The sequence below is a fragment of the Coenobita brevimanus genome, chromosome 86 (assembly GCF_032717465.1).
Source record: "Coenobita brevimanus isolate Jiangsu-jjx chromosome 86, ASM3271746v2, whole genome shotgun sequence".
Taxonomy (NCBI): domain Eukaryota; kingdom Metazoa; phylum Arthropoda; class Malacostraca; order Decapoda; family Coenobitidae; genus Coenobita; species Coenobita brevimanus.
This window is the reverse complement of record NC_137039.1, coordinates 10,790,086-10,862,174: the sequence shown is the minus strand read 5'-3', so window position 1 is coordinate 10,862,174 and position 72,089 is coordinate 10,790,086.

Below are 72,089 nucleotides of genomic sequence, written 5' to 3'. Positions count from 1 at the left end.
GCTGGGTGGTGTAGAGGGAGGTCTTTCACTGAAGGGGCCTCCGTTGGCGTGTTGGCCTTTGGGGCTGGGGCCGAACAGGTTGAGTAGGTGCGCTGCCTTGTGCATGCCCTTGGTGGAGGATGGTTAGCCGGCTTGTCTAGGGAAGTCTCGGGCAGGAGTCCTGGGGGCATCCCTCTGTGACTGGTGTCTGTGGTCTCACCTTCGTCAGGAGTCCAGCAGGGGCTGCCTGCAGTTTCTCCTTCTCCAGGAGTCCGACAGTGACTGGTGACGTAGGGGCACTGGTTGTAGTATCCCTGGACTCACTACTGGGCCACTCCAGACCTCTTCCAGCAGTGACTCCAATGAGGAGCCTGCTCTGCCCCCTGTGGTGCAGGGAGAATGAGAGGGGCATCCTGCTCAGCCTCTGGAGGAGTGAGGCAGCAAGGGTCGTGACCCTCTGTAAGTGCCAAAGGCTCAGCAGGTGAGGCCTGCACAGTGGGCGGGGCCTCCCTGGCCTGCACAGTGGGCGCTGCCGCGGTTCTGCTAGACCCTGAGACTGCAGGCGAGAGGAGCACGGTGGGCATCCTTTCCCCGGTGAGCATGGTGGGCATCGCCGCAGCCCTGCTCCAGGTGGGGGCTGCACAGTGGGTGTTCCCTCCCCGGCAGGCATGGTGGGTGCCGCCGTGGTTCTGCTAGACCCTGGAACTGCGGATGAGAGGAGAACGGTGGGCATCCTCTCCCCGGCAAGCACAGTGGATGTCACTGCAGTCCTGCTCCCGGTGGATGCTGCATTATAGTATGTCAGTCTTGTATTAGATCAGCGTTTCCTAACCTTTTCCGACCCCAGCACCCCCCTTGTAATAAGGTCTCAGTCCAGCACCCCTCTACATTTGGTTACTGGGACTGCAGTTGCTACACTATTGCAGGGTTAAAGTAAAGTAAAGTGAAGTGCTGCCTGACAGTTTATTTTATACTGTCTCAAAAAAAAAAAAAATCAAGGATGCCAATACTAAGCAAATCCAGTGAGAAAAAATATAATGCAGCATTTTCCAGCACCCCTTAAAATTGATTTCAGCACCCCCTGAGCGTGCTAGCACCCCAGGTTAAGAAACGCTGTATTAGATTATATAGTAGTCATAGCCGAGCTGTAAGTAGTAGTGAGTAGATATGTGAGGAGATAATCTCAGTTCACTTGTAGTCGATGACGGAAGAAGATAAAAAATAAGTCTGGGGTTTATTGTAGTTTTATTGTATTCAAAAGGAAAAGCTCAAGATTCTATACTTTGTCTCACAAAAGCATCTTGAGGTGGGAGCGGTTGTATGCCTGCTAATTTCCCTCCCAGCTTCTCTCGCTAGACCCCTCTTCTCACTCTCTCTGCTCCAGCCTCCTAATTCCTTCAGACTTCTCCTCCTCTTTCTTTCCGTATATAAGAACTTCCATTGTCAGGACTACATATTACATTTACAAATCATAATAGATAAATAGATAAATAGATAGATAGAAGCAGGGAGTCAGATGATGAGAGGTGTTGTGTCTGCGAGAATCGAGCAGTGCTAAACATGCTTACACACTCTGACGCGAGGAATGCTTGAGACAGCGTCTAGTGGCCATATACACACATACACACATGCTTACACACAGGCTGCGTGAACTTTCCATCCACGAGGAACACACGTGACACACCCCTGCTACACCAGAATTTAGGAAAGAGAGCTCAGACGGAGATTAGCCACAGTAGAGGCAACAGAAGAGTAGACAAATGTCATGTAGTGACAGGAGAGGTAAAGAATAGTATGGGACTATTTTTATTTGTCTTGGAAATATTAACAAGTCTCTCACACGGAACAAAGTATAAGTCCCGGGTAGCTACCTCCCTGTCTCGCTATTTCTCTCTCTCTCTCAAATTGCCAAGCCCTTCTCCCGTCACCTGTCTCCTCTGAGGCCTGTCTCCTCCTCTCTTGCCTCTACTGTGGCTAATCTCCGTCTGAGCTCTCTTTCCTAAATTCTGGTGTAGCAGGGGTGTGTCACGTGTGTTCCTCGTGGATGGAAAGTTCACGCAGCCTGTGTGTAAGCATGTGTGTATGTGTGTATATGGCCACTAGACGCTGTCTCAAGCATTCCTCGCATCAGAGTGTGTAAGCATGTTTAGCACTGCTCGATTCTCGCAGACACAACACCTCTCGTCATCTGACTCCCTGCTTCTATCTATCTATTTATCTATTTATCTATTATGATTTGTAAATGTAATATGTAGTCCTGACACCATCACGTGGGCTATACTACCGTCGAAAGTTCTAGAAGCCTGTGTGTGTTTGTGCATGTGTGTGTATGGTCATGAGGCGCTGTTTGTGGGCTATTGTGCTGTGTGAGACATTCCAGAGAGGTGTGAACGTCATTTCCTTTGGCCCCGAGGTTTGACATTGGTCTAACCTCTAGACAATATGTGTAAAGGATGTTGGTAGCTGTAATGCTAGGTGTTTTAGGGTCCGGCTTTCCGTCCCGTAAACGCCTAGTGTGTAGCGGGGCTCTCTTTCTAGATCGAAGCTTAGACAAATAGGAGAGAGGTAGGATACAAAAACTCATGGCAACAACCTTACACGTGTATTGCTAAGTCGGACAGGGGAACGAGAAGATGTCACTGATACAGATACACTGGACAATTACAACTCTTACATTTAGATATGGGTTATCAGTATCGTGCAGGATACTGCTTGGATCACAGTGAATAGCACTTGAGGCAGAGTATTATTAATTATACGAAGTCCAGGTTTTCTATATTTGTGGAGTTGCTAATATTGTTCCTTGCTGGTAAGTGTTTCTTTGGCACTGGGGTCTGGATATGGTCTTAGTATCAGGAGGTATTTTCTGGTGGTAGCGTATTCACTCTGATAGGCCCGACTCTCACTGGGTGGCCGTATTTGCAGTTACACTGTCACTGTTACTCACTCCACCACATTGGTATTATCACTGACTTCCATTAGCGGGTTAGTTCACTGTTCTGCCTCTGTGTTACTAGGTCACAGACATTGTACTATCACTGTCACTCCTTCTGGGTCCGGGTGTCATGGTGGTCAGGTACTGTACAAGGGCGGCGGAGGTGTCACAGCTCCGCTACTGACAGGGCTGGGTTCTGCCAAGGGCCTCTATATCCAGAGGCCACGGGATCACGTGCAGGGGCGTCCTCTCTCGTCCAGGGCTGTGGGTGGCAAAGGCCCCCGCGCTTTCGGGGCTGGGGGTGGGAGTACAGCCCTCTGGGCTGTGGACGAATAACTGCCTGAACCTTTTGTTCAGGCTCCTGATGGAGGACGGAGAACTCTGGCGTCAAGGTGTGGGGAGTTCCCATCCAGGAGTCCTGGGGGCGGTCTGAGGTTCCAGAGGGCTGCAGTCCCTGGTGCTTGGCAGCACCGACGGGAAGGGGCTGCAGCACCGGTCGGCGTTGGGGTCCGTCAGGTGGGCCTCCTCCAGAGCTGGTTGTAGGGGGCAGAGGCCGCGGGGGACCAAGGGGCTTCTCCAGTACTCCTCTAGGCCCGAGACTCCCTCTGGGTCGTGGATCGGGGAACAGGTGTCAGCTTCCGACGGAGGAGCAGCTACAGGCCGTCTCCTGATGTAGGGCCCGGCAACTGGCCGTGGCCTTCTACGGGCGCGGTTACCGGCCGTCGCCAAGGCCCGGCTACTGGCTGTGTCCTGGGGGAGGGAGCAGCTACCAGCAGACCCAAGGGCACCTTCAGAGTGGCTACAGGCCATCTCCTGACGAAGGTGGGAGTGGCTACAGTCCGTCTCCTGATTCCCCTCAGAGCGGCTACAGGCCATCTCCTTCGGGTGGGTTGAGCGGTACAGGCCGTCTCCTGACAAAGGCAAGAATGGCTACAGGCCATCTCCTGACGAAGGCGGGAGCGGCTACAGGCCGTCTCTTGATTCCCCTCAGAGCAGCTACAGGCCATCGCCTTCAGGAGAGTTGAACGACAACAGGCCGTCTCAAGAAGAGCACCTTTGGAGCGGCTACAGGCCATCTTGAGGAAGACACCTTCCGAGTGGCTACAGGCCATCTGACGAAGGCAGGAGCGGCTACAGGCCATCTCCTTATTTCCCTCAGAGTGGCTACAGGCCGTCTCCTTCAGGAAGGTTGAGCTACTACAGGCCATCTCGAGGAAGACACCTTCGGAGCAGCTACAGGCTGTCTCCTGAAGAAGGCAGGAGCGGCTACAGGCTGTCTCCTAATTTCCCTCAGAGCAGCTACAGGCCGTCTCCTTCAGGAGGGTTGAGCGGCTACAGGCCGTCTCCTTCAGGAGGGTTGAGCGGCTACAGGCCGTCTCCTGACGAAGGCGGGAGTTTTTTTTTATGCGAGGAAGAAAGAACCAAAGGCCATGAGCCCGCAGTAACAGTTCCTTCCAAGAGAAAAACAAAGTACAATGGAGAGCCAAATTCAAGATCCGATCATTTTGAGATACCTGGACACACTGCGTTTGAAAGACTGGAGATCATAGGCAGCAGGAATCACAGACAGAGGGAGACAGTTCCAGAGTTGACCTGGTGCATAAATGAAAGACTGGGAGTAACGGTTAACTCTTGCATTAGAGAGTTGGACAGAAAAGGGATGAGAGTTTGCTGTCAGACGGGTGCTACGCACCCGTCGTAGAGGTCGAGGAGTGCAAGCAGACAGTTCAGAGGAGCAGTGACCATTAACTCCTTAACCGCGGGGCGTCACTTTTGTGATGCTTGGGAGCAAGGGATCATACCGCGGGGCGTCGCTTTTGTGATTCTGTGTTATTTTGAATTCACCCGGGCTTCCAAGCGGGGGCTTGTATCATCTATCAGTACTGCCAATGTCCAACACTAGTCAGCACTCCTAATCTCATCTGTACTCCCATCCATTGTTGACAATTTAGCCATTTCTCCCCGTTCTTGACTCCCCTCCCTATCCCCCCCTCCATTACCCTATCCTCTCGCCTGCCCGGCCGTGCTACGCTAAGTAAATCTTCCCTGGAATTTTTCACTGATATCATCCATTGAAATAAGCCCTATGTCCTATTCTTATACCAAATAATATATACAAGAAAGAAATAAGGTAAGTGAGAGTGCCATACACCTGGAATTGGCTAATCATCACCTGACAACACCTCACGTGCACTCGTTCGCTAATTTTCGCTGTTTTTTTCCCCTTGAAATATGCCGTATAATCTATTTTTGTAATAAATATACATGTAAGGAGGGAAGGGAGAAGCCTAAGTGATATTTACATTCACCTGGAACTACCTAATTTATAATGTATTGTCTAGATTTCCTGCCAATCATATCAGTGCTAGACAAAGGTGTTTCAAGATATAACATTGGTAGCTCTGAATATATATCTCCTAAGTAGGCCTCTAATCTATTTTCGTAATAAATATACATGTAAGGAGGGAAGGGAGAAGCCTAAGTGATATTTACATTCACCTGGAATACCAAATTTATAATGTATTGTCTAGATTTCCTGCCAATCATATCAGTGCTAGACTTAGCTGTTTCAAGAACCAATATTGGTAACTCTGAATAACCCCTAAAGCAGACCTCCACGCTGGCCCTCCGTTATCAGTTTACTCTCATCTTCCGAAGCGAGAGTATGTATGTTTCTTCTTGCTGACTTCAAGGCCTTTTTTTCACCCCCATGCAAATGGCCCTGTGACCTTTACCCCCTACTAAACCTCGTGTGGAAAGAGGTAAAGGGCTGACAATTGATAAAAGAGTGACTACGATCTTTCTATTGAGTAAAACAGTGCAAGTGGAATTGTAAATAATGTGTAAATAATGTGTAAACAGCAAGTGAAAGTAATGAATGTAAATATACGTGAACAATGGAAAATAGTTTTATAAGTTATTTCAAGTGACAGTGCACAACACAGTGTAAATAAAATAGAAATGTAAATAACGTAAATAAAATAGAGAACGTAAATAGAAATGTAAATGAGTAGTATTATAAGAATACGAGTATATACCCTAGGAGTAATGAAAGTGAAAGTTTCACTCTAGCATGTCTGAATGCTATGAGTTATGAGAGTGAAGATGAAAGTGACATTCACTCTCAATGCCAGTATACAGGACGAGAAAGTGAATGCTACGTATTTTACTGAAAGAAATTGAATCCCTACAGTGACAATAAACTAATACTACTGAAGGAAACTTATGGATAAAGACTGTAGATATATATAAGTGTTATATAGTAATAGAAATATAAAGTGTGAGGGGTTTTATGAATAATAAATGACAGAGCAACAAAAGCGAACTAGTGCCAGTGCGACGATCAGACGCGCTCGTAATTTCCATTGCTTTCACAGTGTTTTTTTTTTTTTGAGTATGGATCCCAAACTACTTGAAAATTGTAGAATAGTGTTTATAGTGTTTGTACCTGGCTGTGGCAATCATATTACGGGTTGTCGGGAAGTGTAAAGTGGAGACTTCGTTACCCTACTTCAGAGGTCTCCACAAGTCCTACGGTAACCAACGAAAGCTCAACAATCATTCCAGGAGAAAGCTGAAGGTATGTGCCATAAGTATATGTAATTTTATTATTCTAGGACTAATAACTGATTTTTGGCAAATATTTTTTGAGAGTCTGTCGGAGCCCAAATAACCCCGCGGCACACGCAAGTCATTGGTAAACAAGCCCGCGGTGTAGGGGTTAAAGTAGCAATAGAAAAGAGATAAAGATGCAACAGTGCGGCGAAGAGACAGAGGTTGAAGGGAGTCAGTAAGAGGAGGAGAGTTAATGAGACGAAAAGCCTTTGACTCCACCCTATTGAGAAGAGCTGTATGTGGGGAGCCATCCCACACATGAGAGTTGTACTCCACACAGGGGCGGATAAAACCCCTGTATAGAGTCAACAATTGTGCAGGGGTAGAGAAAGAGCAGAGTCGGCTTAGCACACCCAATCTCTTGGAAGCAGATTTTACAAGAGATGTAATATGATCTTTCCAAGATAAGTCCCGAGTAAATGAAACGCCAAGCATGTTCAAGGATGATGCAGGATTAAGCTGAATATTATTAAACATTAGTGGGTATACCTGTGGAAGATTTTGTCGGGTTGATAGGTGTAAGAACTGAGTCTTAGATGCATTAAAAACAACCATATTATTTTTACCCCAGTCAGAGATACGAGCCAAGTCAGACATTAGGTGTGCCATAGCCTCATCCCTTGTTTGTTGAAGTAACTGTTGAGATGGGCGTTGCGGGAACCGAATGGACAGGTGAAGGGTGGAGTCATCAGCGTATGAGTGGATAAGGTTAGATGTACAGCTTAGAAGATCATTGATGAATAAAAGGAAGAGAGTTGGTGATAGGACAGAGCCCTGAGGAACACCACTGTTGATAGATCTAGGAGAAGAATGATGGCCGTCTACAACAGCGGCTATAGAACGACCAGACAGGAAGCTAGCGATGAAGGCACAGATAGAAGGATAGAAACTGTAAGAGGGCAGTTTGGAAATTAAAGATTTATGCCAGACTCGATCGAAAGCCTTTGAGATGTCAAGTGCAATGGCAAAGCTTTCGCCAAAGTCCCGAAAGGAGGATGACCAGGAGTCTGAAAGGTAGGTCAGAAGATCGCCAGTGGAGCGTCCCTGACGGAACCCGTACTGACGATCGGAAAGAAGGTTGTGATAGGAAAGATGCATTAAAATTTTTCTATTGAGAATTGACTCGAAAACTTGAAATACAGGACGTTAAAGCAATTGGACGATAGTTGGAGGGTTGGGAGTGGTCACCCTTCTTTGGGACTGGCTGAATGAGAGCAAACTTCCAGCAAGAAGGAAAGGTACAAGTTGGCAGACAAAGGCGAAAGAGTTTGCCTGGGCAGGGTGTAAGCACAGAAGCACAGTTCTTGAGAACAACAGGAGGGACTCCATCAGGCCCATATGCCTTGTTAGTACTGAGGCCAGCAGTGGCAGAAAATACATCAGCTGAAGAAATTTTAATGTCAGCCATGAGGAAGTCAGAGGGGGAAAGTGATGGAGGAACAGCACCGGAATCATCTAAGGTGGAATTCGAGGAGAAAGTCTGTGCGAAGAGATCTGCTTTATCAGTAGAAGAAATAGCTACAGAACCATCAGAGTAGAAAAGAGGAGGGAAGGATGATGAGGTAAAGTTGTTAGAAAGATTTTTGGCAAGGTGCCAGAAGGAGCGGGAAGAATTCGAGTTGGAGAGTTGAGAGCATTTAGTATGGATGAAATTATTTTTAGTAGAGCGAAGAACAGACTTAGCACGATTCCGGGCAGAAACGTTAAGATGATGTGATTCAGGGGTGGGTTGGCTCCAGTACCTTTTGTAGGCCTACTCCTTGTTGCGGACAGCATTAGAACAAGCGTGATTAAACTAAGGCTTTCTTGCGTTAGTCAAAGGATATGAGAAAGGAATGTATGCTTCCATGCCCGAGAGAATAACCTTCGTAATGCGCAAGGCACACTCAGATGGCTCACGGCCATGGAAGCAATAATCATTCCAGGGAAAATCAAAGAAGTACTGTCTGAGGGCCTCCCAGTCCGCGGCTCCAAAATGCCACAGACGACGTTTCCCTGGAGGGTCCACAGGCCGTACCGGAGTGATAGGACACGTTAAGGTAATAAGGTTGTAATCGGAGGAGCTCAACAGAAAGAAAAGATTAACAGAGTAAGCAGAAGGATTAGTTGTGAGGACGAGGTCAAGTATGTTGGAGCTCTCTCCAAGGTGGTCAGGGATACGGATAGGGTGCTGTACAAGCTGCTGTAGGTCATTAAGGATAGAAAAGATGTAGGCTTGTTCACCAGGTGGATCAGTGAAAGGAGAGGAGAGCCAAAGGTGGTGGTGAACATTGAAATCTCCTAGAATGGAGATTTCAGAGAAAGGAGAAATGGATAGAATGTGTTCCATCGTAGAAGTAAGATAGTCGAAGAATTTTTGATAGTCAGTAGAATTAGGGGATAAGTAAACAGCACAGATATATTTAGTCAGAGAATGACAGGAAAGCCGAAGCCAGAGTGTAGAGAATTCAGAAGAACTGAGTTCAGGAACACGAGAGCAAGATAAGTCGTTGCGTATGTATACACAACAGCCACCTTTGGCTTTGAAATGAGTATAGAGAAAGTAGGAGGATACAGAAAAGGGTTTGCTGTCAGTTGCCTCAGACAGCTGATTCTCCGTTAGAAAAAGAAGGTGAGGTTTAGAGGAGGAGAGGTGGTGTTCAACAGGGCGAAAGTTAGAGGAAAGGCCGTGAATGTTGCAGAAATGAAGAAGAAGAGAGTCAGACATTGGTTCCAGGCACCTCGAGTTGTCACCGGGAGAGGGGCGGATGGTGGAGGCATTTATGGTCCCCCCCCCCGGGGACTCCGAGGCTTGGTGATGAGACACCATAATTTTTGACTTTTGAAAAAGGAAGTGTAGTGTGTACTGTGCATGTAGTTTGGTGTAGATAGTTAGAGAAATTTGTACTGGAGAGCATGCTGGCCTACTCTCTGAGTACAGGCGTCTCTTGATTCCCCTCAGAGCGGCTACAGGCCGTCTCCTTCAGGAAGGTTGAGCAGCTACAGGCCGTCTCGAGAAAAACACCTTCAGAGCAGCTACAGGCCATCTCCTGACAAAGGTGGGAGTGGCTACAGGCCATCTCCTTAAAATGCTCAGAGCGGCTACAGGCCATCTCCTTATGGAGGGGTGAGTGGCTACAGGCTGTCTCAGGGGTGCTGGCAGGAGCTGAAGAAACAACTCCACCCTGAAGCTAGTTGGGGAAGGCTTGCCCGGATGGTAGTTTCGTATTCCTGCTATGGTGGCGGCGGGCGAGTTCCAGGTCATAGGGGCATGTGGCCTGGGTGGACTTATGCCGTTGTCGCTCCGAGCCCTGGCGCGCTGTCATTGCTCCTCTATGGGCTCCTTGTGGGGGTGTCTGGGCGCTTCTGGGGGCACTATACTGAATTTACCACTGTCTGCTGGGAAAAAGTCATGTCCCTGTGACTGGAGGTGTTAAACTTTGGTGTCGTAGGGTGGTATAGACTGGCTGTAGGTGTTGGAGGAGGGCGTGCCAGGCTGCGGTAGCGAAGTTTTCGTCTTGTTGCTCATCGCAGGTGAGGAAGAGGGTGGGTGAGGTGGTGGAGTAGCAGAGGAGGTGATGAGGTCCTCAGACTCGCTGGTTCCGTCCAAGGGACGGTGCCCATACAGCTCGTCGAATCTTCATGGTGCTGGTTGTTGTCCGTGGTGCGGGGATGTGTTGAATGCTGGAGATGGACAGTGAATGTGGGGTTTTATGCCGGGGTAATGCGGTGTAGTGTCTCTGGTGGGTGTAGGTGCCCGGGATTTGTGCTTGGTGTATCATGAGTGTGAGATGATTTAGGGCAGGGCTAGGGATGTGATTTTGCAGCAAGGTGGGTGGGGTGGGAGAGTGGGTGTATCATGCGGGTGGACAGGAGAGGCGCCTGGAGTGTGTGATGGTTGTTTTGAGGGTGGGTGTGCTTGGTGATGTGGGTGTGCAGGGTTGGCGAGGGTGTGAGGTGCGTGGGGCATAGAAGGGCAGCCGTGGGGTGGCAGGGGTGTGGGCGGCACGGCATGGGGAGCAGGGTGTGGGGTGTGTGGATGGTGGTGTCGTGGGGGCGTGGGCAGTGCAGGTGGAGGTGGGGGCGCATGCGGGCAGTGGGCTGGGAGTTGCGGGGGCGGTGGTAGGCAGTGGCTGGGGCTGGGATGTGGTGGGCACAGGGGGTGTGGGGGTGGGGGCAGGACACGCGATGCTGGGCGTGGGAGAGGGGGTGGTGGGTAGTGAGGAGGTGAAGGAGTGGTGGGGTGTTGGTGGTGTCGGTGGGTTGTCAGGTGAGGTGTGATGCAGCATGACGCAAGGTGCGGTGGAAGCGGGGGGGAGGGGAGGGAGAGAGAGAGGGAGAGGAGGAGATGTAGCAGTCGTAGGTGGTAGGGGGGTACGGCGCGGGGGTAGAGGATCAGATGGGGCGTGGGGCCGGGGCAGTGGGAGCAGGAGTGCGAAAGGGATGCACGTGCCAGTTTCGGAGGGTGTGGGGAATGCCGTGGGTTAGGGACGCGGATGATAGTGTGGGGTCCCATGAAACGCAGCGCGAGCTTGTGGGAGCTGGGCTATCATAACTGTGTCACCCAGCTTATAGGGGTTGGAGGCAGTGTTGGGGCTGAGGTCCAGGTTGTGTTAGAGGTGGGTCAGGCGGCATTTGAGGTGGTGTAATGGGTCTGTTGTGGGGGTGGAGGTGAGGGGTTGCAAATGCTGCCGAAGGGGCAGGAGGAGGGGTGTTTCCCTGAACACTCGTTCATATGGTGAAATTCCGTCCTCTCAGGGGCAGGAGTTGATGCCTCATTGCACGTTTTTACATGAGCGGGCCAGTCATCATTTTTGGTGGCTTCTTTTCAGGTGTGGAGCTGATTCATCAGTGTGCGATGGCTGCGCTCGCATACGGCATTTCTATGGGGCCAGTAAGGGGATGAGTGAGAGATGTTATAACCGAAGATATGGGCCAACTCCTCCCAGATCTTACTGGTGAATTCAGGTGTGTTATCTGAGTGGATCGCTTGCGGGATGCCAAAATAGGGGAACACGTGCCGAAGGAGGGCGTCGGCCACTGTGACAGTGTGGTGTTCCTTCGCTGGGCAGGCCACAACGAATTTGAAGTACGTGTCGATGAAAGTGATCACGTACCTATAGCCTGATTTTGGAGGTAAGGGTCCCACCACGTTGATCGCCAACAGCTGCCAAGGTTTGTGGACAATAATATGGCCTGACGGACCCACGGTACGGGTGATGTTCTTACTGAGGGAGCAGGCGCAGCAGGTTTAGCTAATTTCTTTGGCAAGGGCAGAAGGATTTGGCGCCCAGTAGGTGTCACAGAAGACCTGCAGTAGTTTTTTCATACCCAGGTGAATGCTGTTGTGGGTGTGCAGGTGTCGTAGGGCGTCGAGGGTGGTGTCAGGGGCTAGGAGGATATGGCCTGATGGGGTAAATAGGTGGTCGCCCTGGCGATACAGTTTCTTGAAAAGGTGTTGGGGGATCCAAGGGGGTCGCTCCTTGTGATGCCACTGCTGGAGGTCTGGCTCCGGCTGGGCGGCGTGGATGGGGAGCCGAGAGAGGGCGTCCGTGTTGGTATGGAGTTTGCCAGGGCGGTACGAGATTTCATAGTTGAATTCCTCCAGGGTTTCGCGCCATCGGATGAGCTGGGCATTGTGGGTGTTGGACTGCTGCAACCACTGGAGGGACTGGTGGTCAGTAATGATAGTGACTTGGGTCCTGGAGAGGTGTGCCCGGAAGTGCTCAAGTGCCCAGATGATGCCTAGGTACTCTCTCTTGGTGGCGGCATAATTCTTCTATGCCTGATTTAGGGTACAGCTGGTCCAGGTGACGAGGTGCTCGCGGCCCTCTTGGATTTGTGCTAGTACAGCACCGATGGCAATGAGGGTGACGTCTGTATAGAGCCGGAACGGGAGGGCATAGTTGGGAAAGGCCACGATGGGGGCAGAAACGAGCTCATCTTTAAGCTGTTGGAAGGCAGCTTGTCTCTCATCTGTCCAGAGGAACGGTTCCCCCTTACAGGTCAGGTCGTGGAGCGGTTTGGCAATGTGGGCAAACCCCTTCACAAAGTGGCAGTAGTAGGACGTCAAGCCAAGGAAGGCCTGGATCCCTTGAATGTCTTGTGGTGGGGTTATGTCTGTGATGGCACAGAGTTTGTCTGGGTCGGGAGTGTAGCCGTTATATGGAGTAGCAGTTGACTACATATTATGTGTTCTGCTGTTATAGTATAACTAGACCACCATGTTGGAGATCAACGACACTGTCTGTAGTACACGTCAGCTACTCGCCGTCACTGCCCGACACTTCCCACCAAAGGTCCTCTGCCACTAGAAGGTGAAGCTGGTCTGTTATATTAAATGGTACCGTAAGGTGACAGAAATGAGCAGATTAAATCTCTCTTTATTGGGTACAGAATAATATAACTGCGACCCGAGAGATATGTAAGAGCGATACCACCTCCCTCGATAACTATATAACGTCTTCTGACGCTATACGCTCACCGTGCCGACTAGGGCCCGGTGCTGAGGTCAGCTAAAAGTGAGGTGCCAAGCATTTACATATACTCTGGGCTTATGCAAAAAGTAGAGGTAAATGACAACTCTACTAGCACATTATACACCTCAATAAAATGGCATTAAGTACATTCACATATACCAACATAATAAATGGTTCCCCAGGACTTTACACTTATGCACTGTTCAGATATCTTTTCACTTCTCCTAACCTTCATTTTATAATTGAAACAGGGTGGCACTTATGGTCTGCCATCCACCTCCTTCTATACCACAGCTAACAGCGAAATGATATTTGGTTGTTCATCATTCACACTTCATTACACACTGTTAATTATGACCAAACAGCTTTAAAAATTATTATGTAAAATGTGTGATACTACAACTTCATATGGAAAAAGATGTTGACACCAGAACATCGCTCGGCCACACCACTGACGTCCTCGTCGACATTGTTATCCTAACTACCGTGTAGCCTAACCAGAGTGTAGGGTAGCTAACTATTCAGGAACATCCACTTGCAATCCGCGAATACGAACACGTGGTCTCAGTGGGTTCCTTAATTTGCGTCTTAAATAGTAGCCTAAACCACAAACACAGGACAAGACCACAATGAGTAGAAGACCAACGCCAGGACCAAAATAGGAAGGAGAAAGGTATGAAGGAAGATAAGACAGTACTTAAGGCTCTAAATCAGTCCTGTTCAGGTGGAAGAGGAAGGTAAGCTCCTTTGATACATGAGACAGCCTGTTCACATTCAAGGAAGTAACATTGAATGAAGGTACAAAGGGTCGTAACTGGGATGAAAAATTCACTGACAAAGCTAGATGATGCTTGCTAGGCAGAACTGCTATCTCTTTACTGTGTAACTCACAAAAATCAGGTGCAACATAATACCCCTTTACTGTAAGGAATTGATTCTGCGAGGCACAAGTCACAGTTACGTCCTCTGTCTCAGGAAAGTAAAAGTACTGTTTCGCATGAATATGAGCATGGAAAACTGACTTCAATTGAATGGGTTGGAAGGTGCAACGTTGCAGAGCAGAGGAAGTATTTGTGTCCAACAAGGCCCTCTTACACTCCTCTACCTTTAATGGTACGAAGACAAAATGGAAAGCAGGACATACATGGAGATCAAGAAATGAGGCCTTACACTTCTCAAATTCATCCACAGTCGTTTCTGCTACACATTTTCCTGTCATCCGAGACAACTAGCACCTCAGGATCCTCTTCAATAACAATAAGTGTATTATTAGCAGTAGCAAAAGAGAAGGAAATGAACCGCCATGCCTGGTACGTTACAGCATTCCTCATAGGTACCAATATCAGGATGCCTTCATCGGTCAACTGGGCCTCTAACAATGGGTAATAATATTCCAGTTGACTCAGATCAAAGAGTGGCATAAGTCCATGCTTCCACATAGCTATATCAAGTGCATTTGTTGGTATATTAGTAGCCAGCAATAAAGCATTAACCCTGTTCAAACTTGCATCGATTAAGCCGTCCACCATATTGGCTGCATGCTTCTCCAAAGTAGTGGTTGACTCGTCGAGAGCATGTAAGTACTCACGAATAACACCAAGTTAGCTAGGGTTGGTAGGTTAATATGGATGTTGTTCACAAGCTCTACTAGATGGTTGGTAGTCCTAATTATCTCGTTAGCTTTGTTAGTGAACTCATCTAATTGTTTATACACATGCATGATTAATCTATTATTGGCTTTAGCAGCCAGTGTCAAGTCATGCATCTGTCTACCCAATTGCACTACATCCTTATCTAATGCCGTGCCAAAGAGTTGTTGAGACAGGATTCCTAGAAAATCCACAAGTCCTCTCTTAGTACGTGCATGGACATGCTTGGAAAGATCAGAGTGTACGTTAGGTAAAGCAACATGGAAGTTAGTGAGCCTGTCGGTGAGCCTGTCTATATGCCTAGTCTGAAGCTCAACAATTCCATGCAAGGTTCGTTCCAAAGCTTCAGTGTCAGAGTTCGTCAATCGTGGGTTTCGATTAAACATCTTTCCCACTTCCAACAGTTGCTGTCTGAGATTCAACAAACCCTTGGAGACCTCCTTGACAATATCTGGCGTTTGGAGATAGCCTTCCATTGGACAGTAGACGCATACTGCATCTTCCATTACCACGACTTCTCCAAGTGGGCTCTTCAGTGCTCCTGGCATTAACGCAGTCGTGTCCGTGTCCGACGTCTTTCCATAGGTCCACCCCAAGCAACGCACGAGGAGTATGAGCCACAGCCACATTTTTTCTGCAAGAGAAGATGCTCCCTTCATCACTCTTGCTGTGGGATCGTAGCTTGCTGCGATACTCTTGGTTAGGGACAGGTACGGACGATGACATAGACTGCGACAAAGACAGAGGGGACAACACTTCAGACGCAGGGTTAGTTAGGCCTAGCTCTTGACTTACTAGTTTGATCCTATCAGCATGTACTACCTCCGGAGTTCCATTAGCTTCATCCTTTATTCTATAAGTATTTCCACGTACTCGTTCCACAACGGTATATGGTCCGCAGAACTTAGGTCTGAGCTTGGAAATTCTCTCAGGGTTGTGGATCATGACCTTCTGGCCTGCCTGTAACGTCTTTTCTTGACTACCTTTGTGTTGTTTCGCCATCATCTCCGCTCTGGAGGCTTTTAATCTTTTCCGTACTTCACTGTGTATACGTTGGAATTTCAACAACTGTACTTTTGCGTAGTCTTCTTCGTTGTATACTGGAGTAGGAGGTCCAGCCAACAAATCGTAGGGTAACACTTTCTCTTCTCCATAAAGGATATAATGAGGAGACTTCCTAGTTGATGAATTTTCTGAGGAGTTGATGGTCACCGCTACATGTGGTAACCAGTCTTCCCAGTTATCCTCTTGATTTGAGGTTATTACTGGTCTCAAGACTTCCAGTATCTTCCTGTTTGTTCTCTCCACCAGGCCATTGCTCTTAGGACTGTAAGGCGTTACAAAAACTTGCTTTACTCCATACATACGACAGAGTTCTTGTAACACCTGGTTACGAAATTCACTGCTATTATCGCTGAGCAATACCTTGGGTGTAGAGTATGGACAAATGACTGAAGTCACAAAAGCGTGCGCCACCTCCCCTGAAGTTTTTGTCTGTAAAGGTGCTAAAACAGTGAATCGTGAAAAATGGTCCACTGCCACCAATACATAACTTGAACCGTGACGACTTCTCGGCAACGCTAAAAGATCAATGGAGACTGTATCCCAGGGTTTTTCCGGTAGAGGATACTCTAAGATGGGAGTCGGAAGTCCCGTCGTTCCTTGTATTTTGGCGCATTTGACACATTGACTGACGTGGGCTTCTATGTCCTTCCTCATGGTCGGCCAATAGTATTTCTTTCTCGCCTCACGTATGCATCTATCGCGACCGGGATGACCCGCTTGAGGTACGTCATGAACTAACTGTAGCACGGCTTGCTGTAAGGTAGCAGGAACAACCAACTGATATGCAGTGTCCTTCCCTGGGGGTTGCTTATACAAAAGACTCTGTTGAAGTTGGAAGTGAGTCATCGGTACTGGGAGTTCAGGTAGACAAGTCTCGTCGCCAGACTCCAAGGCATAGATGACTTGAGACCACATCGCATCATTACGTTGTTCCGCTTTTACCGTATCTGAGGAATACTCAGCATGAGCAACATCCTCGGCTATGGTAGCAGCAATGTTTCTACTCAACGCGTTGGCTATGACATTTTGACGGCCTGGTAAATATCTGACCTCTGGATCAAACTCCATTACCTTGCCAAACCAACACGCAACCTTACCATGCAAGTTTTTTCCTTTAAACAAGTTGCGTATGGGTGCATGGTCAGTTAAAACAATTATCCGGTAGCCAAAGATAATATCCCGGAAATGTCCTAACGCCCACACGACTGCTAATGTCTCCAAATGTGTCATCAAAAAGTTCTTCTCTGGGGATCTTAGTGTCCTACTAGCATACGCTATGGTATGTGTCTTGCCTTGCTCATCCTTCTGCTGTAACACCGCTCCCAGACCCAGACCTGAGGTGTCCGTGCACAGATAGAAAGGTTGAGTATAATCAGGAAACGCTAATACGGGTGTTTCTGACTTGGCTTGTTTGAGCTCGTTGAAGCTTTTCTCTTCCGAGGGTCCCCATTTCCATGCAGCATCCTTCTTAAGTAGCGTCGTTAAAGGTGATGCTATGATGGCATACCTGTGGACAAAACTCCTATAAAAGCCAGTGAGACCTAGGAACGATCTTATCTGATCCTTGTTCTGTGGTGTAGGAAAATTTAACATTGGCCTTACCTTGTCCGGCACAGTCTTGATGCCACTACCATCAACTAGGTGTCCTAAAAATCAAATACTGGATTTCAGAAATTCACACTTTGACAGCTTAATTTTCAGACCTGCGGATCTCAAGGTTTCCATCACTCGTTTTAACTTGTTAAAATGACTGTTAACATTGTTACTCACGATGATTAGGTCATCTAGATACGCTAAGACGTCTTGCCCTAACATCTCGCCAAACAATTGGTTTATCATCCGCTGAAATGTTAAAGGAGCATTACTCAGTCCAAAAGGCATCCGGAGAAATTCAAAGTGCCCACGGTGAGAGCTAAAAGCAGTAATGGGACGCGACTCTTCGGTCAGCTCCACCTGCCAATACCCTGATGCTAGATCCAGACAAGTAAACACAGTATTTTCCTTACCTAATGATTGAAGTAAGTCTAGCAGATGCGGAATCGGGTAACGATCCGGTACTGTTACCTTGTTCACTTGCCGAAAATCCACAACAGGTCTCACACCACCGTCCTTCTTAGGCACTAGAAAGAGTGGTGCATTCCAAGGCGAGGAGGAAGGCTGGATAACTTCATCATGAAGCATCCTTTCAACTTCCTCATCCACTGCTTCCCTTTGGCTGTGCGGTAGACGGTATGCGGGCACATAAACTGGATTTGTACCAGGGCACAAACCAATATGATGCTTCACCCTATCCGTCCTACCCAGCGCTTCTCCTGGAAGTGCTACTACGTCGGAAAATTCTCTAAGGAGGGCTAGGAGTCGTGTTTTATGGTCTACATTATCCGTGACCTTCACATATTGCTCCAGCTGTTTTTCCTTAGTCAGACGTACGGGTTCCGACTGAGTCGTTGCTTGAGATGTAACTACAGGAGAGATCACCAGCACGTCGTCGACTTCCTTTATGGGGGCACCATAGCACATCAAGTCGCCTATATAACAACCATCTCTGAGTTTAACTGCGTCACCACTCATATTTGCGATGAAGAGGGGCGTCTTCTGGTCTTGGCCAACACTAGTCAGAGTCGATTCCAGCGACAATGCCTTATGTTTTACCGTCTCAGTTAAGCATGCTACATCAGTTCCCACCGACACGTCAGGTACTCGGACAGGAATTTTACAGACAGTTTGACTGGGTAAGTGGTGATTACCACTCACTATAGCCCTGACTTTCTTCCAGTACATACCCTCCGCTTCGTGTGCATCTGGGGACTCCCTTGACGCTTCACTTGTCGGGGTCACAACTGGTTGGACAGCTCCTGATTGGATGCCAGTTCCAGTTTGTGTCGCTGAGGGATTAAGGCCTACAAACTCTTTCTCATTAAAGGAAATGGAATGTCTTTGAGGGTGTATTACTATATCACACTCCTCCATGTTTCAAAGCCTAACAGCCCATCAGCTGGCAGAGGAAAATCCTCAACCACATAAAACGTAGCACGTAACACAGGAGATCGTTTATCTGCCCTCAATGTCAACGGCACCTGGCTTACAATCTTCATTCTACTCCCTGTCACACCTGTCAACATTACATCAGGTGCTGATAATGTCCAGTTTGTCAGAGGCATTTCACTTTTAAGTCTTTCCAGCGCTTTACTAGAAATAATGTTTGTACATGCCCCTGTATCTACGATCAGGGACACTTGACATTTCCCTATGATCCAAGGAATAGATAATAAGTCCATCTTAGTAATAGCTGCCACACACGCATCGGTGGATTGTACTATTTTAATTACTTTTGCGTGTGGCCCTGAGCTTCCCCCAAACTAGCTTGGTTCCCTAGTTTCTTCCTCTTTTCAATGACAAAGGGGCAGTAGTCCGTAGGATAAGGACACCGCCCATGGATGACACACCATCTTTGCACCTTTGGCTTAACAGCCTTGGTCCTTTGCTGTGGAGAACTAGTAGCTGTATCTCTCCAGCCCGAAGTTTGCAAGGCTTTGCTAGCTTCTGCATAGCATATGCCTGCCTTCGCCAAAGCCTGACTTTCAGAACAGTTAGGGTACTGCTGAGCCCTGTTTACATACCTGAACGCCCAAGCATCTGACACATAGCAATCACTTGCAAAAATGTGGGTTAGAGCTTCCTTAAACTTTTCATAATTCTGAGCAGTAGGCCCAGAGTAAAATAAGGATGCCTCCATCATTTCAGAAGCATGAGAATTTGATTTGATATTTGCTTTCACATGCCAAATCTTCTCCGCATCACTAGCAAGCTGTAGCCTATGTATTTGGGCTTCACAGTCCCTCAAAAACTTGTGAATGTCATAATTGTCTTCCCCAGTAAACTGTAAACTTGGTTGTGCTGTGGGAAGTACTTTGATGCAGTCTGTGTTTGAAGGTGCCTGAGTAACAATAGGCCCTTGAGACTGTCTGACCGGCGCAACAGGAGGTAAAGTCTGTGGGATACTAGCAGTAGTCAAGTTAGTGGGTGCCATATTAGGTACAGGTATCTGCCACAAAGGAGGAGAGTTAGTCTGACCTTTCACGCCCATATTGTTAGTCATGCCCCAGGTATTTGGATAAGGGCCCTGGGTTTGCATGCCATTATTAGTATTCATGCCCCATGCATTTGAATAAGGAACAGAAAATAAATTCTGTCCAAAACCTTGTGGTGTACTGAAACATCTGAAGTATACACAGGTATGTGAGTGGTTGTAGTACTGTCAGTAATGACTGGATTTTGCATATCCTGAGAGACCAAAGGTACTGTTGTAGTCTCAACTTCCACAGTCTCCTCACTAGGATTACCCTCATTAGCAAGACTAGTGGCCATTTTGGATCTAACTGATTGCTCTGGGACTGTTAAATAAGTATGGCCAGAACGCAAATGCAAAACGTTCAAATCCTCATCCTGTCCTTCAGAAATATCCTCATCACCTTGATCCTCAATATGTCCTTCACTCATTTTATATGTCTGAGCACTTCTATTTGATGTTTCAACCCACTCATAAAATTCTGAGTCTAGTGGGGTTGGCTGATCTCTATTTCCCCTAATTCTACATCCCCACTTTTTCACTGTATCCATCCAACCTTGTCAGTAATATTCCCCTCCCATATACAGGAAGATAAACTGACATAAAAAAAAAGGATAGTTACGGTAAGTGACAGAGAACGGGACACATATAAAATACACAGAAAGTATATTTATTTCAAGGGAATTCTAAGAAACCTTTATTTCCACACATTAACTAACTAACGTGTGTTGATTCAAGTGTGTGTGTGTGTGTGGATTACTAATGCATGGACACTACCTAGATATGAAAGTCCAGGATGATGTTCCACATTCCACGTTCCACACTCCACCAGACTCCTCCAACCATACACGGCAGCCCGCTCACTGTGGGAGTTAGCAAGCGACTGGTTCGCCCTGCACCACGCCAGGCCCGCCGCTCTCGGTCTCCCTCGGCTTGCCTCGGCCGTCCGCGCCTCTGGAGTTGCTAGAAGTCGCTAGTTGACCCACTCCTCACCGCATTGGCTTGAACTCTCCTTATCTCGCCTCTCACACACGGGAGCGAGATTCTTGCCAATTTGCGTTTGAAGATGGAGATATCTCGCACACCACAGGGCGAGATAACTGCCAGTCTGTGCTTAAGATAGGAATCTCGCACTGGCAGAATAATGGGAGGAATTAATATTCACCACTCCAGTTTATCTGCTCCACTTAACTCACTGGTAATTAGTCCCCTTACAACAGTTGAGTAAGATTTTCTGTTTCACCTTCAGGAACGAGCGATTGCAAGGGTTACTGGTTCACAGCATAAATCCCTTTAGCACTTGTATCGTATCCCAGCACTGAGCACCAATTTAATGTATCGGGCCACGGCTAGCACTAAATATCATCCCACCGCTAGCACCAATTTAATGTAGCCGTTATATGGAGTAGCAGTTGACTACATATTATGTGTTCTGCTGTTATAGTATAACTAGACCACCGTGTTGGAGATCGACGACACTGTCTGTAGTACACGTCAGCTACTCGCCGTCACTGCCCGACACTTCCCACCAAAGGTCCTCTGCCACTAGAAGGTGAAGCTGGTCTGTTATATTAAGTGGTACCGTAAGGTGACAGAAATGAGCAGATTAAATCTCTCTTTATTGGGTACAGAATAATATAACTGCGACCCGAGAGATATGTAAGAGCGATACCACCTCCCTTGATAACTATATAACGTCTTCTGACGCTGTACGCTCACCGTGCCGACTAGGGCGCGGTGCTGAGGTCAGCTAAAAGTGAGGTGCCAAGCACCTACCTTTCAGACTCCTGGTCATCCTCCTTTCGGGACTTTGGTGAAAGCTTTGCCATTGCACTTGACATCTCAAAGGCTTTCGATCGAGTCTGGCATAAATCTTTAATTTCCAAACTGCCCTCCTACGGTTTCTATCCTTCTATCTGTTCCTTCATCGCTAGCTTCCTTTCTGGTCGTTCTATAGCCGCTGTTGTAGACGGCCATCGTTCTTCTCCTAGATCTATCAACAGTGGTGTTCCTCAGGGCTCTGTCCTATCACCAACTCTCTTCCTTTTATTCATCAATGATCTTCTAAGCTGTACATCTAACCTTATCCACTCATACGCTGATGACTCCACCCTTCACCTTTCCATTCGTTTCCCGCAACGCCCATCTCAACAGTTACTTCGACAAACAAGGGATGAGGCTATGGCACACCTAATGTCTGACTTGGCTCGTACCTCTGACTGGGGTAAAAATAATATGGTTGTTTTTAATGCATCTAAGACTCAGTTCTTACACCTATCAACCCGACAAAATCTTCCACAGGTATACCCACTAATGTTTAATAATATTCAGCTTAATCCTGCATCATCCTTGAACATGCTTGGGGTTTCATTTACTCGGGACTTATCTTGGAAAGATCATATTACATCTCTTGTAAAATCTGCTTCCAAGAGATTGGGTGTGCTAAGCCGACTTCGTTCTTTCTTTACCCCTGCACAATTGTTGATTCTATACAGGGGTTTTATCTGCCCCTGTGTGGAGTACAACTCTAATGTGTGGGGAGGCTCCCCACATACAGCTCTTCTCAATAGGGTGGAGTCAAAGGCTTTTCATCTCATTAACTCTCCTCCTCTTACTGACTCCCTTCAACCTCTGTCTCTTTGCCGCACTGTTGCATCTTTATCTCTTTTCTATCGTTACTTTAATGGTCACTGCTCCTCTGAACTGTCTGCTTGCATTCCTCCACCTCTACGACGGGCGCGTAGCACCCGTCTGGCAGCAAACTCTCATCCCTTTTCTGTCCAACTCTCTAATGCAAGAGTTAACCGTTACTCCCAGTCTTTCATTTATGCAACAGGTCAGCTCTGGAACTGTCTCCCTCTGTCTGTATTTCCTGCTGCCTATGATCTCCAGTCTTTCAAACGCAGTGTGTCCAGGCATCTCAAAATGATCGGATCTTGAATTTGGCTCTCTATTGTATTTTGTTTTTCTCTTGGAGGGAACTGTTACTGCGGGCTCATGGCCTTTGGTTCCTTCTTCCCCGCATAAAAAAAAAAAAAGTTCCTTGGCTGTGCCTGCCTTCCTACTCGGCTGTTGCATTGTGAGTAGTGTAGTGACGTCACACAGCCCATCAGATGTCATCTCTTTCCGGCGTCAAGCCCCGCAGCCAATCACCGGAAATGTAGGTACTATATAAAATCTTTCGCTCGCTGCTCATGCGTAAATCTTAACGAATTAGTGGTAAACATCTAACTTTACATTAATACTGCATTAATATACGATGTTGGTGATGTATACAAAGGAAAATAAGGTCGTTTTCCCGTTCAGTGTAGGAAAATGTTGAGATATCGGCCTTATTTGAAGATATACTATTTTATAAAGGCAGTATTATTATCGACGAAATTCCTGTTGACAGCCTAAGCCCTAGGCAAAGTGGCGGGAATTCATGTTATTTTAGTGTCGTACCATTTATTTGCACACCAAACTATGTCAGTGGAATTTAGCACGCAAATGTAAGTACGATTTTTTGATGACTATCATTATAACACGTTGCTGGATATTTTGTTGCTATAATTAAGTACAGTTTTATCAAGATCCCTGACGCTTGAGTGTTCATAGCAAACGATATCACCTGAACTACACCGTCGGAAACTAATTACTTAACCCATCATTCCGATGACGCACTCTTCCACACCATGCTTGCTAATTTCGGACAATTTTATTCAAGCTCATAAAAAGTCCTCCTGTATGTCACCGTTGATTAAAGCCGTAGCTAAAAAGGCAAGTTAGAAAAATGTTAAGCTGAATTAAGACGTTAAACAGTATCAAGAATAAACTGGATAATACGTCACCTGAATGAAGTGGTTTATGGCAGACTGAGATAATACCTGCTACCATTAACATCACTGCCTCTCCTTAACCCTTCTCCTCCTCACATCCCCCAGCCTACCTGCTACACCAACACCCCTGCCTACCCTTCTCTGCCTCACACCCCCCTGCCTCATCTACCCCTACCACCCTGACGCCTCCAGTCTGCACAGTCAAGGTTCCAAGGCTCTATCAACAACTACAATACCTACAGAAGAAACAAACTCAATTACCCCTTCAGCCCGATCATGTATTTCAGGCTGATTAATGCCCAAAGGTTTTATTTAGACAAAGATGTTCTTGGAAGGGGAGAGAGGGAGAGGGAGACCGAGGATGAGATGGAAGGATGAAGTGGAGTGGTACAGTATATGACCGGGGGGGGGGGTAAACTGGGAGCAGGGCATTGAAATGGCAGGGGACAGGGCGACATGGAGGCGATTTGTTTGCGGCCACCCCTTAGGGAGACGTATGGCAATACACAGGCAGATAGATAGACAGACTGCAAGAAATTACATAGTACAATAAAAATACAAATCGCCTGACATACAAAGATTACACACAGTTTGGAAGACTTTTTGCACTGGAGAAATTACTTACAGCCTACATTTGCCCCTTCAGTTTCAGAAGTCTTTCCAAAGTGAAAAAAATTCTGTGTGTGTGTGTGTGTGTGTGTGTGTGTGTGTGTGTGTGTGGTTGCAACAACAAAGTCAGTCAAGGTGACAAAAAAATGGAAAAGAGAAATTACTTGCTTCAGTCAGAAGCTTATCCCCACGTGCCCCTTCACCCCCATACACACACACACACACACACACACACACACACACACACACACACACACACACACTGTCCCTATCATATATTAAGGTGTCACCCTTTGGTCTGGTGGGCTGCAAGAGATGTGTGGTGTGTATTTGTCTGTGTCTGATTACCTGCGTGTCTGCGTCTGTACGTGTGCTTAGCCTAGGTATTGCCTCTCTTGTCTGTGTGTGCATCTGTCTGTGACTCTCTTCTCTGTGTGTGCATCTGTCTGTCAGCTGGCTCTCTTACACTGCAGGCTGGGGGGGGGGAGGGTGTGTACATCTTCGCTTCCTACACACCTGCTGCCCACCTTGTCTTCCTCTACACACCATCCCTCCTTTGACTTCCTTTCCTCTGAATATCTGCCCTTCTTTTACACATCCTTCTTCCTCTCACATCCTTTCCATGAACATCTTTATATCCCTTACACATCCTTCTTTCCCTTCACCTCCTGCCAGTCTCAAAATTATAACAATATTTATCGACAACTTCCTGTGGGCTTCCCCTCCTCACCAGGATCATTTCTGTTCCTACTCCACACGATTTTATGTACCTTGGGTCTCTCTCTCTCTCTCTCTCTCTCTCTCTCTCTCCCAAGTGAGGGAATTAAGAACACAGTGTATCAAACTTCCTCAGTGAGAAAAGTCTCCCCAGAGCTAAATAAATTCCTTAGCTATCTATCTATCTATAGCTCGACGCCCTAATCCCGCAAAGGGTGGCCGCAGACAAAACGCCTCCAAGTCGCTCTGTCACCCACCATTTGACTACCCTTCCCCCAACTCAACCCCCCTCCCTCATATACCTCTCAACTCCGTCCCTCCACCTCATCCTCGGTCTACACCTCCCTCTCCCTCCCTCCACCTCACCTACATACACCCTCTTAGTCAGTCTTTCGTTCTCCATTCTCTCCACATGTCCAAACCACCTCAGTGTATTTCTCCTAATCTTCTCAACCACATCCACATCCACCCTACAACGTTCCTTCACTTCTTTATTCGTCAACCTGTCCCTCCATGTCACTCCACATGCTCCTCTCAAGTAACTCATTTCCACTGCTCTCACTATTGACTTGTTCCCCTCTTGCAAGGTCCACGCCTCGCTTCCATTCGTCAGGGTAGGGATCACAATACTATCATGCAGTGACTTCTTAACTTCCATACTCACCTCCCTGTTCCTCATCACTGCTTTCAGTGTACCAACAGCCTTCCTTCCCTGCTGTTCTCTTTCACGCACTTCATCCCCCAAAGTTCCATCCTTACTCATCACACTACCCACGTACTTGAATGCACTCACATTCTCCATATCCTCACCATCCAACCTCACTGCACATTCTGTGACTTCATTCCTCTCAAACACCATAACTTTACTCTTGTTTACATTAACTTTCAGCGCTAAGATATAAGTCTTTTAAAATTTCTACAAGTGCATATAAGTGATTTATAGTAAGTGCAATACAGGAGTTGATACTGTTTATTGGATATTGGTTAGAAAATTATTGGATATACCTTGAGTTTGCCTACCTGTTACCTGAAAGAAAACCACTTGTGAGCGGGCCACAATAAACAATACCTGTTTCGCTATACCTAAATTATTTCACTCAATACTCAGGGGGATTGTGCCAAATATGAGCATCAGTGTATCTGTGATGTGAAGTACAAATAATGTTAGTTGGGTGAAACATTTATATGATTTTCACTATAACCCTGATTAGTACAAAGCAGTCTGATTTACAATACAAATAAAGACCTCATACTCTACAATCATGCATGAAAGAGCAACAGCACTTACTTGTCAAAGTGCAATTACCCGTAATCGTGATGTAAAGTGGAGTTCTAAGTGTCTTAGTAAAGTAGAAATACGATTATTTACGGAAGAAGTGAGTACAGAAAAACGACGAGATATTTCCTTTCTCACACACCTACAAGGCATAGTAGCATGGTGGTGTGGGCGGTAAATCTTTGGGTGAGCCACATGAACCGAGTGATGACTCATTTTCATGGCGGTGAGTAAGAAGTAGAAAAAACGAGTGGAATATTCCGCATTCCAAGGACGCACGGGCAGTGTTACAATCACCACTCCAGTCAGTGCTGCCAACGCTAGCCGGCCGGGCCAAGGCCATTGCCAGTGGCGCACGCTCGGAGCCGCGCACCAAAACGTGAAAAACCACTCGTCTTCCAACTCATCCTCACTCATCGACGGGACCATCTAGAGATCTTGGGATACCTTCATTGGAAAGAGGAAGAGTTGGTAAGTCTTATGAACTTTCATTGAATTCTCTAGCTATTATAGTTTGTCAGATATAAGGGTTTGAAGTAGGGGTATTTTTTCCACAATCTCGGAAATTGACCATAGGGAGGAGTGTGCAGCTGCCGGGAACCCCCCGGCGACTAAGGGTTAAATAACAATTATTACAGGCAGAGAAGAAAGAACTCAAAGAGCAATTACAAGCACAATGTCCAATTGCAAGCACAGAGTGAACAACTAGAGGCACAATGTGAAGAACAAAAAGAACATTATGAACAACTTCAAGAGGCATTACAGGAGCAACAGAGGGAAGTACAACTGAGGGTCCAAGGACAGCTAGATGCATTCATGGGGGAAATGAAAAAAGAACAGCAACAGCTGAAGGAGGAAGTAGATGCCAAGCTAGAGCAGCAGAAGTATGAGGTAAGCAATAATGTGATGGAGTGTAAACAGCATGTAGACAACCAGTTGCAGACAATTAGTGAGGAAATAGTGACTGAGTGCAGACAGCATGTAGATAACCAGTTGAAGCATGTAATCGACCATGTGAAGATAATTAGTGAGAAAATTGAGGCTGTAGTGAAATATTGCACTGCTCAGCCTCAGGTTAGTGTACAGGGAGCATATGAAAGGAATGGACAGCGTATAGTGAATCTTGACGGATCCCAAGCATCTAAAGGTAGCATTACAGGGTTGAATAATCAGAATGTAGGAGATTTAAGTCCTGGCCTTAATTATGATGCTCTAGTATTTAGGCCCCAAACCTGTGAAATGCGTGGGTATAATGGGGGTCCAGTTAAAAAGAAACCTCAGGAATTTGATGATAGAGTATCTTGGGAAGCTTACCGTGCACAGTCTGAGTTACTTGCGGATCAAAATGGTTGGAATGATAGGCAGAGAGTAGTGCAGCTTGCAACTAGCCTTAAGGGTGCCATAATGGAAATTCTGGGCCAGATGTCAGTCATGGAAAGGAACAGTTATCAGTCCCTAGTGGAAGTGGTGGAGTGCAGATATGGAACTATGCACCAGACTGAGGTTTACAGAGCATGATTCCGGAGACGTGTATGGGTTCGAGGAGAATCCCTACAGCAACTTGCTCATGACCTGGAGAGTATGGCATACAAGGCATACCCTGGAGCAGCACCTAACCTGTTAGCAATTCTACTGAGAGACCAGTTCATTGATGCTCTTGACAGTGCAGAGTTGAAAGTGCAAGTGAAGCAGACACAACCCAGAAGCATGCAAGAAGCACTAGCCAGGGCTCTAGAATTTGAGTCCTACATCAGGTCCAGTACATCCCCTTTCAGGCAGGTCATAGTGCAGTATTCCAGGCAAGAAAGGGGCAGGTATGTGAAAATGAAAAAATTGAGAGAAGTTGCTGGTACTGTGAAAAGCCAGGACACAGTAAAGAGGACTGCTACAAGTGGAAGAGGGAACAGAAGACAGGAGGAGGTTGCTGGTTCTGCGGGAAGTTGGGACACAAGAAGGAAAATTGTCACAAATGGAAGAAGGAGCAAGAACAGAGCAGTGTAAGGAAATCTTCAGCTGTAACAAAAGCGTGTTGAACATGTAGTGAGGTGGGACACTTCAGTTCTGAGTGTCCGAAGAAGAAAAAGGATGATAAGAAGAAGGCTGCAGAATATCAAAAAGAAGCGGGAGACTAGTGGAGGCTGGTGTGAAGGGGCAACCATCAGCCAGTTTTTCTCAAGTAGCCCCACCATTGAGAAAATGCAAGAGGACGGCAATCAACAGTGTGCGAATAGACGGAAGGATAGACAGAAAGACGTGTTCCCTGGTGATTGATTCGGCCTCAGAGCACACTTTTGTGAGGCCTGGTGTGCTACATTATTGGTATCTGCCTGAGTTATCAGAACAACCATATGGCGTACCTGGGCACCATGTGGAACTGAGGGGACCCCTGGATGTCCGGACTGAAGCAGCAGGGCAAGAGGGTACTCTACCAGTCTACGTGGCTGACATGGAGGATCCTTGCCTTCTGGATCTGGACTACCTTATGTCCATGGAATGTGAGCTGGACTTCTGCTTCATAAGGCTGAAGGTTCAGGGAAGGTCGGTTCCCATCAAAGCAGTGAAACGTACCAGTTCTGGTGGCATGGTGAGGGCACTCCGCACTACAGTGATACCCCCAAAATCAGAACTATTGCTCCAATGTAAGGTGAGTGGCTCTTTTGACAGCTGCATAGGGGTAGTGGAGCCTGATGTGCGGTGCAAGACAAAGGCCAGAGTGGTGATGGGGAGAACACTGGTGGAAACTGGAGCAGATGAAGTGACGGTTGTGGTGGCCAATTTCTCCCGTGAGGCACAGATGATCAATGAGGGAGAAATTGTGGGACTGTGCCAGGTGGTAGACCTTGGGTGGCATCAGAGGCAGGCCTGTAAAAGGAGCGTAGTCAGGGAAGATGGGTACATGCCAGACCACCTACAAGACCTCTTCTCAAGGAGCTGCCAATGCCTGGATGGTTTACAAGTGCTGAAGTTGAGTCAGCTGCTGACGGAATATCCTGATGTCTTTTCCAAGGGAGACCTAGACCTGGGGTGCACTGATCTGGTGGAGCATAGTATAGACACTGGGGATCACCGCCCGATTAAACAGCCAGCTCGGAGGATGGCGCCAGCCCATCAGCAAGAAATGGAGAAGGTGATGGAGAATCTCCACATTCAAGGAGCAATAGAAAAGTGCAGTAGTCCTTGGGCATCAGCAGTGGTTCTGATAAGGAAAAAGGATGGCTCAGTAAGGTGCTGTATGGACTGTCGAGCCCTGAATGAACTGACAGTGAAGGATGGATACCCCTTGCCAAGAATTGATAACACCCTGGATGCTCTGTCAGGTGCTAAGTGGTTCTCCACCCTAGACATGAAGGCAAGATACCACCAGGTCAAGGTTGCAGAGAAGGACAAAGAGTAGTCAGCCTATTCATACAGGCGGGGTTTATGGCAGTTTAAAGTGATGCCATTTCGCCTATGCAATGCCCCAGGTACTTTTGAATGCCTCATGGACCACGTACTTGAAGGTCTGCACTGGCAGACGGCTCTCACCTATCTGGACGATGGACAGACTCTCGACCAGGAACTGGAGAGGCTGTCGGAGGTATTAAACAGAATCCGTGCATCGCACCTCAAGCTGAACCCCAAGAAATGCTACTTGTTTCAGAAAGAAGTAAAGTACCTGGGAAGCATTGTAGACGAGAGCGGCATCCATACTGACCCAGAGTAGGTGGCAGCTGTGGAAAACTGGCCAGTTCCAACTTGTGTGAGAGAGCTACGGAGTTTCCTGGGCTTTTCCACCTACTATCGGCATTTTGTCAAAGACTTTCGAACGATAGCAGCAACTCTTCATGTAGTGCCACACATTTGATATTCATGTATGTGTTTAGTAGTACTGTAATTTTAAGTTAGATAGGGTGTAACCTGAGTATTAGTCTATAAGTTCCTACTCTAAGTAGTAATTCATATATTAATGATTAATGTAGGGTTAACTTTTTTTACATGTATGTATCTCTGTATCTATGCAGTGGGTGATGTAATTGTGGATGTTGAGCTATGGAAATTCCCCATCTGGCCGAGTAATGAAAGACATATGCGAGCAGCTTATCCCCCTTCCTTTGTGCGTCGTTGCCGGGCGCCGAGTTTAAACCTTAAACAGAATAATGACGAATATACAATTTTTTCCGTAACCTAGTTGTGAAATGTTTGCTAATGAAGCTGCTAGAACACAAGTATGTAAGATTAGCAGTCCAAAAGGCCTAAATAATGTCATTTGTGAGGATTTAAAGTCCCGTTTATTTTGACCGTCACTAGATGGCATGAGCTGCTCTCAGATTCAAATTGAGATAGTGATAGACTCAGTATCTAAATTAAGTAAGGAATAAATCCCAAATTTTCCCCAATTCAATCAAAAGTCCTGGCGTCATGGGTACACTGCTAAATAAATTGTAAAGAGAATTGAAACCCACCATATTTCAAAAACACCACCTCATTTGATTTAGCAGTTGGCGTCGCTAGTGCCCGACGAGCTCACTCGAGCCTCAGATGTCGTATCTAATGGACGTTCGTTCAGGTGAGCCGTCCACATTTCTTCTTCCTCCCCCTCTTTTTCTTTGTTTAATCCTTACTTATTATGGACTATATGAAGTAATATTGTTGAGAGTTTAATGTAGTGACACTCGAGCCTCAGATGTCGTATCTAATGGACGTTCGTTCAGTCCCCCAGACACCGGCGACGTCCGTGTGAGCACGACGTTATCCCCTTAGTATTGCCCGTAGACTTTTACATACACACTTACACTACCCACGAGTTACTTTACAAACCGAAAGAAGTTGATATGTTATTAATGATCCTATCAAGTGAACTCCTTTTTTTGTAGATATGGAATAGAAATATAAAAGTGATATGATCCGTAACGGAAAGGTGAAAATTCAAATTCATTAACTGTTCTCTTTCTTTAATAGTAATTTATTAGGAAAAAAATCAGGAGTGTGGAAGGGAACTTAGTGATTGTGAGCAATAATGTGATATTTGAATTGTACCTCGAGGCTAAACAAGCCCGAGTGATTGGGTGTTCTTGGTGATTATATTTCTTTTTTTTTTTAATTATTCCTCGAGGCTAGACAAGCCCGAGAGATTATGTATTTCTAGTGACTGTATAACATTGTTGATGATGAACTGTAAATAATACTGACTTGATGTGGGAACCGAGAAAATTACATGAGGAGAATATATTATATGGGTGAAAGATGAACACAAATAATCATTCTTATTGGTTCGAGGCTATGCCAGCCCGAACAGACAATTCATACCCGTAAAAAAAAATGTCCCTGTCTTGAGGCTATTGTTGAGCCCAAGAGTAACGGCCAAAAAGAAAGTAAAGTACAACAACTCCATACCTCGCGTGTATCAAATTGTTTCGTCTGTTAATAATGCACAACAACTCCATACCTCGCGTGTATCAAATTGTTTCGTCTGGCAATAATGTTAGAGGAATGATCACCCAAAAAAAAACCTTGGTAACATATACAATCTTCTCTCATACTAAAAAGGGTCATGTAATTAGAAATATGTTTTTTGTGGAAATTAACAGAATTATTAAAGTAGAGTAAAAATATATATCATTTTCTTTTCTTTATTAGTATACCTAATCAAGGAAATTATGTCCTCAAGCCAAATTCACTCCCCTTCCAATTCAAGATTCCTTCGCTGAGGGAACGACGACCACCCGTGGTACTGACTAAATCTAAACTCGGCCAAAAACTACAAACGCTACCACAATATTTCATAAATATTTACCATCTACTATACTAAGTCGAGTACCACTTGTATATCCATGGATGAGTGGATCAGTACCCACAACAGGTAAGAATATAAATACCACTATCATTACACTGGTGAATACCAGCGGGATAACATCCACAACTTTACACTGGTGGCAATAGCGGTGGGATACTCATCGTTCCCAAATTAGTGGCGTTGGTGAGAAAGTGAAGGGAAGCGAAGCGCAAAAAGTAGAGAGGATGTTAAGGGTAGCATTGGTTGGTCATTCCCAAATACCTCCGCAACTCGATGTGCAGGACGTAGAAATCAGAATTTTTCGAGCAAGCGGAGGCAAGGTTAAAAATTTCTTTCAGGACTCTCGGTTAAATTCAGTATTGGAGTGGGAATGTGATCTTATATTTTTATGGATTGGAAGTAATGATATTGATGAAAATACCACCCCCCAAGAGATTTTCCATAGAATAAAGAATGTTACCAGGGAGCTGGAGGAACAATGCCATGCCACGGTGATTGTTTGTCAGGTAGAACCAAGAGTGTACCAGGGAGCAAGTGCTCCTATCTCATCTGAGGATTATAACACAGTAAGGAACTCGATCAATAAGAAAATTCGTCGAGAATTACCAAATAAGAACCTGCAATTTAACAAGGCTTACTATAGTTATAACCTGGCGGACGGAGTACACTGGAGTGGTGAAGTGAGAGAACAAGTAGATGCCAAATTTGTCAGAATTATTGAGTCCTACAGAGATGATGGAAGTGATTAGACCTATTTAAAGTAAAGAGAGACTATTTCAACATTTAATTTCCTCTTTTTTTGTGAGTAAGAATAGTACATTAGGGTCACCATGTCTCTATATGGACAGTTGTTTGCTCAGACACAGGCGGAAGCTGATCGTCCGTCACAAGTAGGGCGAGATCATGTAACCATTCAATTGGATGAGGCTGAGGAACAATTCGGTGCTACTAACAGAACGCTGCTTTCGCACTCGACCCTTTGTTCACACATTATGAGTTCACACCACTCTCTCACAAAACCGCGCGATATCCCAATTTTGGAATTGAATCAGCTACAAGGGATAGAAGCTACATCTCGCCTCGAAATGTTTTGTGAGGCGGTGGAACAAACTCATACTAGCAACGCAACTAGAATCCAGGTTGCCAAGAGTCGAATGGGTTCTGAATTGGCCACTTTTATTCATAATTATCAAAAGAAACATTTTGCACTGTCATGGCCCGAGCTTAAAAAATTCTTGAATGCGGAGTTTGCCATCGAGCTGAGTGTAGATCGAGCTTGGCAAGAGTTAGAGAACATGACCTATGACTGGGAGGAATCACCCCAGGCGTTTGTACATAGGTTCATGTGTAAGCATGCGGCTCTCGAAACAAAGTTCCCGAAAGAAAAGTTTCCCTCGCGAGATAAATGGATCAAGAAGAAACTGTGGTATGGTCTTCCGCTTGAGTCTAGGGAAAAATTGGAAGGTTACCTTGATGACAGATATCCACTCCGTAAATTCATTGACAGGATCAAAAATGAAAGGCAGCTTCTCGAAGAGAGGTATACCACCAGAGTTAATGCAATGCCGGATAGAGACAATAAAAGTGAAGATCCCTCAGATACCAATGTAGTTGATAATCCACCAAGACCATCCCATGATAACTGCCAATCCTAGTCAGACAAGGAAGTGACTGAATTGAGAGCTCAATTAAGGGATTTGAAAACAAATTTAGAACAACTCAATCAAAAACAATCTACACCTGAAACACCGAGGCGAAAATACCGTAGTCATTGTCTGAAGAGTTCACACAAGTTGCAAGAATGTTGGGCCAAACCACCACCAGGCCACTGTTTTGATTGCCGTAGGTTGGGATGTCGTAGAGGCAGTAATGATTGCCCAGGGCGCATAAACCACAGCGCAGCGATGCGGGACAATAACAGATTTCACCCACCCAGTCCAAATGCAAGGCAGACTGCCACTCAAACAAAGTTCCCCCATCAGGCTATTTGACTAACCGCAGGTATAACATCACCCACAATAAGTGTCAGCGTGAATAATAAAATAGTGGAAACTGTTGTTGACACAGGGAGTGGATATACCTTACTTAAAGAGGCCACCGCGAAGCGGTTAGGAACAGAAATAAACACGAGGAGAAATCCACCGAGATTACAGGGAGTCACAGGAGTGCCACTCCGTATCCTGGGTATGGTCAAAGTAGATATCAGAGTGGGAGATGAGAAAGTTCATCAACAGTGGTGTCCAGTCGTTCTGAACGCCTACTTGACTACTGAAATGTTGTTGGGATGTGATGTCCTCGGACAATCTCCGTTGATCTGGAATGGTGCAAAATGAGCGCTAATGTGGGGAGGAGCCCCGTACGTCGTGAACTACGTTCCGCGGCGAAAAGGAAAAGTTGAACGAGTCCAGGCCACACCTATCAGAGCCATCAGGAACCCTCAACAGTTGAAGCAAATTAATCTTGTAACAGTAGAGAGACTCACCCCATATCAAACCAAATTCATTGCCGTGCCTGTGAGTGAGGAGCCTAAAACCACTTTACTATTTTACCCACAAGCACGTTTCAGTCATAATAGTCACTCTTACTTATTACAGGTGAATTCAGAGGGCCTAGTCTATTTGCCCCTCAATAATAGAGCCAAACAAGACAAACTGTTTCGGATAGGTACCATGCTAGGCTCATATGAAATCATTGACGACCCTCCTGTAAGTACAGTCAACTCAGTAACCAAAATCCATAATGATCTGATCCCTACCAGTGATCGAACAGATGAAAGTGGAACTCGTGTTCAACGACTCCGAAAGCTAATTGGCGAACAGACATGGCCACACTTAGATTCAGCTCAACAAGAAGAACTAGCTAACGTAATTCTGCAACACGATCCCCTCTTCATTTTGGAAAAAGGAGAACTAGGAACCATCAGCGGTCCCCCCGTTCACATTAAAGTAGCAGATCCACAGCCCAGCCATGGACCGATCTATCGATACCCTGAACAAGCTAAACAGGTGATCGCGGAAATGTTGCAAGACATGGAAGAGAGAGAAATTATTGAAAGATCAACAGCTGCCTGGTTATCTCCTATTGTATTAGTTAACAAGCCAGACGGCAGCAAGCGCATGTGTTTAGATTATCGCCACGTGAATCAACACCTAGCCACGGATACCTCTCCACTGCCCAGATTGGAAGAGTTAGTCGAGCAGGCCGCAGGTCATAATTACTATGTGACTCTTGATATGCGTGAGGCATATTTTCAAATCATGTTGGACGAGGAAAGTCGTGATTTAACCACATTCAGTGATGGAGTCACACTTTACACATTTAGGCGCTTACCATTCGGACTAAAATGTTCACCAGCCATATTTTCCCGACGAATGCAGGACATTCTTACTCCATTGTTGAAACAAGGCTGGGTAAAGAATTATTTAGACGATTTGATAATTTGGGCTGATGACTTCTCCATGTTGTTGAGTCGCTTACAGCAACTATTCACTTTACTCTCACAGAATGGGACCAAGTTAAATTTAAGTAAATGTACCTTTGGGTTAAAAGAAGTGACCTTTCTTGGCCATAAAATCTCAGCGGCCGGGAGTACGCCGGACCCAAAAAACATAGAGGCTATCAACAAAATTAAAAGACCCACCAAAGTAAAAGAAGTCCGGAGATTCCTTGGAATGTGCGGATTCTACCGAAAACACGTACCTTCGTTCGCAAAAATAGCAGCTCCCCTAACTAATTTAACCAGATCCAGAGTAGCGTTCGAATGGTCAGATGAGTGTCAATCCGCTTTTGATCAATTGAAGTCGAGCTTAGTGAATGCGCCAGTATTGGTAAGAGCCAACGTGACTCGACCATTCATTGTAACCACCGACGCGAGCAACACTCATATTGGTGGCGTATTGAGTCAGATCCAACCAGACAACTCCAACTTGCTAATTGCTTACTTTTCCAAAAAGCACAATCCTTGCGAGAGAAAATATTCCGCAACAGACAAAGAAGCATTGGTAGTTGTTCTCACATGCCGCAACTTTCACCATTATTTGTGGGGTTCCCACTTTACTATCTTGACAGACCATCAACCGCTTACTAGCATTTTTAAGCGAAAAACCAAATCCCCACGTATGAACCGATGGATTCTCGAGATGCGTGAGTACGACTACAACGTGCAGTACGTCAAGGGTAAATATAATGTAGTCGCTGATCAACTTTCTAGACCTGTCAGAGTGATATTCCACCAGTCAGAAACCAACTGGCTTGGATTTAGTCGAGACGAGATGAGAGCTAAGCAACGAGAAGAACCCATGTGGGATGAGTTAGTTAAGTACTTGCGTAGTGAGAAGCTCCCTGCTAAAAGACTACCGAAAGCTATGTTGAGCCAGTTTGCATTGATTGACGAACTATTATTTTTTGCCCGTGAAACAAGTGATGGTAGCATCCAATATTGTTTGGTGATTCCTAAGTCAATCAGTAGAGAAGCTATCAAACACGCTCATGAAACCTCAGGACATCTAGGTCAGAAAAAATCTATTAAGAAAGCTGAAGAACTATTCTATTGGCCAAATCTATAGGTAGACATATGCGAGTATGTGAAACAGTGTCCCACTTGTCAGAGATTCAAAGGTGAAACTGGGTTGCAGCAACCTTGGAAAGGTTTCCCGCCTGTAAGTAAACCATTGGAACGTATCGGGATTGACTTGACTGATATGGTTGCTGGATCTCAGGGTTACCGCTATGTCCTTACTGTGATAGATCATTATAGCAGATTTGTCAAATATTATCCCATCAGGGATAAACACACACAACACATCATACACTGTCTTGGGCAATACTTCACCGATTTTGGGACGCCACGAGGTATCGTGCTGGACAACGGCGAAGAGTTCACGAGTGGAGAGTTCAAGAAGTTCTGCCGGAGGAACCTGGTGGACTTGTTCTACGTCACCCCTTATCATCCCCAGGGAAATTCCACCACTGAAAGGATGCATCGGACTATGAAAAGCATCCTAGCATCTCTCTGCAATGGACATCCCTTACGTTGGCCTCAGCTGCTTCAATCGTGTCAAACCGTCATAATTCAAGCGGTGCACTCGAGCACAGGACAACAACCTTATTATGCCTTCTTCTCACGCCATCCCCCTCGCCTCATGGTACCTTATTGCCTTCTGTGGATGCAGAGGATGACCTGGCGATAGCACACACTCTCATAAAGGATACGAACCAATGGATGACGAGGCGATACCGGGAGGTGGCCAACAGGCGGAGGAGAGCCCAGAAGGTTGAAGTCAATAGTTTGGTGTGGGCGAAAAAAGAGACCATACAGCCGGGTACCTGTAGAAAACTGAATGCCAAATGGGACGACCCGTATAAAGTGATTGAAGTACTGCTAGATGGAAGTGTTTATATCATTGAAAATGTATTTACTGGAAAAAAAAATACAAAGGGCTGCTGAAAAGGTAAAACCATATTACGGTACCGAGGAATGGCTCTTAGAACCGCTGCAGCAGGAGCTCGCCCCGGAGCCCGAAGATGAGCGATTACCACCACGAGTGAGGACTGCCCCTCGGAGACTCATAGAGGAGTGTTAGAAAGGTAGACAAGTGCATGTAACGAATGTTGTGAAACATAACTGCTTAAAGTTATGTTCCGGGTGGACTCATCCCCGAGGAGAGGGTGTAAAAAGAAGAGAGTGAAGAGTTCCTGTTGGAACCGGGAAGTGCCTTACTTCGAGGGGAGTATATAAACCCCTCACCTTACAGTTAGCACGGTTTGTGAGGGAGTGGAGTCTTCAGGACAGAATGAGCGCTCACCTCTTGCGGGCGGAAGGCTGGAAACGAAAGGACAGAGTGAATGTGATTGCGAATGGAAGAGTGTAAGGAAGCGCCTCCCGTGGTGATCTCAATCTCGAGAGACCCTGTCGAGCTCAGGTGAGTGACAAGCTATCCTCCAAAACCTGAGGCTGACTGGGGCATAAATTCCCTCATAACATCTCGAGTAAGGAGTGATCATACCTCCTAATGTAGTGAGTAAGCGACCTTCCGAGGTACGCATCAGGTGTTTAATGTGGACCGACAGGTGCCACCGATTGTGGGGAAAGGTATTCCAATTCAAAGTGTTCATAGCAGTTATAAGAGTAACAACATTCCATCCATGCACATGTCATAGAAAATTGACTTGGGTAAAATTGTTTTCCGAACGTGGGAGCCGTGTAGTGCCACACATTTGATATTCATGTATGTGTCTAGTAGTACTGTAATTTTAAGTTAGATAGGGTGTAACCTGAGTATTAGTCTATAAGTTCTTACACTAAGTAGTAATTCATATATTAATGATTAATGTAGGGTTAACTTTTTTTACATGTATTTATCTCTGTATCTATGCAGTGGGTGATGTAATTGTGGATGTTGAGCTATGGGAATTCCCCATCTGGCCGAGTAATGAAAGACATATGCGAGCAGCTTATCCCCCTTCCTTTGTGCGTCTGCCAACCTAAGTTGAACATAAAACTGAACACACACACACACACACACACACACACACACACACACACACACACTATTAACAAAACTCAACAATGAACCTAGAGGCGGCAAATGTAAAGTAACCCTTAATTATGAAGGGACTGTTAAGGAACGTCATTGATTATTAAGTCTAATCATGCTGCATCCCACATTACAGTCTGATCATGCTGCATGCCACACTACAGTCTGATCATGCTGCATCCCACATTACAGTCTGATCAAGCTGCATCACACATTACAGTCTGATCAAGCTGCATCCCACATTACAGTCTGTTCAAGCTGCATCCCACATTACAATCTGATCAAGCTGTATGTCACATTACAGTCTGATCAAGCCGCATGTCACATTGCAGTCTGATCAAGCTGCATGCCACATTACAGTCTGATCATGTTGCATGCCACATTACAGTCAAATCATTCTACATCCCACATTACACTCTGATCACGCTGCATCCCACATGACAGTCTGGTCATGCCACATTACAGAGTGCAGTCGGTAAGGATGCACGGACACCCGTAACATTCATGCTTCGTTACCTGCTTTACATAACATCGTCACACTGTGCCAGCGTGCCTTCCACATGCCGATTAATTCACTACACGCCTCTGCGTAACAATACCATGCATGAAATTCGTCAGTTATCCTATTGTGTTATAAATATAGTGGTGGAGGATTGCAGAAGTGGCAATACCTGATGATGCCATTGCATCGGCGAACAAAGTGACAACACCAGCCAACCCTGAACACATGCACAGTTGTATATGCAAACACGTTAACTGCCACCCGAAAGGAACCACTTTATATAAATCTGTCTATTAATCTGTCAGTCTTTGGATCTGTCTGTCAATCTGTCTGTCTATCTATCTCCCTTCCTCACTACCCCGCCTCTCTCTCTCTCTCTCTCTCTCTCTCTCTCTCTCTCTCTCTCTCTCTCTCTCTCTCTATACGGTATATATAATAATAATCATCATCATCATTATCATCATCAGCAGCAGCAGCCATTACATGTTCACTGCTGAACAAAGGCCTCCCCCAACCTTCTCCACGAATTCCTTGACTGAGCCAATCTTTGCCATATTTTCCCTGCAAATTTCTTTGTCTCATCTCTCCACCTCCTGTCTGGCCTTTTTCTGCTACGCTGACAATCTCTTGGTGTCCAGTCAGTCAGCTTTTTGTTCCATCGGTTATCCCTTTAGTCTTGCTACATGGCCTGTCCACCTTCGTTTGTTCTTGTATAACTTCTATAATATCTTTGACTTTAGTCTGCTCTCTCACCCAAGTTGAGCTTTTCCTATCTCTTAAAGATATTCCCAACACTGACCTTTCCAATGCTCTCTGAGAACGGATTAATTTATTTTCCATCGATTTTTTCAGTTTCCAGGTCTCACACCCATATGTCATAGCTGGAATTATACATTCGTTATATACTATTCGTTTCATACAAGCTGGCAAGCTACTTTTCATAATGTCTCCATGTTTACCGAAAGTTTTCCATCCAATTGTAATGCGTCTTTTTATTTCGTTATCATTATCTTTCGTTAATTTTAATATTTGTTCCGAGTAATTGTACTCCTCGACTTCTTCAAGAATTTCCCCGCTTATTCTGATGACGCTTTTTGGTGTTTGAGGACTGAACATTAGTTTTACTCCGGTTCATCTTTGGCCCTACTTTGAGACTTTCTCTGTTCAGGTCATTTAACATTTCTTGCAATGTCTCTGCTGTTTCTAAGATTAGGAGAATGTCATCTGCAAATCATAAATGGTTTAGTTTTTCTCCATCTATGCTCACTCCTTTGTTTTTTCCCAGTCTAGCTTTCTGAAAATACTTTCTAGGCATGTCTCCCTGACGCACACCCCTCTCAACCTTAATTTTTTCTTAGTTCTCATGTAATTTAACTATAGCAGTTCCCTCTTTATATATGTTTTCGAGCAGTTTTACAATGTTCTCATTCACTCCTTGTTCTTGCAATGAATTTATAATTGCTATGTGCTCCACTGAGTCGAAAGCCTTTTCATAATCAACAACACCTAAGCACAGTGGTTTACTGTATTCTGTAGTCTTCTCAATTAGTGGATTCATTGTGTGTAGATGATCAGTAGTCGAATACGTGCTTCGGAATCCTGCCTGTTCACGAGGTTGGTTTTCCTCCAAATTCGTAGTTATTCTGTTCGTAAGGACTCTAACGAAGAGTTTGTAAATGACTGATAATAAGCTAATGGGTCTATAATTACTAAGATCTTTTGAGCCACCTTTTTTGTAAAGTAAAATAACTACTGCATTACACCAAGTTTTGAGAATTTTCCTCTTCTTTATCTGTCCATCTATATACCTAGGCTGCTTCCCCCAAGGAAAGGGAGGTAGCCGAGACAGGACACTCCCAATTTACTCATCCACTCAAAACACATTCATTCACATCTTAGCCCCAAAGGGGGGAAGGGACAGATCCTCACCACACCACACCGCACGAGGGTCAACTGCGCAGTGCAATCAGTGACATCCGCAACAGGACCCGACAGCAGAGCTGGTTTACCCCTACCACTTCATAATAGACACATCCCCTTACCCACACCTGACCTGACTAGCTGATCAGACCAAATGCGGGAGAATATCCCCTCAGGGCTATGTCATCATTTATTCATTCACAATTTCTCTCCGTTTATTTCTGTCATGCACAGCCACTCTTCCTCACTCAACAGATATCCCTCTCACATCCAACGCTCTCTTCACGCTGTCCATCCATCCTATTCGTGGTCTCCCTCTCAGCCTTACACCTCTCACATCAGATCTAGTTATCTTTTTCACTAATCGCTCATTATCCATTCTCTCCATATGCCCAAACCATCGCAACACCCTCTGCTCAACTCAATCAGCCCTCTCCCGAACAACTCCAGTTCTCCTTCGCACTTCATCATTTCTCACTCGATCCAAACGCATCACTCCACACATACTCCTCAGACACCTCATCTCCATTACATTCAAACTTTTCCTCTCTGCTACACTCATATTCCATGTTTCAGCCCCATATAATGCAGTCGGTATCACAACACCCTCATACAACCTTCTCTTTACATCAATTCTAAGTGAACGACATCTAAACACTTTTTACATTCGTCCCAGCACCTTTCCTATTTCATTCATTCTAAACTTCACTTCTGCATCTATTCTTCCATCCACAGCAACATGTGACCCTAAATATTTAAAACACTCTACCTCCTCAAGCAACTCACCATTCAAAACTATATTCATCCTCCTACCATCTACCGACCTCGTACCTTTCATCACTTTACTCTTATTCTCATTTACTTTCAATTTCCTCCTTTCACACACCCTTCCAAACTCCTCTACCAACTGTCTCAATCTCTCCTCTGAATCAGCCACCAGTGCAGTATCATCTGCAAACAACAGCTGCTTCAGATTCCACTCTCTACCATCAACATTCACCAGACTCAGACCTCCACCTAAAACTCTTGTATTCACCTCCCTTATAACACCATCCATATAAATATTAAACAACCAAGGTGACATCACACATCCCTGCCGCAGCCCCACTCTCACGGGAAACCAATCACTCACAGTATTTCCCACTCTTACACACGCTTTACTATTTATACAAATTTTTTTCACCCCTTATAGTAACCTACCATCAAGTCCATACAATCTTAAAACAATCCACAAAGCCTCCCTATCAATTCTATCATACGCTTTCTCCAAATCCATGAATGCTCAAAACACATCCTTGCCTTTCGCTAAATACTTTTCACACACTTGTCTCACAGCAAACACCTGATCCACGCATCCCATCCCTCTCCTAAAGCAACACTGCTCATCACCAATCACTCCCTGTGTACCCTCTCTAACTCTCTTAATTAACACTCTACCATACACCTTACCTGCAACACTCAACAGACTTATACCCCTAAAGCTAGTACATTCATACTTATCACCCTTACCTTTATACAACGGGACCACACAAGCACTTGCCCAGTCAACTGGCACCGTACCTTTCACAAAGCATACATTCAACAATCTTACTAACCAGTCAACAATAGTTGCTCCACCACCCTTCAGGCATTCCTCAGCACACCCATCCATACCTGCAGCTTTCCCTTTTTTCATCTCCTTTACTGCCTCCTGCACATCCTCCTTCGTGATCAAAGAATCATTCAACTCTCCCAACACATTTATTCCTTGCACCCTTCCATCCGCCACAATCTCAGCCACCCTTTCCTCCGCTACATTTAACAATCTTTCAAAATACTCCGCCCATCTCTTCCTTACTGCATCCATCTCAGTTAACATCCTTCCTTCCTCTGCATTTACTCGCTCTTCCTTCCCAGACTCTCCCTTTCACACCCTTTTCACCTCCCTCCAAAACATTTTCTTATTCTGTTGGAAATTCTCAGTCAACCGCCTACCCCACCTCTCATCTGCTGCCACTTTAGCATCACGCAGAGGCCTTCTCACCCTATTCCTCTTTTCCTTATACCTCTCATATCACACCTCATCCTTCCTCTGCAGCCACACTTCATATGCACGTCTCTTCTCAGCCACAGCCATACTTACTTCCTCGCACCACCATTCACTTCCTTTTCTTACACCACCACCCACACGTCTCACACCACACACCTCTTCTGCATGCCCCACCACAGGACTCGTAAACAACTGCCATTCCTCCTCCATACTGCCATTTTCCTAATCTTTCACTGCGTTCCACTCATCTTTCAATTTCTCCTGATACTCTAACTTTTTCTCTCTTTTATCCAACTCACTCACTTTCAAAGCCTCCCTGCCTCACCTAACTCTCCTAGCTCTCACCCATCTCTTACCTACTCTTAATTTTCCCTCCACCAGGTAGTGGTCAGACATACCTCCACCCTCCCCTCTCAGAACTCTCACATCCAATAATCTTCCTATTACATTCCTGAATACAACCACATAGTCCGTCAATGCTCTATCAACAACCCTTCCACCGTCCTGTCTTAACCATGTATACTTATAAATATCTTTCTTCTCAAACAGGGTATTTCCAATCACCATCTCTCGCTCAACACACATCCCTATCATTTGTTCCCCATTTTCATTTCTTCCAGGCACACCATGCATACCAACTACACCTTCAACTACTACGTTTCCCACTCTAGCATTCAGATCTCCCATCATTACCACATTCACATTCGCTCCAAAACTCTGCAGACACTCATCAACATCATTCCAGAAAGACTCCCTCTCTTCTTCATCCCTTTCACTACCAGGCCCATATGCACTCACAAACACCCACAACTCACGTTCAAATTTCGCTTTCACCCACATCAGTCTCGATGACACCTTCATTCAATCACACGCTGCTGTACTTCCGGACTCACTAACAAGGCCACACCTTCTCTTGCCCTTCCTCTATCAGCACCAGACAATCTTCCATTTACACTTCCAAACATAGACTCACCCTTCCCATTCATCTTCGTTTCACTCAAAGCTAACACATCCAACTTTCTTCTCACAAACATTCTCCCAATCTCCTCCCTTTTAGCCTCAATTATACTACATCCACGCACATTCATAGACCCAATCTTCAGGGTACGGAGATAACTCAATCCCCCATCCCTTTCTCTGGCCTGTCTCTTTTTAGGCACTAAAAAAGCAGAGGAAGGGGTCCCTAGTCCCCTCACCCCGCCCCTTTTAGTCGCCTTTTACGACACGCAGGGAATACGGTGGCAGTATTCTTCCCAACTTAACCTTTATACATTGAGTAAATAAGTAAGCAAGCCTTTTTTTGTACTTCTGCTACTGCATCCAAAAGTAAATCTGCTACTATTCCATCTTCTTCCGGAGCTTTCCCTCTTTTCATATTTTTAAGAGAAATATTTACATCGTCTGGTGTTACCTCAGGTATTTCCCTTGTGTCAACTGAAAAGTTAGCTGCTGGTACTACGGTCTTTGTTGCATAAAGTTCTTTGCAAAATTCTTCAACTCTCTTCACCATCTTATCTCTGCATTTAATGACTTCAACGTTTTTATCTTTCAGTGATGTAATTTGTTGCTTTCCTAGTGCCATTTTACTTCGGACCTGTTTCAGACTTTTTCGTTTTTTGATGATTTCTTTGATTTGATCTATGTTTCTCTTTCTTTTTTTCTTCTTTCTGTCTTTTGTTGATAAGCTTATTTAATTCCGCTCGTTCTATTTCATCTTTCTTTGTTTTTACTTTCATTTCCTTTCTTTTTTTTCTCATAAGCTCGAGTGTCTTTTCTGAATACTTCTTGGCTTTGGTTGTATTAGGTTTTGCTACTACTTCCACTGATTCTCTCAGCACTTTTGTTAGTCTGTCATTCAGCTCTTCAGTCATATTCACCATTACTTAGAGCCTGAAATCTGTTCCTTATTTCCAACAGAAAGGCTGCTTTGTTTTCGTTTACTTTTATGGGGCATATCTTTTTATCTTTAATCATCTTCCTTCTTTCACTTCTGAAAGTGAATCTGGCTGTGCAACCCATCATTCTATGGTCACTTTCGATATATACTTTGTTAACTGTGACATTTGTGATCGTGTTATTCTTATCTGCTATAATGAAGTCGATTGCATTATTTGTTTCTCCATTTGGGCTTCTCCAGGTCCACTTTCTCCCTTTTTTTTTTTTTTTTTTTTTTTTTTTTGTGAAATAATGTGTTTATTATTCTCATGTTATACATTTCAGCAAAGTTTACCAGCATTTCTCCTCTTTCGTTCTATTCACCCACTCCAAATTTTCCCATACATGTTTCTCCAATTTTATATTTCCCAACTTTTGCATTGAAGTCTCCCATGAATATAGTATATGAGGTCTTCTCTTCTTCCATAATCTGAGAAATGTCGCCATAGAATGGTTCTATTTCTTCATCTGAGCTTTGAGAAATTGGTGCATATACTTGTATTACTTTCAGGGTATATTTTTTGTACAGTCTAATCACCACCAGTGCTGCTCTGTCAGATACACTGCTGAATTTAACAATTTTGTCTGCAAGTAAAATAGGCGGTTGCTGTCTTCAAGCTGAATTACTTTTTCTTCTTTTCTGTGGGTCTCACTCAAACCTACAATATCCCAACTAATGTTTTCAAGTTCAATCATTAAGTTATCAAGTTTGTAATCTTCTACGAGGCTTTTTACATTGTATGCATAGATCTTCGTGGATTTCAGATTGCTTAATATCCCAGTCTCTAACTTGCCAACACAGTGCCTACTCACTTTCAGTGGCACACTGCCCCTAAGCACAGGATGCAGTGCAGTTGGACCTTTAGTAGACGATGATCCAACAGGAACGCCCATCAAATTATTTGCAATGGAACTCATGTTTGGTTGGAAGGATTGTGGCAAATAATCTCACCTCCCTGCTACATAGTTTCTGGTGAAATGTAATTTTTGTGCCACCTTATTCGTTATATTCGGTGGAGTCCTATATATTTACAGGGGGTCTCATGGTCCACGTCGTCTAGACGGTACGTCATATATCTACAAGGCCTTCCCCTATCCGCCACCTGGGGACGCGCCAGGTAGCAGTGGGGTGTCTGAATATATACACTGAGTTGTATTCTTATTCACCTAAAGAACTATCGTAGAACTACCTGTGCTACTGATTTTGTTTCTTGCACCTTAATATTTTGTATTACTGATACACACTGCTGTATGTCGGCATTAGAAGTATATATAAAAAGCATACAGTGGATATTAATGTGTAAAATGCAAAATAAACGGCCAAGGATGAAGTGCTACAAAGTTTTTTATGCCAACGGGTTTACGGGACTTTGTGCTATATTGTTCCGAGAGGATTCTGTCTGGCCCGATAGTTTTATATCTATTTATCAACAGTGATGTCTGTTTATTTACATCGTGACTCTGTGCTGCCACAGTGCTGTACTAGGTCAGCAAGTTTAATATCTATCCGTCTACAGGGGTGTCTATCTATCTGCCACATGGCTCTGCATTGGGCTGTATTTGATAAGCCAGTTTTATATCTGTCCATCTGTCAGGGTGTCTTTATCCACCTCGTGATGCCCTATTTCAAGAGGGCTCTGTTCCATCAGTAACTGTACATCTGAAAACTCCTAATGGGGTGTTTGTCTTTCCTGTGACTCTCCATTGCACTGCGCAGTTGACCCTTGTGTGGTGTGGTGTGGTGAGGATCTGTCCCTTCTCCCCTTGGGGCATACATACGAATACATGAGTGTGTGTGTGCGTGTATGGATGACTAAATTGGGAGTGTGTCGTCCTGTCTCGGCTACCTCCCTTTCTTTGGGGGAAGCAGCATACAGTAGGTATATAGATAGATAGATAGATAGTGACGCTCCACTGCAAGAGGCTGCCTCAGGTTAGTTGACTGATACCTATCAGTCACAGTACCTTGTGATGCTATTTGCCAATAGGTACATTTGTGCTGGTCAATAAACTCTTTTTAAGTCATGCAAATTTCAATATATAATCAGTTACAAATACAATGTACTTTACCCCCACCACAAACATACCTGCCCTCTCCCTTCATCATGACTTGATACCTGTGCTGGCTTAACATGCCTTTTGTTACACCATATGTCGACCACGGTAAGATCTCACACACACACACACACCGCTCGCTGGTGCAGTGGTAACGTTCTCGCTTGCCAACTGGTGGACGAGAGTTCGCGCCTCGCTCAGGTTGCGAAAAGTTTCACTGATGAAATGGGTGGTTACTGTCCCCCTTGAGCAAGGGGACGGGTGTGTGTGTGTGTGTGTGTGTGTGTGTGTGAAGGTCACAGCCTTGCCCTTAGATCGGGCTATATGAGCTCTCAGCTCCCTTCCGGGAGGGTAAAAAGCTGACGATCACGACCATCAAGTGATCCTGACCGACCCGGTGAAAAAAAAAATTACACACACACACGCACACACATGCAGACACGTAATCCAACCCCAACGCTCTGGGTAATTCGATGCACATACTTCCCTCCAACGCTTTAACCGTTGACCAATTAACACATTGTGCTGGAGAGAGACGCCCTCACTCGGTGGCATCGATATAACCGGGCGGCAGAGCTGTCTGTTTGTACATATGACCTTCAGTCTCCTCCCTGCCCCCCCAAAGGAGAATGGTGGACTGCAGAAGAAAGGCAGTTTCAGTCTGCAATCCACAGGGTTCTCGTTAAGATGAGCCTGAGGCTGCAACTTATGCCACTCCACAATGCATATATAAGTAATAGGCGGATCTACACGGCTATTTGGGGGGGGGGAACAAGCAAAAAAGGGGGACCATAGACGGCTATTCTGGGGGGGGGGCAAGCAAGAAAGGGGGACCATAGACGGCTATTCTTGGGGGGGGGGGGCAAGCAAGAAAGGGGCGCATGCTAGTAGGCAAATTATTTACAGTAAATTTTCACTACTTATTACGTATATATCTAATATATACGTAATAAGTTAATATTTTCTACATGAAAACGTTCACTAACGTCCCCATTTCCACACACACACAAACACATGTATGAAAAGATACTCTTTGTGTGCGGCACCTATATGTCTGGGTGAGGGTGAGGTGCCCGACGCTTCTTCTTGCCTATGGCCCTAGGAGTTGAAAGGAACAAGAGGCGCAGCAAACAACTGGAAGGAATTACAGAGGGGCGCCAACATGCCTCCTGGGGGGGGGCCATGGCCCCAATGCCCCCACCCCCCAAATCCGCCAGTGATATAAGTACAACCGTATGCAGCGACTTCTTTCAGCCGTAACTCTCAGGGTTATAGTACACTTGTTTAGTCATTATATTACATTATTATTATTATTATTATTATTATTATTATTACTGTTATTATTATTATTGTTATTATTATTATTGTTATTATTATTATTATTATTATTATTATTATTATTATTATTATTATTATTATTATTTCTTAATGGCGAGGTTAGAAATGGCCTTCCTCAACCTTGCCATTACTACAGTGGGTTTGCTTTTGACCTGACAATGATCCGTAACCGCTTTCAGCTCAGTTGATAGCCAAGTGTAGTCATTAGAGACTGCATCTGACTAGTAACCAAGGAGACTCATCCCTACCCCATACCTAAAGATCATGCCATTTAATGCCACCACAAATTAGTATTGAAGCTGTAGAGTACTGTGTTGTGTCAGATTCAAACAAACCTACTATAGGATGTTCTTCCAAGCTAGATCAAACAGTATGGCAGCAGTAAACATACACTGCAAATACTGTAGGATGTTCTTCCAAGCTAGATCAAACAGTATGGCAGCAGTAAACATACACTGCAAATACTGTAGGATGTTCTTCTAAGCTAGATCAAACAGTATGGCAGCAGTAAACATACACTGCAAATATACGAAAATAATCCTTGAGATTCGTTAGCTGAGTTTTCACTAGTGTGCCACGCATTTCAGTCCAGCAGTACCTACTGTGCTTCTACTCCAACTCTCCTTATCAGCTTCAGTCCAGCAGTACCTACTGTGCTTCTACTCCAACTCTCCTAATCAGCTTCAGTCCAGCAGTACCTACTGTGCTTCTACTCCAACTCTCCTAATCAGCTTCAGTCCAGCAGTATCTACTGTGCTTCTACTCCAACTTTCCTTACCAGCTAACTTGATAAAGTAACTCCAGTTTCTCTCATCAGCAACTTCATATCTTCAGCCTCATCCTTGCTTCTCTTTCATCATCAGCATATTTCTCCTCCATCACGACCACCACCGCGCCGCCGCCAATCTCTCCGCCCTCTCTCTGTCTCTGTCTCTGTCTCTCTCTCTCTCTCTCTCTCTCTCTCTCTCTCTCTCTCTCTCACTACATCTAGGCCAGGAGCATTAGCTCAAATAAGGGAACCTAGAAAAAAAATCGAGAAAAGCCGATTTTTTAAGGAAAACTACTTGGAAGCATGCCAAGTCGAAAGCCACACACATTGTAGACATTGCACGTGAGCTGGCCGTGTGGGACGAAAATACAAGATGGCCGCCAACGGCATGGGACGCTTATATAGCTTTGGAACCAGAAGTCACAGATGATCATGTAATACCTCATTTTAAAGGTTTTTGGGTACTGTATAAGAAAACCATTGTTACCATTATTTCAACGATTTATTGAGGTATGTTCAAGATATGATCAAGGTAATGTACTATTTTAAACGATATAATAAATTCAACATATTTAAAGTCAACAACCAGCACTAACTTTTGCCAGCGGCAGTTATTGAACTACTTCTAAATAAAACGTTTGTTTATTATCGTAACTAGTTATGGTGGCAGTTATAGCATGAGGACTCAGTATCTTTTCCATCAGGTGGGCCTGAATTAGCACAAGATTGGCCAATACACGAGGAACACATAGGTGTACAGTAGAGTCCTGCTTTCCGACATCTGCATCTCTTGCCGCACATTTGTTTACATCCACATGACACACTGAGAAGAACATGCTCTGTTGCTACTGGACTGTCAGTCAAAATGGGATGGAACATTCCACCTTGAAGCTCCCGACCCCAGTCAGTAGGATTTAGATCCTCAGCATTTCCCAACCACTCCTGACCTGCCAAGTAGGCTCGATATAAGTGGTACTTTGCAGCTGAGGATGTGGGAGGTAGGCTGTGAAGTTGGCAGCTGCTAGATGCTCTGGTCATCCTCTGCATGTACTACACAAATCTCAGCTCGTCAAGTGTTGCACATGTCGGACTGGTATTATATAACTCCAGTAAGAATATTTCCCTCACTCTGGCTACTTCTTCATAGCTGGCATCGCTCTTCCTAAACACAGCCAACGTCCTCCAATCCTCGCTCTCCAAGACTGTCATGGCCTTCTTTTTGCCAATGCCATATAAGGCAGAGACTGTGTCACATCCGGTGATAGCGTGTGCTATCAGTATGTATTATCGGGTGTGTGGATGCATTGCCTGCTGGACGCTGTGTATGCTATAAACAAAGTCTCTTGCATACTGCATGTAGATATTGTCTGTTGTGGCCCTATCAACCAACATGACAAGCAGATCTGTATCCTTTGCCACAAGTACAACAAGTCGTGCCATTTAGGGGTAGGCGTGGCTCAACCGGTAGAGAGGTGGCCTGCCGTTCTAACGGACCCAGGTTCAAATCCCCGCTGAGGCAGGGAACAGTTTAAGGATTTGAATTTCATTAAATCAGGCTTTATTGATCTACCAGAAGACCCTCCAACATGTCGTAAAAATATCCCCGCTAATACCAATACACCAGTCCTGTATGAGACAGCCCTAGCATGTATTTAATATGGACGGTGGGTGTTAGCGCTGAAGTGGTGACATGTAGAGGTGTATGGTATGTAGGAGGACTGCTGGGCCTTGATTGCAGGCTGTGAAGCCTATGCCCAGAGTCGGACACATAAAAAAAAAAAAATCCCAGCAAATGCCAATGCTGTGCTATTTATTTAGTAGTCAGCATCAGTCTGACTTTGACAGCAAGTAGATGTAAGCCGGTCCTTCAGCCTGCTGATTAACCCTGACTTGTTACGATTTGCAGACATGGAGCATTGACTGACCGTGACTGATGTGTTGAAATCAAACTCTATGTCTGCAGCGACTTTGGACCAGTGTGTTGTTCTGTTCAGCTACCTTGGTTGACAGGGTAAGATTTGTGTAGCCATCAAAGCAGACAGTGCATTCTTTGCCATAGTTATTGATAACGTGATTCACACAGCTGTCACACACATCATACGTGGTGTCCACAGGCCATGTCACATTTTGCAGCAAATGTCCTCCATCCACCACATAGTATGGGTTCCTAAGAGCTTCAGCGGACATTGGCACTACTGCAGCTTTCAGCATCTTGGCAAGACCAGTTTCGTTGTTTTGGCGCATTGTACCCTTGTCAGATAGTGCAGGTGGCCGTTTGATAAACTCATGTTGGTAATTCTCTATATCTGATCGGTTCTTTATCACACATGCGACCCGCATGAAGGGTAGTGAGGGGTCGACCTCAAAGTCATTGCCACGGGCAATGGCAGTACAAATTGCAGCACCAATGGATATAACTTTGTCACTGCTGAACATCAGCATAGTTCAGGCCAGTGATACGTGCAGCTGCCTCCTCACCTGATTTGACTGCAGAATCTGCATCATCACAAACAGATGCCACGACTCCGGTATCAATGCAAACCAGTCTCTCGCGCTATTCACCTGTGTAGGCAAATGGCGAATGGCGTGACAGGTAACTCCAAAAGGTGAGAAAGTGTCTGCTATCACATGCGATTGTGGATTCCTGGAGGTCTGTGTGTTGGTCAACTGTCTGAGAACATAAACCACAGCAAGCCTGTAGTGATTCACAAACAGGAACTGTTTCTGTCAGGACATGGGCCATCTTGGATTGTGTACTGCCAGTAATTCCACAACTATGTGCAAGACCTCCATGTGTCTTCAGCATTCGCATCAACACTTGTTCAATTGTCTGGTCAGTGAAGCCTCCAGACCAGAACCTGTGGGTTCTTCTGATGATCCAGTGCCCACAGATTGTATACCTGTCACACCGCTCCTTGTCCATCAGGTTAGATAGCTGCTTCATCTGGTCTAGATAAAGTCTAGTACACTTTGTGTTCACAGTATGTCCCCCAGAATGAAGGACAGGGATCATCTTTGAGATGCAAAACAGATGTAGTTCCCAATCACCAGTGCGTTCAGCACGGATGAACAGCAGCAAAATGCGTACCATTTTCTTGTACTCAGTTCTTAGTTTCCCAGTTGTACAGTACTGTTCAGAGATAATTCCTGTTCAAGATTATTTAAGATCTGAGTAAGCTGATTGACAATATGTTTATGGAGAACATTGTCTTGTAGGCATTCCTTTTTGGGAGCATCTCATGTAGGGTTCTGAGTTCGTTCAAGTTCACTCCACTCAAACAGTTTGGTGTATCAAGCATCTCAGACACAACCGAGGCGGCAGAAAACATGTGTGTACGTAGGGCACGAGCGTCTGCATGACTTGTCAACATTTGCTTTACTGAGTTAGGTGCATAGACAGTGTCCCACCGCCCTTGCCAACCACTGCCACTCATGATGTTACCCGTTGCCCCCAGGTAAGACAATCACATGGAATTAGCCTACTCTTACAATGAGTTTGGTGAGGTCTGGAGAGGATTGGACTATTTCAGCAGCTTTAACGTAGAGAGGCTGATCAGATGTTAGTGGAGACACACACAACTTACATTTTTCAGTCAGTTTTTGTGCGTAAGCAAGAGCTGAGTAAATAGTGTGTGCTTGATTGGGATTACAGTGCAGGATGGAAGAATCTCATTTCTGCTGATATCAAACTCTCCCTGCCTGACTACTGTCAGGCCAGCCACATATTGTCCAGCGCTGTTGCTAACTTCAGACTTGCCGATTTTTGCGTTCTCAGTGTATATCAGTGATAATTAAAATAATATCAGAAATGGATTTATCACTCCTTAAAACCCATAAAAGGTGGTATTACATGACCAAGTGTGAATCAGTCACCAAGATACATACGCACCCCATGCCGATGGTGGCCATCTTGAATTTTTCGTCTCTCATGGTTAGCTTACGTGGAATGTTTAAAATGTCTGTTGATTTTGACTTAGGAGGCTTCTATGTAGCTTTACAAAAAAAAATCGGCTTTCTCAAATTTTTCCAGGTGTATCCTTGATGCTCCTGGGCTAATTATACAGAGTTTCCTCTTGCTTCTTCATAGCATCAAGTCGTCTCTTCAGTTCTGCCACTCCTCCCTCCCATTTCCATACTACTCTGGTCTCATACATTTACTCCTTCATCTTTCATCTTTTGCACTGTCTAATTCACAACATCAAGTCGCCTATTCAGTTCTGCCACTCCTCCCCATCATTTCCATACCACTCTGATCTCATACATTTACTCCTTCATCTTTCATCTTTTGCACTCTAACTCTACCCACTGTCTCAAAATTATTCACAAGTTCTTTTTAACTACTTCTCACTCTAACTCTCGTTTACCCTGTGTTACATAATTTGTTTGTCTAAATCTCGCTCGCCCTCACATCTTTCCTCATTGTCACCCTTATTCTCTCCTTATTAAAACTATTTGAACGTTCCTTAACCCGTTCGCCACCAGGGTTCTTTTATTTACTTGTTGCCATTTCAAGATGATTTCTTATCCCTTCAATCCGGTGACTTATTTATCCTCTTTGTTCCTGCTACTTCCAGGTGATTTTGTTCACTTTTATGGGAGATCTTTAAAACTGAGTGAACTGGTTACAGCATTAATGAAAGAAAAGCATTCTGGAGCAGAATGCTAATCGCCCACCAGAATAAACTGTTGGCCAAGTCCAAGATTTAGGCCATATCTTGATACCCTGAAGGTTTCGTGTTGATAGTTCAAGCCGTTCATGAGATATAATGGTGCTAAAGGCTGGCGATAAAAACAAGTTGACCTTTGACAGCCATTTTGGCGACCTTGACCTTGACCCCGAGAGCCCATTTTCGAACTCGGCCAAGATTTTGGCCATATTTTGATAACCTGAAGGTTTCATGTTGATAGCTCAAGCCGTTCGTGAGATATAATTGGAACGGGTACACACACACACACACACACACACACACACACACACACAGAGGCAGGCAAAAACACTGTCGCCTCGCCTTCTAAAGGTGGGCGATAATTAAATCTTTCTCCACTGCTGATCCTTCCTAAGCTGAATAAAATCGTCTGAAAGCAGCAAAAATAAATGAAAAAGAAGGTACTGGGAATGTAGTAGTCGTGTGGCAAGAAGATTTCAGAATGAAGATACCCCTACCAGAGGTACGGCAAGTTGAATGTGGTTCCAAATGGGAACTTAGGTCCTCTAGTTTCCAGAAATGGAGTTGTATTTTGCAGTATCGCTGCATAACCCTTTGTTTTTAACAATTTACCGTGAACTTACAAAAAAATAGTCACACCATGCATACACTTTCCTTTGCATATTGTCACATCCACATATGACTTAAGCATAAATAATGCATCGTTTTATAGGTCTCAGAACATGAGGAATCAGATTATGACTATCAGTTTATTGTAGAATGCACCTAAAACACCATAGTAGATTTGTTTTTTTACAAAAATATTGAAACAATCATGATAACCAACATTTCAATAATGACCACGAGAAAACGGTCGCGAGTTTCAAAAAAGTTACTTCAATAAATATTTTAGAGCATTTCAACAGCTTTCAAATGACCCCTATGTGAATATTTAAGGTTAATTTACGGGGGAATTAAAGTAATTTTTTGCAAGAAGCGGTTTTAGTCTAATACCGCAGCTGGTGAGGCTAAAAACTGGGAGATACTACCACCGACAGTAAAGGTATTTAAGAAGAAATTACAAACTGAATTAACTGCTGTGTTCTCGTAGACAGTACAATGTGGTTTTTACAGCAGACTGCTGTGAGACAGTGTCATTAGACGCTTAAAATGGTGAAGATAACACTGGTTTACAAAAAAACAAAAAAAATCTGAGGCAAGCATGTGAATAGGTGCTTTTGACTAAATCTGATATGCTTAATTCAAATTTCTAAACAGTTTTGCTCTATCACCTCTAGTTTTTTTTGTTTCCACATATCCCTTTTTTCTTTTTATCAAAATGCATATATTTATAATATAATGAGTTTATTTCATATATTAAAATGGCATATTACAGAACGAAACAAAACAGACACAGAACACTGACAGAGCTAAATATTACTTCGATATAAGCATATATACACACCATAGTACTACAGACAGTCAGAAGTGAGTTTTTTTGGACGATCTGGTGTACTTTGTCTCCGGGATGTGGCGCAGGAGCATCCAGCAGAAGTCCCCCATCGTGCTGGGGTTCCTCATGCTTTGGTAGTTGCTCTCCATCTTAGTAATATCTTGGTGGAACCTTTCCCCATGTTCGTCACTTACTGCTCCGAGGTTCTGGGGGAAGAAGTTGAGGTGGGAGTGGAGAAAGTGAATCTTGAGAGACATTCGGCATCCCATATCCTGATAAGCCTGCAACAACTTCTCAACACGCTCTTGGTAATCTAGTGCACGTTACCAAGGAAGCCATGGCAGACTACCTTAAATGCTTCCCATGCTCTCAATTCCTTCAGGGTGAGCTTCCCCTCGAATACCTCATCCTTCAGCACCTCCCGGATCTGAGGTCCGACGAAGATGCCCTCCTTGAGCTTAGCAGAACCGAGAGCTGGGAATAGAGTGCACAGGCGTTGGAAGGCAGCGTCATCCTTGTCCATGGCCTTCACGAAATTCTTCATAAGGCCAAGCTTGATATGAAGAGGGGGAAGAAGCATCTTGTTCATGTCCACCAGAGGATTTTCTTGGTCACTGTGTTTCCCAGGCACGAAAGTGCTCCTAGACCCCCAGTCCTTCTACGTGTAGTGCTTGACATGTTTGAGCTTGTTGTGGCGCGCGTTTTAAACAAAGTTCCAAGAAAATAGGACGGTAAATGGATTTTTGGCGAATATTTTGGGTCTATGTATACATGTACTGTACATACATGTATACATGTATATCTCAAAAACTAGAGGTGATGCGTGAAAACGGATTTCGAATCTGAAATCAACACCCCAAAATTAGGTTAGAACACCTAATTTCATGCTTGCCTCATATTTTTTGTAAACCAGTGTAATGAGCAAATAATATTAGTCGTCATCCTCATCTTTAAATAATTAATTACATTATTTAGACAGCTATCACAGTTGCATATCTCTATACATTTTAGGCCTGCCACGATGCGAGAACATTTTCTTCCATCAGTGTATTTTTCATCCTTACAGAATAGGTGGTTCAAGTCACGTAGTTCCTTTGGGGCAGACTCTTTCACACTTGTTCCACACTGCTGGTCTTCATCACATTTGACCCAGCTATAATTAGTAGGATCCATTGTGTTGGGCTTTGCAATGTGGTCAGTTCACCAGATAGTATGTAACTTGGTTCTTAGAACATGTTGCATAAAGGCATCATCAGTAGGTGGGAGGGACGACATTGGTTTGTCAGTCGAGATTGCCATTCTATAGCGCAGCTCAGCCTCATCGAGGGTATCACAGGACTTGCCTTTAATATCCTTCTCATACATCACGAGGAGGAACTTTGTAGCTGTGTCTAGCCCAGCCCCATTATTTTCACAGTGAAATTATGTCAGTCCCATCACAATATCGTGGTGTTTTTTGGAGGATGGTATAGAACGTACGTTTCTCGAGTTTGAAGAAACCACTGCTTGTGTCACAGCCTGTAGGGGCATGTGCGGCTGGTAGGACTGAACACTGCTGTTTCCCAGGTGCTTCAGCAATTTCAGATACCGGTATGAAACTCTCCCGGGTGGCAAACCTTCCTGAATTACCAGAGTGCATGAATACGTCATTGCTTAAGTTCCCTCTACTTTGGTGGTACAAAAGAAGAACAAAGACGTGTGTATCATCATTTCTGATAATGGTGCGTGGAAAAGATGACATGTGTGGCATGTTGGATCATCTTTGTGTCTGCCGTATTCTCGTTTGCTTTGAAGATTTCTTAACATTTTTCCTTCAGTGATGTTGTCTGCCTGCTTCGGTACATCTAATCACTCTAAGACTCCTCTTATTCACTTTCAGCTGAATAAAACTGCTTGGCGTTTGCAGGAAAGGAATAACAAAGTTGCCCCGATCTTGAAAGATCTAATAGTGACAATATTAACACCCTCAACCTCCCGTAGCTTCACTCAGCTGGATAAAATAGTTTGGCGTTGTTTGCGATAAAATATTAAAGCTGTTCCGACAATGAGGAAGCTTAATATCCTATTGCATGTTACTGATACAACTGATTCAACATTAAAACATTGTAAGAGCAGGTAATACCAAGGAGAGTATGGCCAAAACAAATAGCTGAGGAAGAGGTTTAATGAACTCTTCTGTCACCGAAAAAAAAAAAAAAAATCTTAATTCAATGGATCTTTTATTACCCTTATTCTACTTTCTCTCCTTAACTTTCATTTCACTTTCCTCCTTTACCTCTCTACTTTTTCTTTCACCCGTACTTTCTTTCCTCCCGCTTAATCACCACCATACCAGTTCTCTCTCTCTCTCTCTCTCTCTCTCTCTCTCTCTCTCTCTCTCTCTCTCTCTCTCTCTCAATAGAAGTTCTGTCTCACCTGAAACTTGGGGCCACATTTTTCTTCCCCTCCAGCTGGCCTAATCTTTGTTCTGTCGCTTCCATTTTAGTTTTCTCTTTTTTTTTTTTTATCAACCTCTCTCCTTTTTTATCTTGTTACTCCCATCCGTCCTCTTTCCACGTTATTTTCAGAATTTTTATAAATATTTTTCATTTCTCCCTGCCAGCCCTCGTTGCTTTCTTCTTCCTACTCTGTTAATCCTCATTTCACTTTTTTTTTTTTTTAAATCCTTCCCACCTTTCCCATACTTTCTGCATTTTTATTTTCCTCTTCACTCCATTCACAAAGTTTATTTGTTATTTTGAAACCCATTCCTTCAGATATTTTTCTTCTCATTCTATCTGTTGCATTTCTTGTTCCTTGTGTTTATCCTGCTACTCCTCTACCCTCTCCCTGACTATTTCTGTGCACACTAAGGTATGACCTGTGATTTAAGCGGTTTATTTTAATAGATAATCACAGTTATTTTTCCCAGTTATACAGTTACATTATATTCTATGAAAATTATGCTATTATTTAACCTTCACTTGTTGTAAGCCACTGTTATGCTGGGTGTGTTTAGATCGATTTCTCGCTCTAAAGACACCAGCGACTGAGCGGGGTCCTCTTTCTAGACCGGAAGTAGAACACTTACAAAAGAACAAGGCATAAAAACTCGGCAGGACACCTTAATACATCTGTTGTCTTAGATCGATGCCCTTTCAATATACATATAAAGGTATAATGAATATGATTGGGATAAAGTTACACGGGACTTAATACTACTATAACATTACATGGGGACGGTCTTTACATCTGAGTCAATGCAGGAGCGAATAACACAGAGCCGTGGTGACACTTATTTATAAACTTCATATCACTAAATTGTTGGTGGTGAGTTAGTCTCTGAGTCATACACTTAAGATATCACTCTGTTTCTAAGGAATTTAGGCGTATGCACAGTACTCTGGTAACATATTACATGGGCACGTCTTTACACCGGAGTCAATGTAGGGGCGAATAACACAGAGCCGTGGTGACACTTATTTATATATTTTATATCACTGGACTGTTGGTGGTGAGTTGGTCTCTGAGTCACACACTTAAGATATCACTCTGTTTCTAGGGAATTTAGGTGTATGCACAGTACTCAGGGTTGGCTGGGGTAGCGACCCTTGTGGGTTTTATTTCTGTCCCACTGCCCTGTATTACTTGAGGTCACTGTCACTACTAAGTCTTTTCTCACGACAATGGGAGTTAGGGGCGTCGTTACTGTATCACTGGGGCCTGGGTTTAACTGAGGTGGCGCCCGGGAGTAGGAGGGAGGCCTTCTGGAGGGTCCTCCTGTAGGAGACACGAGACCACTCTCGGGGGCATAGTGACCCTTGTTAGGGCCTCGACCTGTTAAGTGGCCCTTGGGACTAGGACCGAACAGGGTCAGGAGTCGGGCCTGCCGCCCCTTGCTCCAGGCAGAGGGCTGACGGTGAGTGGGGCCAGAGCAGTCCCGCCTTGGGGTCCGTGGGCTGGCCCTGGGAGGCCTGGAACTGCGGCCGCCTTTAGGTTGGGGCGCCGTCAGGGGTCGGCTGCGGCACCTCGCCTGTGGGGCGTCCATCAGGAACCGGCGTCGTCCAGGGGCAGGGTGTAGGGCGCGAACCTCGCCTTCAGTGACAGGACCTCGCCACCACTCCCGGAACGGCAGCACCTCCAGGGAACCACACCTGGGGGGGAGAGAGAGAAGGGCGTCCCACGCCCTTCCATAGTCTTCCTCTTCTCTCTCCCTCGCTCTTCTCCAAACATTCCCTCTATCCTCCTCCTCTCTTTTTTCCCTCTCCCTCCCTAATCCCTTCCAAAGTCTGTTCCATTTCTCATCCTCTCTGTTCCATAAAACCTCCCTCTCTCCCCCTCCTCTTTGTGTCCTTCTGGTGCGGACACTCGTATGTCAGCTAGATCTCTTTTACGCTATCTTGGCCCAGATTTTCGTCCTTATGCAGCTTATTTCACGTAGCTCACTGGCAGATAAAGACAATACTACGGCTCTACATCTTTTCCATTACACCTCTTCGTGACTAGCACTATCTTGAAGTGTTGATCTATTGCTACAAGCTCGGCATTAAAGATGGAGAGATGGCTCTTTTAAGGCAAGTTAGAGTAAAATTAGTATACCCGGTGGTGGTTTGTGGTGGCAGTTGGAGCCGGCACTGTGGTATACTTTTCCGTCTGGGCTGGAGTCTCGGGGATTTTAACTGTCATAATTAAACAGACATTAGGTTAAGGCCGTCAAAAAGAGACATAAAAAAAAAATGTTCTACACTGCAGCAACCTATGACGTTGTTTTATTTATACACTTGGCTAAAATGATCATATAATTCGTAGAGCTAGGCAGAAAAAAATAATAATAATCTATGCATATTTTGTATATATATATTTTGTATAATGGTACAGATAGGTATCTGTGAAGCTACAGAACGTGGTGACAGTTTTTTAGCTTCTCTGATGGAGCCAGGATTCCTTAAGCTTGAGTGAAGAGTGATTGGATGCGTTGCTACTCCTCATCCTGCCCAGGGTGGGAAAGGAGGTCTGGGTGATGATGATGATGATGTATACATAGAAGGAGCAAGGAGTTATGCTAGGTGTTTTTAGGTCGGCTTCCCATTCTAGAAACGCCTAACTTGCAGTTGGGTTCTTTCCTAGACCGGAGCTAGACCCCAAACATAAGAGGAACAGGGCATAAAAACTGCGGGCAACAACCTACACATATATTCACAAATTCTCAGACACAAGAACAGGCAGCCAATCTCACAATATTTATGCCAAATCAATACACAGGCTGTTGAACAGGTTAAGTGTATCACGCAGGATACAGGACAGACACTGTACTGATTTCGGGGTGAATGGGTGTGGCAACAGTTCACTGTCTCTAGACTCGTGCCTTAGTATTCTGGGTGGGAGTTAGGTATATGTGTTACACAGCGCAGTCTCTATACTTGTGTCTTATTATTCTAGGGGAAAGTTAGTAATTCACAGTTTCTATACTCGTGTTCTGTTCTCGGGTTTCACTTTATACTGAGTATGGTCACTCGGGGAAAGCTAGGGATTGATATTCACTTTGCACTGAATACGATCAGAGGGTATAGGTATTCACTTTGCACTGAATGGGGGTTCTCACTTAGGCACTGTCTTTCACTTCAATTTCACTTTGTCACACAAGCACTTGTCGGTGGGCAAGGGGGGGAAGGGTGGTTGGGGGACTCACAGGTGCCGGCCTGGTGTCGTTGGAGTCCCTCTAGGAGCCCTCTCGTCTAGTGGCCACGGGACCACTTGCAGGGGTGTTGTCCCTTGCCAAGGGCTGCAAGTCGGTCGTGAAGGGCCCCTCACTCTCGGGGGTTGGGAGGGGTCTGGCTCACAGGGCTAGGGCCAAACAGTCTCTCCAGGCATTCTCGTGTGCGCCAGGTGGAGGAACGGTGTCGCTTCGGCTGGGGACTGGGGAGATCTTGCCGTGGGGTACCAGCGACGCTGTTGGGGTCCCGGTGACTGCGGTCCCCTTCCTGCTGTGTTGCCATCAGGGTAGGGCCACGGCGTCGCCTAGGGCAGGAGTCTGTCAGGTGCAGGACTTCCTCTGGCACAGGTTGTGTGGAGTACAGCCCAGGGACAATACGGGGCCTCTCCACCAGTCCTCTAGTGGGGAGTTCTCCTTGTGGGGGCTGCTTCAGTCTGGGTGGAGGGGGGAACGACCTGGTCCGCCACAGGTGGGTGGAGGTGAGCGTAGGTCACCCTCATGTTGTGAAGTCACAGGGGGCAAGGGACTATTGTGGTGCCCCTCCCTGGTGTGGCTACAGGCCATCGCCAAGGTCCCTTGGGCAACTGAGGAAGGTGGCTACATGCCGTCCCTTCCCTGTCAGTGCAGCTACAGGCCATTGCTGGGGACCGACTTCCTGACGGGACCGCAGATGAAGTGCGGCAACAGGTTGCTTGCCAACGGGTGCGACTACAGGCCATCGCCAGAGTCCCGTATGAAGAGCGACATGTACTATAGGCGAGGAGTGGCTACAGGCCGTCTCTGGTCTACAGGCGTGGCTACAGGCCATCGCCGGAGTCCTGTATGAAGGGCGACGTGTAGGAGAGGAGTGGCTACAGGCCATCTCCTGTCTACGGGTGCGGCTATATGCCATCGCCGGTGTCATGCCCTCCGAGGCTACTGAAGAAGGAAAGGGGACGTACCCTTCTGTCCCCACGTGTGGCAACAGGCCATCACGAGTTCTGTAGGGAAGGTGGGCAGCACTGGGAGCGGCTAGAGGCCGTCTCAAGGGCACAGCTACAGGCTGCCACTTTATTAGGGCACGGCTACAGGCCATTGCTTTATTAGAGCAGCTAGAGGCCATCTCAAGGGCGCGGCTACTGGCCGTTCCTTTATTAGAGTGGCTAGAGGCCATCTCAAGGGCGTGGCTACAGGCCATCGTTTTATTGGAACGGCTAGAGGCCGTCTCTGGGATTGACCAGCTACAGGCCATCTCTGGGGTGTTGCCTGGAGCGAAAATTTCAGCTCCACCCCGATCCTGACGCAGGCCAGGTTGGTGGAAGGGTAATGCACATGGGCTGAGGTGTTTGCACCGGGCGCATTCTGGGCAGTAGGAGGCCGCAGCTACCTGGGACTTGCACCCATATCACACCGATGTCCTGCTCGCTTCATCTACCCCTCGACTGTCTCCTCCTGGGGGTGTCATGGTGTTTTCAGGTGTCATTATTTCACAGGAAAACAGAGACAGCAAGCTAAGATTACCGTGGTGGAGGCGACGAATGCGGGTGTTTCAAATGGAGGCCGTAAATCACACACTAGTTGCGGGGGTAGCCCTCCATATTATAGAGCACAGACACATCACTGATACATCCTGTCAGAAATATTTAATTTATTCAAGTCGGTATCCTCAGTCGGGGCACCAAAATGTAAGAAATTTGTAGTATATTCTAGTAAACAACTCGTAGGTCCTTACTTGCCCCTAAAATTGTCCTTAAGTAAATTCAAACAAGTCTCTTAGGGTTAGGTGAACCGTAACTTACACCTTAACTCACCTAACTATTACTCTCCTATCTCCAAGCTTATTCCCCCTTGAATTGGCCAATTCGTAAAGGTTACTTAGCTAGGGAGTGTCAGACAGCAGATGACGACGAGCCTGCTTTTCTGTTGGTTGCTTGGGCAGCCAAGAGTCCTTGAGGTGCGTCTGTACAACGTGCTTGAAATGCGTGAGTTAGAGTTTAGTGCCCCCGAGAAACCACCGACACCCCCACACGGACCCCACGGAGTAGCTGCAGCCGAACACCGAACGTCCAGGCAACAACGACACAAGTCAGCCCGAGCCGTGCACCCCTATAACACCCAGCCACCCCACCGCCATCCCAGCAGGAAAAAGACACGACCTTCGAGGAGTGGGGTCGCCAAGTCAGCCCGGGGTGGAGCTGAGATTTCAGCTTCTGACAGCGCCCCTCTGGAGACGGCCGATTGCCACTCCCGCCTTCGTCAGTCAGCTCAGCATCGTACTGAAGGTGCTTCTTCTGAGATGGCCTACTGCCGCTCTACTCTTCTGCAGGAGACGGCCTACTGCTGCTCCTCCCTCCGCCCCAGTGTGAGGCGAGAGTTGGGCCCTCCAGCCCCCGAGAACCCCTGTCAGGCCCCACATCCTCCCCTGGTCTCCATTCCCTGCGCCTGGCCCTGGAGCAGATGTACCTGATGGACCCTAGTCTGGACCGGTGCCGCAGCCCTCCCCTGATGGCGTCCTTCGATGCTAAGGACCACAGCCCGCTGTTCCTCCAGGCCCTCCCCAGGACGCCCAGACGTGACCTCTCCATGCCCCCTAGATGATCTAAGGCCTCCACCTCAGGCTGGGACCTGCGCCAGCGATTCCGGGAGTTATTCGGCCCCAGTCCTGAGGGCCATACTCCTGAGCCCAGTCAGGAGACCGCCGGCTTTTCCGCCCCCTGCGGCCCTGGATGTGAGAGGACACCCCTGCGCACAGTCCCATGCCCTCTTGGCATGCCCTCTCTTGACGGTGCCCTCTCCCCGGCCTAATTCACGCCGGCATACTGCCCTGTCACCCACCACAGATAATAGAACTGTGTAATGTGTTGCCCTCAGTATAAGTGAAGTGACTTAGGTTAAGTAGACAGTGCCCTCAGACAAGTGATATAGTGATTGGGAATAAGTGATGTCGGATGAGTGAGATCACAGGCAAATCCTTACAGGCGGATACAGAGACTAAGTAAAATCACGAGTGACACCCTTATAGAAAACAGCCAGAGTGTTACCCTACAAATCGTCCCATTGAGAAACTGGTAAATATAATTTATTGTGGGGGAACAGTGAAGAGGAAGTGTTTAGAATACTCCTGTACAAATATTACTATAACGAGTGTAAATTCCCGGTGTGTCCCCCCCCCTTCCTTGTCCGGGCCTCCCTTCAGGAATCTCCTCCCCGACAGCATGTGTGAATATAATAACTTGAATAAGAAATATAGTCAATTGCCAAAACCCTTGTACTATCAGGAAGTAGTAAATCCGCAACAGTAATACCCTCCCCCTCTCGATATTACCATAAATACATTCTAGCCCTATGCGCATCATCCCTTGCCCCCCCCCAGCTCTCTCTCTCCCCCTCAATACTCACCTCCTCCGCGCACCCCAGTCCTGTATTCCCTTGTACATCGGGATCATAACTTATTGTGTTGGCATTGATATTGTTAAGTCAGTATCCTGCAAGATACTAATAGCCTAGTTAAGGTATTATTTTGTCACATACTGTGTTGTACCATCTGCTGAATTTGTCCTGTGTCTGACTGTGGTAATATACGTGTAAAGGTTATTGCCTGGAGATTTTGTGCCCTACCTCTCTTTATTGCACCACGCCCCGGTCTTGAAAGGGAACCCCGCAACACGTTAGGTGTTTTAGGACCAAGAAGTCGGGCCTTTTTCACCTAGCATTACAGTTCTAGCTCGACGATGTCTAGGAGCAGAGTGAGAACATGGCGGGCCTCTATCTCCCTCATAGAAATGTAGAGGTGCCAACTATTAATTCATTACAATGCTAAATACAGTTAGATTACATCATATATATAGGGTGAATCTAACAATTTAATCTTAGTTTTAATTAAACTAAAGCCAAACCATATAATTATACCCTTTATCTATATGAATATGTTAAATCCATATCTGCTATTATATGAGGGCCTTTTTCATATTCAGACAGGTCATCTGACGCGCAGACGCAGTTTAGGTCAATGGAAATTCCTAAGTAATTACATGTATTTACAATGTAGTTGTCCACAAGGGTTAAACGCAGTAGCATTTAATTTGTCAATAATAATTAAAATACCCGCCGCCGGACCACCCACCCCGCCACCCCCCACCCCACCACCAAGCCGCTACCACACCACCACCCCAGGAGGACACAACGGTGGGGCTAGTGACCCAGTACAAGAGGGTCACCGGGACACTACTGTCCTGAGTCCCTTTTCCCTGCAACTACCCCAACACCAGGTGAGCAGAAAGAGGCAATGACCTTACGAGCAGGACAGCCGTCACCAGAATCGGGGTGGGACTGAACAGGATTCAGTCCCAGGTAACACCGCGTCGACGGCCACTGTACGTGACGGGCAAGGAGCGGCCACTGTATGCCCTTCAGTTACCACCCCAAGGGCAGGAGGCCCAAGGCTACAGTCCGAAGTGCACACCAGGGTAAGGGGACCCTCGGCTACGGCCTTAGTGTGCACCGAGGAGGGAGCTGCATCTGTGCAATCCTCTCCTGCTGTTCTCTCCTACGGGAGCAACACCGCGTCGACGGCCACTGTATGTGACGTGGAAGGAGCGGCCACTGTACACCCTTCAGTTGCTTCCCAAAGGGCAGGCAGGCTTACGGCTATGGCCGAAGTACACACCAGGGTAAGCAGACCCTCGGCTATGGCCTTAGTGTGTACCAGGGAGGATGCGGCTTCTGTGCACCCCTCTCCTGCTTTTCCCTACTACGGGAGCAACACTGCGTCGACGGCCACTGTACATAACGGGGAAGGAGCAGCCACTGTACGCCCTTCAGTTGCTTCTCGTAGGGTGGGTAAGCTTACGGCTATGGCCACAGTACGTACCAGGATGAGCAGACCCAAGGCTATGGCTTCAATATGTACCGGAGAGGACACGAACTCTGTGTATCTTTCTCCTGCCTTTTCCTCCTGTGGGAGCAACACCGCCAGCACGGCCACTGTACGTGCGGGGGAAGGAGCGGCCACTGTACGCCCTTCAGCTGTGTGCCCTAGGAGTCATGGAACCGCGTTCATGGCCATTGTGCTTTACGGGGAAGGAGTAGCCAATGTACGCCCTTCATTCGTGGCTCTGAAAACACTCCCGATGCAGGAAGTCCCTTGCACGGCCAACCCCTTTCCTCTCGGCTGTGTGGGATGCCCTTTGTCACCATCCGGGAGTGTTGCCCCGGAGGTGTTGCCAGAGTGGTGGCAAGGCCCGATCCCGGCCCTACCTCCTACCCCTGGGAGATCTCTGTTCCTGTCGGACACCCGACGGAGATGGTGCCGCAGCCCACCCCTGTCAGCGCCTTTCCCTACAGGCGACCGCAGTCCTAGGACTCCCTGGCCCGACCAGCAGCCTCCAGATGAGGGCAACCCAGACTGACTTACCCCATGGAGCCAGAGGCGACAGGCCTGCCTCCTACAGCTGTTTGGCCCCAGTCCCGAGGGCCACCTCTCAGGTCGAGGCCCCCAGATCGGAGGGCCTCCCTGCACCCCACCAACGAGGCTCCAGTACGAGAGCCTCCTCTCAGGTCGAGGCCCCCAGACAGGAGGGCCTCCCTGCACCTCACCGACAACCAGGACCCAGGCAGTGACTCCCCTGCGGGCAGTGTATTGCCCTCTACAGGAAGGCTCCCCCTAGGGCCTTCCCCTCACGCCCGTACTCCAGAGTGATCCATACTCAGGACACACGGGTAAATAGTGACGCCCCTTGTACCGAGAACAACCCAGGGGGAAATAACAGTGAACAGTGACCAAGTGAAGGCCAGTGTAAAGACAGGGACAGTTACCATTAGTCTATAAGAACCCGATACCCGGCAGAACAGAAAATAGCCTGAGTCCTAAGTAATAGAACTTACAGTAATTGTGAGAGTCCTGAATAAAAGAACATACAGTAACTGTGAACGGAGACTAGGGTGCACGGGAGAATCAAAAAGTCTGTGTACAAGTGCCGCCACGACTAAGTGACTACATGAAGTGTTGCGATCCGCACCATGTCTACTTATAGTAGTATTCACCCCATGGACTCTTAATCTTGTTCATTCCCAGTGCATCTAACTAAATATATATTCTGCCTAAAAATGAAACACAGGTATCGCTATATTATAACCAATAACATAAGTGTACATGTATAATACTGTGTTTCAAGTGTAACTGTGCATCGTGGTGTCAAAGGCTAACTCTGTGTCCCTGTCTCCTGTATATCCAATATCACTCTGTGTTATATTGTAACGGTGTAGAAATTAAGGCAATAGATGTGTTAAGGTATACTGCCTGGTTTTTATGTCCTGTTCCTTTGTGGGTGCTTTACTTCCGGTCCGGAAAGAGGACCCCGCTCAGTCGCTGGTGTTCTTAGGACGAGAAGTCGACCTAAAAACACCCAGCATAACGCTGGTGGCCAGCGGTGGTTCTGGATCCGAATAAAGCACAGAGGAATGATAAAGGAAAACTTGCACAATGGCAGCCAAATCTCACATCCAATTGCCGAAATTGAACCTGGAGCAATGTGACATTGATGTGTACTTGTATATGGTTAAACCCCTCTTAGACATAGGGTTCGACTCAGATAGAGAAAAGATAGCCGTCACACTACCCAACCTGAGCAAAATAATTGCTACTGTTACTCCGAAAATCGTCCCAAGACTAAAATGGGATCAATTCAAACAAATTGTGAAACAGGCAGTGACGCCATCTCTGGGCACAGTTGTAGCCTTATCGCAACTAGACGCCCTCACATACGACGGAAGCCTCGATGACACCTTCATCCTGGCTAGGCGGCTCGTCACTGCTGCGTACCCGGGCACAGATGCAAAAACCTGGGAACAACTCATATTCCACAAACTCCTCAGGATCCTCCCCGGTTTCATTAAAGAACACTTCATAATACATGAATCGACGGGAGACCTGAATAAAGAAATCAACTTATTAAGGCGCCTTCTAGCCGTCCACTCCTTCCCCCAATGCATCGGCGAAATCAAGTAATTCCCCACGGATCTCATCGCCGTAAATCCGTGGGAATTTTCTCCTTGCTGCCCTGAGTGCCCAATCCACGACATTCGTGAACAGCTAAAAGCTGCCCGGCGCAGCAAAACAACACAAGAGCGTCTACAAGCCTCCCCACCATACGCCGATTGCCCCAAGCCTCAAAGAAGGAAAGTAAGACGAGGAAGGCACAGAAGGCGCCCCCCCCCACTGCCCCCGCATCCCACCGTAATGACGGGGGCCACCTCACATCTCCCCCAGTCTACGACAGGGGGAAACGTCATCTTTCCTTTTCCTCTCCTCTCACTATCTCTTCTATTTTGCCCTCTCCTATTCCTACCCCTATTCCTAACCTTCCCACCTCACACACCACTTTCTCCACTACTATCGCCTCCCCCCTTTCTATTCCTCCCCAACACAAAGCCTGCCTCCCCCTTCACAGGCCTCCTAGAACCCTTACCTCATCTTCCCCTAACCTACTTCCCAAAACCTCCTCCTCCTGTCTACTCCCTCCCACCTACCACCCCACACCACCCACCACCATCACTTCCCGGCCCCTCATCTTCCCCGTCAACATGGCCAACTCATTCACCTTCCCTATCACACCATCCTCCTCCTCACTCTCACCCGCCTCTCTTTCTTTGCTCACCTCCCCCACCCCACCCTCAACCTCACCATACCCACAAACCCCTTCCCCCACTTCACCTTTACCTGACCCACCACCACCTTCCTCCGATTCTGATCCTTCACCAACCTCACCTCTGCCTCCATCTCCTCCGGTACCTCACCTCCTCCAACCCACCACTCTCAATCACCGCCCACTACGCCTACCACCAACACCGCACCACACCACCCATCACCAACTCCCACCTTCACCGCTGCGGAAACAACCACCACCACCATACCACCACAACTCCCACAACACTCCACCCGCACCCCACCACGCACTGCCCCACACAACACATCACCCACCAACTCCCCATGTGCACCAACCCCACCTGCCACCAACTCCACCCACTCATCCACTCCTGGCCACCCATTACCCACCGACCATGCCCACTACACAAGACACCCCACACCACCACCAACAACCGCCCACAACCATGACGGGAAGCCCATGCCGCCACGTGCCCAACCACCATCACTGCCTATGCCCACTCTCACCACCATGACCACCAGATCACGACGCCTCTCCCGCCCACCATCTAGATATACCCCCACACCTCCATCTCCTCCCCATCCTGCTCCCCATTCCCCAACACATGCCACCCACACCCCAAACACCACCCCCATCACCCTCCCCCTTCATCAGGCATCGTGGAAACTTCCCACTTCACCACCAGAGATGAAAATTGAGAGGGTACTATGGCGCCCCCACGACCGCCCCACCATCAGAATAAGGGCGACACACCAGCTCCTCCGGCTCCTACGCCAGACCACACAACCATCGTCCCTACGCCTCACCCTCAACCCTCACCAGGAGCCAAACCTCACCAACTGCCATTGGACCAACCTCCTCCAACACCTCAAGCCGGCCCACCAGACATCCACCACCACAACATACCACCTCCAGTCACGGGGCCGTGACTTCTTTACCACGGAGGGTGGTAAAATACCTGCTGCCGGACCACCCACCCCGCCACCCCCCACCCCACCACTGAGCCGCTACCACACCACCACCCCAGGAGGACACAATGGTGGGGCTAGTGACCCAGTACAAGAGGGTCACCGGGACACTACTGTCCTGAGTCCCTTTTCCCCGCAACTACCCCAACACCAGGTGAGCGGAAAGAGGCAACGACCTTGCGAGCAAGACAGCCGTCACCAGAATCGGGGTGGGACTGAACAGGATTCAGTCCCAGGTAACACCGCGTCGATGGCCACTGTACGTGACAGGGAAGGAGCGGCCACTGTACGCCCTTCAGTTACCACCCCAAGGGCAGGAGGCCCAAGGGCAGGAGGCCCAAGGCTACGGCCAGAAGTGCACACCAGGGTAAGGGGACCCTCGGCTACGGCCTTAGTGTGCACCGGGGAGGGCGCTGCCTCTGTGCACCCCTCTCCTGCTGTTCTCTCCTACGGGAGCAACACTGCACCGCTTTGACAGCCACTGTACGTGACGGGGAAGGAGCGGCCACTGTACGCCCTTCAGTTGCTTCCCAAAGGGCAGGCAAGCTTACGGCTACGGCCGAAGTACACACCAGGGTAAGCAGACCCTCGGCTACGGCCTTAGTGTGTACCAGAGAGGGCGCGGCCTCTGTGCACCCCTTTCCTACTTTTCCCCCCTACCCCCTGGGGGTAGGGGGGCTTTTCAAAAATACTCCCCCAGTATCCCTGCTTGTCGTAAAAGGCGACTAAAAGGGTTGGCGGAGGGTTAGTGCCTCTCCCCGGATAACAACTAACTAAAAAAACAAACAATAAGCCTCGGACAAGGACTGACCAAACGATGACGACCAAGGACCAGACAAAGGACATGGTTATCGGAACGTGGAATGTAAGGGAAGCGAATGATGAGGTGAAAGAGAGAGAGAGATTGTCCAGGTGCTTGAGGGTGCGAAAGTGGATGTATGTGGAATAAATGAAACAAAATCGAGAGGAGAAAGTGTGAGAGAATGGGAGTATGAATGGGGTATATGTGCAGGAGTAAGTGAGAATGAGAGGGCAAAGGAAGGAGTATGTATAGTTGTGAGTAAAAGATGGAAGAAGAACATAAGACAGTATGGATCAGTTGGGTCAAGGATTGTGTGGGTAAAGTTGAAAGTTGGAATACAAATGTGGGCGATTGTGTGTGTGTATGCGCCAACGGAAGATCGTGCTAGAAGAGTGAGAAGAGTTGTAGACAAATGTAGAAGTGTGCAGGGAAAAGTTTGGAAGGAATGAGAGAGTGTTTTTGATTGGTGATATGAATGGTAAAGGTGGGAATGTGAAGGTGGATGGAATAGTTGGTGAGTGGGGTGTGCCTGCTGAGATAGATGAGAATGGGAGTGCGTTAGTGGACATTTGTGCTGGGAGGGGGTTGGTGATAGCCAATACCCTCTTCAGGCATAAAATGATCCACGGGTATACATGGCGAGTGATAAGAAGGGTGGGTAGTGAACTGAATGAAAGGAAGGCTATGATTGATTATGTGTGTGTGGATGAAAAGATGCGAAGATGTGTAATGGATGCAAGAGCTTATAGAGGCTGGAGGAGTGGACTTTCTGACCACTATTGGTGGTGGCCAGAATTATGATTCAAGTAAGATGGAGGAATAGAAGAAGGGAAAGACGAGAGGAAGGAGTAGTTGCAGGGAGAGTGGAAAGGTTACAAGAGGATGAGAAAAAGGCAGAGTATAAGAGAGAAGTGGAGGAACCATTGGGCAAATATGAATTGGAGCAGATGAGAGACGTGGAAGGTGTGTGTAGGATATTTACAGAAGAAATATGTGCAGCATGTGATGTGGTATGTGGAAGGAAGAGAAGACGGAGGGGGGTGCAAGGAACAGCGTGGTGGACAGAAGAGGTGAGACAGGCTGTGGTACAAAAGAAAAAAGCATACAATGAATGGAGGAGAAATAGGGGCGTGGAAGAAGTTGAGAGGCGGAAGAGAGAGTTATATGTAGAAAGAAAGAGAGAGGTGAAAAGATTAGTGAGAGAGAGTAAGAAGAGAGTGGATGAGGAATTTGGAAGGAATTTGAGTCTAAAGTGGAGGGACTGTAAGAATGCTAGAGTGGGAAATGTAGCAGTTGAAGGTGTAGTTGGTATGCATGGTGTGCCTGGAAGAAATTAAAATGGGGAACGAATGATAGCGATGTGTGTTGAGCGAGAGATGGTGATTGGAAATACGCTGTTTGAGAAGAAAGATATTTATAAGTATACATGGGTGAGACAGGAGGGTAGAAGGGTTGTTGATAGAGCTTTGATGGACTATGTGGTTGTGTCTAGGAATGTAATAGGAAGATTCTTGGATGTGAGAGTTCTGAGAGGGGAGGGTGGAGGTATGTCTGACCACTACCTGGTGGAGGGAAAGTTAAGAGTAGGTAAGAGATGGGTGAGAGCTAGGAGAGTTAGGTGTGGCAGGGAGATTTTGAAAGTGAGTGAGTTGGATAAAAGAGAGAAAAAGTTAGAGTATCAGGAGAAATTGAAAGATGAGTGGAACGCAGTGAAAGATTAGGAAAATGGCAGTATGGAGGAGGAATGGCAGTTGTTTATGAGTGCTGTGGTGGGGCATGCAGAAGAGGTGTGTGGTGTGAGACGTGTGGGTGGTGGTGAAAGAAAGCTGCAGAGGAAG